Source organism: Triticum urartu, chromosome 7A, assembly GCF_056163025.1.
Source record: "Triticum urartu cultivar PI428250 chromosome 7A, HENAU_Tu73, whole genome shotgun sequence".
NCBI classification, from domain to species: Eukaryota; Viridiplantae; Streptophyta; class Magnoliopsida; order Poales; family Poaceae; genus Triticum; species Triticum urartu.
The window spans coordinates 526,202,971-526,272,811 of record NC_141879.1 but is presented as its reverse complement, the minus strand read 5'-3'; the positions used below and the strand labels follow the sequence as shown (position 1 = coordinate 526,272,811).

Sequence of the window (69,841 nt, the reverse complement as noted above, 5' to 3'; positions counted from 1 at the left end):
CACACGAAAAACATCAAATGTGTATGTCACTTATTTTCAGATACCTATCACCGAATTCCCCACTATAGTTGACCTCTTATGTTCTTGCATCAGATTTTTTTTCTAGCAGGTTGATGAGGGAAAAAAGGAATATAAGCGGCAATATATGTGGGGATTTTGTGTTGAAATAAAGGATAGAGACAAGTGTGTACTGGCAAGAAGGGATGGAATGTAATATGTTTTGTTTTCTCGTTACAACGCACGGAAAACTTCAAATATGCATGTCACTTATTTTGGATAACCATTACTGAATTTCCCCCACTATACTCTTTTTTAACACAGTACAATCGAAGTCGCTCACATACACGAGTATACACTCACCCCTAACAGCTCACGCACGCATACCCTACCCCTATGAGTATCTTCAAGAGACTGAGCTGACATAGTATCTTGATATTTTACGAAGTATATTTTTGCATCGGAATTTTTAGCAGGATTTAGAATATGACGGAAGGTGGAATATGACGCAAGGTGGAAATCACTGCCATCTTTGATGAGGGTAGAAAGGAATATAAGCGGCAATACATGTGGGGTATTGTGTTGAAATAAAGGACGGAGACAAGTGTGCATTGGCGAGGAGGGATGGGTTGTGATATGTTTTGTTCACCCGTTGCAACGCACGGGCATTTTTGCTAGTAAGAGCTCATAGGGATACAATGTACTCCCTCCGTCCGAAAATACTTGTCATCAAAATGGACAAAAAGGGGTGTATCTAGAACTAAAATACATCTAGATACATCTCCTTTTATTCATTTTGATGACAAGTATTTCCGGACGGAGGGAGTAGATCCGAAGGATTAAGGGCCCACATATAGCGTCCTAAAGAAAGTTCTAGAGTATGCTTCGCGAGGCTACGTGCCTCAAGATTAGTTTCTCTTCCTTCAAAGATGAAAGGACAACAAGAGAACTGCTAGGATTGTAGGATTGATCTCCTTAATAATGCTAGAGTGTAGCCCACTAGTATTTTCATGGATATCTTTGATTACGCCTTGACAGTCTGAAGCTATTTGTATGTCTGTAAGTGATAAATCAAGGGCAAGTGAGAGCGCCTCTCGACAAGCCAAAGCCTTCAATGATGCTGGGTCAGTCACACCTTGACATTTTACCGCCTCAGACAGGCGGGGGAGGAACGTACGTGTTGGGATGGATGCAGACCGTTCAGCCCGGCTAGCCGTGAAGAATGCGGTTTGTTTGGATCGTGACTAGCCTCAGCTCGGCCTACATATTTTGTTTGAAAAAGCATGTACTCAAAAGGTGCACAAAACATTGACCAGTGATTTTTCTCCGAGATCTTGAATGATTTTTGTGGATGAAATTTTGCAACAACTGCACTTTATCATGTTTGATATTGTAAAGTTTTAGAATATTTTTTTGGAACACGCTTGATACGTGTGTTTTTAGCTTTTTCTGTAAACCCGGGTGTAGCACACCCAGATATAGCCACATCTTTTCATTCATTGTTGCGTTGGCAAGTTCATAATGTTTTCCATATGCATTTTTTATTTTGGCAAGTTCTGTCTTTTTTTAGTTGTGGTTATTTCCACAAATGATTGGGATTTTTATTTTGTCTTTTTCTGACAATGGAATTTTTTTCGTCTTTATTTAGAGAGGAGACTGTCTCTGTTCCATGAAAACCTAGTACTAGGTAGCAGGCACGTGTAATAGAGAAGCAAATAAAGTTGCTCATGAGGTCACTAGATTAGCTAGATTTTCTTTGATTTCTGATTGATCTGAGGAAGCCTTAAATGAAATCGTAACAGTCCTCATAAATGATGTATTGGTTATTTTTAATAAATAAAGTATCTGGATTTATTTCAAAAAGTAGGTAGCAGGCACGGATAATCGTCTTCTTACATTGCTAAACATCTCTATTGACTCTGTTATATTAGTACATCATGGAAACGTATTTTGAAATGTCATAAAATTCTGGCAAAATGTTTTGCGCGTACACCTCGACATTCTATGTGCTCGCAAAGTCGTTTTATGAAAAAAACAGTTTTTATGTCGCGTGTGAAAAAGACAAAATTCAATGTTAAAAATAGCTTTTCACGACATTTCTTTGTCTTTTTTACGCAAGTCACAGAAAATGCCGGTTTTCCACAAAAACTTGGCGTGCGCACATAGAATATTAAAAGGTACACGTCAAATTTTTGTTCGGAATTTTTTTGACATTTTAAAATGTTTTTCCGATGGCAAGAGCATATGCTTTCATGTGCCAAAGTGAATTTATGTAGATTATGTTCTTTAAAAAAACAAGTGCTTACTATGATGGAGAAGTAAATTCTCGCATCTACCTGAAATATTAGTGAAGACACGCAATGCACGTGCACACTTACTAGTAAACCAAAGAGCACCATGACAAACCTGTAGCTTAAGGCCCTTCTCAGTGCTCCATCATGTGCTAAGCAGGTCACATAAGCCAAAAAAAATGACATGGCACAACAATTAAGGAGGGGAGAGAGCATTTTGATGACCCCAGAAAGAACCAATGCCAAGCGCGTGAACCTAAGCAAACCACTTAAATGAAACAACTTAACCAATGCATGAAAGACTTTAGGTGTTAACTCATTAAATAAAACGAGCTTAGCAACAATAAGTTAAGCACATATGCATTGGGGAGTTAAGTTGATAAGCTATTTAATGCACTTGGCACCTCATCTAAGCACATTTGCATTGGAAGAGGCCTAAGAGAAAGCAAAATACCTCTAACATTTATCAAGTGATCAATGGACAACAACTTAAATGCATGGACATAGTAATATTCAGCATGTTCATGGAGTAGCCCATTCCATTGTCCAAACATTTATCAAATGGTCAATCGGACAACCTAAACTTAAACCCTTGTACTCTCGAAAATAAAAATAAACCCGTAACATTTTTTTTGCGGGAGACTTATATAAACCCTTAACATAATAGCATTCATCATGTTCATGGAATAGCATGCTCCATTGCCCAGCCAAACATCTGTGAAAAGGATTGACAACAATAGACACATCGTTATCACTATTGCAAAATGGTGCGAGACAAACTCTAAACAATTGGGCAGCATAAATCCACATCCTAACGAGGGGATATACGTCTTCTTGAACGAGATGAGAGAATTCCCCAGAATCTTGAGAATCGGGTTCAAGATTCCGGGAGAAGTTGGGTGAAGGATCGATTCTTAAGATTCTGGGAGAATCGGCCAAAAGAACTGGGCCGAAGAACGCCATGGGTGCGCGCGGCCTCTTTTAGTAGTAGTAGTACATACCAGTCGGTTCATCGGATGAGCTAGCTGTTGACGACATGGCAGTTGGCCCTGATCTCGCCGGCGCTTCCGGTGAGCGGATGTATGTTGCCCATCTTCACCATCGCCTTGGCGAAGTCGGTCCGGAAGAGCGCGGGGTTGGCGCCGTACTGCCGCACCAGCGCGTCCTCCGACCCTCCGTCGAAGAGCGCCTGGTCGGAGTGGAACAGGCCGCGCTTCGCCAGCAGGTTCCGGTAGTAGGCGGCGTCGAACGCCGAGGGGGTCTGCACGTCGATAGGCGCCAGGTTGGCGTTGCCGGAGCTGGGGCACGTCCGCCGCCGCAGCGCCGCGAAGGACGGGTCGATGTTGGCGTCCCTGTAGATGCGGGCGTTGAAGTTCAGGCACTGCGCCAGGCCGATGGTGTGCGCGCCCGACAGCGCCGTCATCTCGGCCGGCGAGAGCCCCTGCCTGCCGAACAGGGAGATCAGCGTGGCCAAGCCGGCGGTCGGCGGCGGGAGGTTCACGTTGGCCAGAGCCCGGCTCGCCGTCGTCGAGTCGCGACGGCCGAGCGGCACTCTCCAGGTCGGCCCGCCCAGCTGCATGCCGCCAAACAGTTTCATCAGGACGAGCGACAGTGCGCACTAGCTAGAAGAAGAAGCAGCTCCCGATCGAGCCGGTGAAGTTTTGCACGCACCAGGAACGTCCCGTCGCGCGCGGTGAGCGCGAGGATGTCGGCGCAGGAGACGACGCCGGGGCACGCGGCCTCCACGCTGGCCTTGATGGCGTCGATGACACCGAAGCCACGGATGGACCCATTGTTCGGTGCGGCTTGCTTCTCGCCGCCGGCGTCGAGAAGAACCGAGCCGTCACAGCCCTGCAGTACATGCATGTCAGAATTATCATGCGAACTCAAGTATAGACTGTGTAGTCAAGTACTGAGACGAGTCATCAGTCATCACCTGGACGAAGCAGTCGTGGAAGAAGAGCCTGAGAAGCGAGGCGCCGACCCGGCGCTCGTTGCGGATGGCCTTGTTCATCCCCGCCCGCACGATGGCCTCCAGGTTGGGGCAGGAGGCGGAGTAGAAGGTCGTCGAGAGCTGCGCGTGGGCGGCGCAGGAGAGGAGCCAGACGGCGAGCAGGCGGTGCAGAAAGGTAGGAGCGGCCATGGCGGCGATCAGGTTAATTGGATTAGAGATGCCTAGCTCGCAGTGAAGCTGCTCTGACAGTGTGGTGTTATTGATCACTGGCTTCGGACAAGCTCGCCTATTTATAGCTCTTCCAAGCAGCGGTGCATGCATGATTATTTGTGACTGCGGTGCGACGGCATCCGGATGGTAGGAACTGGGACAAACACTCAAACAGCATCTCCAACAGATTCCAAAAATTCCACGCAAAAAAAACAGATTCCAAAAATAAATAAATAATCATCGTTGGGCTGAAGATATTGCAGAAGAGATACTCCCTCCGTCCCATAATATAAGAACGTTTTTGGCACTACACTAGAGTAAAAAATGTTCTTATATTATGGGACAGAGGTAGTACAACATAATGAACATGATCAGCTAGTCAATTTGTGGATTGTACTAAATTTTCTCAACCTTGACGATTCTTGGCCAGATGTTTTCGAGTGGAGATGGTCCATGGGAGCCTACTCGGCTAGTTCGGTGTACAAGTTGTTGTGTCAAGGCTTGGTTAGATTACTTGGAGCTTCAGCCATCTGGAGGTGTTGGGCTTTGTTGAAGTGCGAGATCTTCGTCGGGCTTGCACTCCAGTGCAGGTTGTGGACGGCAGATCGGCGCACGAGACAGGCCTGCAAGATGATACTTCAGCTTGCTATCTTTGTTTGCAGGAAGAGGACACGGTGGCATCGCTGCTTTGCTTGTGGGAGACGAAAGATTTTGATTCAATGGTCGTTTTGGTATGAAACTTGTGGAAGCAGCACAATGCTAGAGTTTTTAGGAATAGAGAGCAACAACATTCTGTGAGGGAGCTTGTTCTAGCGATATTGGAGGCGTTGAGCATTATGGAGAAGTGGCGGCGCGGTGTGTTTAGAGGATTTTATGAGAGTATAATTTTGGTAGAGCAGGTGTGAGTGTGGTAGTTTTCCCAATGCATTGTTCACCTTATTTCAGGGTCTTGTAATTATATTTCTCTCTTCTATAAAAAAATATGACACATTATTAGCGTACTCTCGAAAAGAAGAACACAAGGCTCGGGGGAAATCACAAGCAATGTGGTAGCGGTCATCAATAGGTTGGATCATTCCGATCTACGCTTCTCTTCATCAACGGCGGTTGTTATTCTGGTACACTGGTCTTATGGGGCATTAACACGTCGACTTTTCGACTTGTCTACTACAATAAGGTTCGCCCTGCTCCGATGAGGGAGAGGCGAAGACAACGGCGCGCATTTGGCTCGCTCTGGTGCTAGTAGTCGTCACTAGGTGATCTACGGGCCTAGATGGATTTTTTACTTCTGGTATTCTTTGTACTATCTTAACAGTTGATAAATAAATCGAAGTTATCCTCAAAAAATAAAAGATGGCCGCTGCTACTCCAGAAGACATGTCAGCGTTCTTCATTGCCTTCACAGCCTCTATGTTAACAGAATCGACCAGAAGTTTGCTGCAACTTAGAGACTGAGCCAATCGCACAACAAATTTCAATGCCACTGCATCTGTAGATAGTGCATCAACGCACATGTTGATCTTCCGGTTACCTCCCCCTATAAGGCCTTATTTGGTTTGAAGGAATTTCATAGGTATTTTTCATTCAAACAAATTTCATGAATGTTTCGTAAGGAATCATGCGTACTATTTTTCAAATAGAAAATCTAGCATCCACTTCAACCTCTTATTACAATTTGTTTGTTTTTAATGTGGCATCAACCACTTCATACTAATCCTATATGATTCAAGTGGGCATGCCACTCCAATCCTCTGTTTTTCTGTTCTCACATTCTGAGAATCCAGCGAATCAAAGAGGGCCTAGAGGTTTGCGATAAATCTCACAAGACAGCTTAGCGGCACCCTGTAGTGTTCATCTAATTGAAGGCATCTTTGCACCATAAGTTTGATTACGTATTTCCTTCTTGGAGACATCATTTCAGAGCAAGCAGCTCAGAAATGCATGAAGTTGCGTCACTTATGTCTTACTTTTTTCTTGAGGGGTTGCACGGACAGCGCTACACAAGCCGAAATGCATGCCTTTCAACCACAGTTCCATGTTTTGTCAGTAGCCTATACTGATGTTGGCCCATTAAGCAACCAGACGTACATGTCGCCGTCGGCTTTGAAAAGTCCCCCAGCAAGCAGCAGGAAACAAAGGAGGTCAAAATCTGTTAGACGGCGGCCACATGCATTCGAACAGAGCAGAGACAACGCAGAACATTTTTATTTTCCCAGGTGCACAAGCTGGAAGAGATGGCGACCTCGAACTGCATCACACCAGCTGCAATCAACATTCTAACTAAACTAACATAAGCACAACAAAAACTGGTTACTTCCTAGTGGTCCCTGATCACTCAGGTGCCAACTACTACAATCTTCTCTAGTTATGCCCAAGAGAGAGAAAAAATGTTCTCTAGTAATGAACTCAAGGTTACATTGTGATTGCACACAACAAACTGGTGAGCACCAAGGAGTATGACATGAGTGGGCCAGCAAAAGAAACCACGTAATTTGTGTGACCGTGCGGAAATTTAACAAGATAAGGTTTGCTGCAAGTTTTTGACCACAAAAGTATCATCTGGGCGTGTCAGAACAGCAACCCATCCAACTGCTCAGCCTGGTTATCACACGCCATGCTCCGCTGTGATAGGCCAGCCATTTGAAAGGAACCAGTTGCAAGTACCCCCAAAATAAAATGGTTCGTTCAGATTTGATTTATACTGACTTAGCTCACATGCGCCCTGCTATAGTCATCAGCAGCTGCCGATAGCGATGGTATAGTAACAGGAAATCCAGGTCCCATCTGCAAGAAAGTTCCTCCGATAAGAGACATAAAAGATAAGAGCAATCCGAGGAGATGCTGCCCGCCGTCAAATCCCAGGGCTCAACCCTGGACAGGCGGTGGAAACTACCAAACTGGAGTACGGTATGTGAAAATGAAAGATGGAAGAAGTTGGGACAATGCTCGTAAGGGTTACACTTGAACATGTTTAGGTGCAATATCACAAGCAACCTTACTTTCAGTTTACCCCACTAACAATGACAGAACCACTAGCAATCATTGCAACTCTTGATAGTACTAACATACTGGTCAAGCTGTACAGACACAGTATAGGTGTAGCATTTCACAAGACCTCTCATGGGACAATACAAACCAATAAAGCCAGAATCATGTCAGACAACTAAAATACCATCAGGGTCAACTTGATGCAAACCATTAGCAAAGTTACAAAGTACTCCCTTCGTCCCAAAATAAGTGTCTCAACTTTGTACTAACTTTAGTACTCTGCAAAATTGTACTAAGGTTAAGACACTTATTTTGGGACGGAGGGAGTACCTAGCAGTAATTTCACCTTTCTCTGTACATAGGGTCAACTTAGAGAGAGGAAGGATCCATGCTCTGAAGATAATAGTGCACTTGCTAGGGCTGCGAGTCCAGTAGAAGCTTACTGTTTCTAGCACATTGCTCCATAACTTGCACAAAAGTACTCTCTCCAATTCATATTAATTGCCGTTCATTTAGTATAAAGTTGTATTAAATCAGAAAAAATTAATATGGATCAGAGGGAGTGGCATAATCGACAAATACGCACTACTAATACTACCTACTTTCAAGAGAACAGAAAGAGTTTTGCAGAAGAAAGCGTACATAATTTCAAATTTGTTTGGCACATGCACAAATTAGTGATAATGCCTGCGGGACAACTAGTACCAAAATGTCTGGGACTCGGTTTTTTCCTCTTTTTTTTCTTTTCAGTTCTGTTGGTCTTTCAGATTATGAAGCCATGTGCCCTTTTTCAGTCTTCTGTAGCCTTCCATATCTTATTTTGTAGAGTATTTATTATTGTTACTCAAATGCAAATTCAGTAGAGTCCTCCCATAATGTTGTCATAAAAAGGAATATAACATATAAGGTCGTAAGAAGATGAAAACCGAAAAGGTCTTTAACATGTTATTAATTTTGGGTGAAATATTATTGTGACATCCCTAGAAAGTGAAACCAATGATACATCAGATACAAGTGGAAGAGAAAAGAGCTTACTGTGCTACTCAGTGTGAACTTCTTCACGTATCCAACATATTTCGAAGCTGAAAGAAAGTCAGTGTTAGCAGCCTGGATTTAATACCATCATCACAATAATCAGAGAAACAACATGTAAATATCGAAACGTGCATGGAGAAATATTTATATCTAAGAATGAGCTATTGGGTAATTCGCCATCTGAATTAGGTACTCAAATTGATTTCTTAAACTGGGCACTGGCGTTTCATGTCAAGTGTCCAAAGTATTGAAACTGACAGAGAAAGGTCAAAAAAAAAACAGTCAGACTCAGAGTTCACGCACGGACACGAATTTTGGAACATGGTTCCAAGCGCACCCGTTATAAACAGTAAAATAAGAAAAATACTAGAAAAAACAAAAAAATATGAATATTTTTTGTATCATACATGGCAGAGTGGTCTACTCGCATATGAAGTTTCACAAAAAAAAATCTGTGGTATATTCTAGGCAAAAAAGACAAAATCGGTGCTATAAAAAAGACACTGTTTGAAGTAATTTGGAGAACCGAAATTCTTTTCTTCGCTAAGAATGCCGTGGGTGTCATTTCTGAGTGCATGTGAGTAGACCAGTCGACCAAGTATGATACCCCAAAATTTTAGAATTATTTGATTCTTTTGGCTATTTTTTATATTCTTTTTTGTAATGGGTGCTCGTGCACCCATGTTCACCTTTGTACTTTCATAATATATACCACAATATAAAATAGCTTGGAGTTCATAAATTTGTACTCCCTCCGTCCGAAAATACTTGTCATCAAAATGGATAAAAAAGGATGTATCTAGAACTAAAATACGTCTAGATGCATCCCGTTTTATTCATTTTGGTGACAAGTATTTCCGGACGGAGGGAGTAATTGAGTAATATTCACTAATAAGGTGCAATGTTGATACAAAATATTGGTATAAGCATGTTAGCAGCACCAGCCACTCACTTACTTTTCTTTAAGCCCACCGGCTTAGCAAGTAAAAGTGCATTTACGAAAGCACCAATATTTTCACGTAAACTCTCCTCAGAAAAATTGATCTGCAAAAAACAACACAAACTATAATGAGGAACGACACAGAATTGCAAAGTAAGGAGTTGCTTGACTATGTACATAATTATATTGATAAATTCACTAGGCATATGAGTATTAATATTGATGGCCATGTCCCATACCTTTCCGAGGCCAACATGCACTATGGCAGTTTTATCTATCTTGAAATCAACACGGCCTGATTTTGCCGCTTTGACAGCACCAGAAACATCATTTGTCACAGACCCTAACTATAAGATTCAAAGTGTCAAGAAAGGCAGAAACTTCAGTGTGATTCCGAAATAAAATGAAAAGGGAAGATGCCTACCTTAGGATTTGGCATCAAACCACGCGGACCCAATATTCTAGCGACCTGGAGAATCAGTCAGGTTGTTAATAATATGTCAAACAAGAAATAACATAGGTGTCCAAAAGCCCACACTGATACCTTTGAAAGCCGAGGCATGAACATTGGGGTTGCTATGCACTTGTCGAAACTTAGTTTGCCTCCTCCTAATATGTATAATCATAGGTGGAAAAAAGGAATTCCAATCAACAAGAATGTCAAACATCGTAGATGAAACTAAGGAAAACATAGGATGGGGTACTAGGGAGTGTGAGCAGGTAGCGATTGGTGATATTCCAAGGAAAATAAGTTCCAAAAACCATAACATACTAAGGCCTCCTTTGGTTCATAGGATAGGAATATTATAGGAATAGGAACTTCATAGGAAGTGAGATGACATGCATCTCAATTCCTATAAAAAAAGAGATGCCATTTGATGCATAGGATAGGAATTTTTCCATTGAGTCTAGGCTAATGTTTTTTTTCCTTTGAAATGTGAAGGATTGGACCCTATCCAACATAGGATTAGGAATCCATTCCTACAAACCAAAGGACTTCATAGGAATTTTTCCTTTGAAAATCCTATCCTATGAAATTCCTACAAGATTCCTACAAACCAAAGGAGGCCTAAAGGAAATAAAGTACCTTTGCGTATCTCCTCAATCAGCTCGTCGCCACCAACAACATCTGCTCCAGCTGCTCTAGCTTCCTCTGCTGCAGGCCCTTCCGCAAATACTGCTACCCTAACAGTCTTATAAAGAGAAGGACCTCAGCATGAAGTACTCATAGAAGACAAAGGCACCATTTGGGATGCAATAACTCTTTTTATTGTTCCTTACAAAACAGAGATGGTGTATACCCAATGCCTGTAAAATAGGCTGTGAACAATATTTAGAAAGGTACCTTGCCAGTGCCATGCGGCAAAGTTATGGCGCCACGGACCATCTGTATGCCAGGGAAAGTTTTGGTCAGTGTCAGAAGATAATTTTCCATTAATCTAACGTTCACAAGCAGATTGAAAAAAATTAAAAATTCATTAGGCAACTTGGCTATTCAATTGGAGAAGCATTAGTTAATCATCATTTATTAGCATGCACAAAACCTCTGGACAACATTTCTTCTTTATTTGAATGTGTTAGATAGGTCTCAACAGGTATAGAGACAAGACTTCAGCAGCATCCCTGTTAAATCACATAGCTTCTACACTGGTTTCAACACATTGGGGAACTTTGGCTTTGTGGCAAATACAATGTCATACACTAATATCAGCTGGGCTTTTTTACAAGAATCGACAAATTAACCCAATCAGTTAGCTTCTTGCATCTGTGTTTTTGTTGTCATAACTGGTTGATCCAGTCATAAAACCCTAGATCATGCCTCGTACAGGGAGGTGCTAGCCACATGAAGGAAAAAGGGAGCAAAAGTGCTGGAACATTGTGCATGCTGAATCACGCAGCACGCAGGCTGTGCTGTTTGTGCGTGGAACCAGAAGATATGCGATTGCATGTGCTTCAAAACCATGTGTATAAAATTGCATAAGTGTGTCAATTAGGTTTATCCGGTAATTGCAAGAAAATGGCGTACAAGGCACTGGAATTGCTAACCTTGCCAAATGACTTGGCTCAGTAACATGACACCTAGGTGACCGTTTTTTTAAAGACACTAAGTTGACAGTCAAATCAAACTTCAACAAGTAAGCAAGTAATAAAAGATCAACAAAACAAATGCTCTGTGGGATTGATACAGAAATCAAATACTCGATGCTTATGCCACGAGAACCACAGCTTCAGCCATTACCAGTGGCTTGAGCAAATGAGCTACTGTGAAAGACCAGGAAAGATCACATACACTCAAGTGAAACCAGAGTAAACAGGTCTTGGCAGTGCAGCAGCAAATGCAGCTGGCAATAAGTGATTCAGTAACATGGCAGGTTAAATTTCCATAGAGTAGCAATAGTGAGAAAATATGACAGGATAAAAGGTGTGCTTCAAGGTACTTTTTAAAGAAGCGAAGCAGACCTGGTCACCACGACGTGGATCAACACCTAACATCACATGAGCTTCCACTGTTTCGGTAAAATTCCGCTTCTTCTCATTTGCACTGGTCTGGAAGGAAACAGAACAAAGTAAGACCATTTGATTATTATTTTCTTGACTAAACAATTAGATTATCAAGTTTTGTGGAACATAAAATGTGTGAAACATAAAGCATTTCTACATTTTCCCACACTTGACAGCTTACAAGTCATCTTATATGTCCCATGAGAATTGAACACTGAACAAAGGTCTTGAATGTCTAGAGAGAAAGCTAATGTAGGGCCATAACACCATTCACAGCTACTTTTTTTTCTCCAGCATCACGGTGAGGTTTATGTTTTATGAACCTACAAAACTTAAGTTAAACCCCAATCGCATGCGGAGCTAGGAAAAACACATATTTAGTACGATTAAGATTTTCATAATTCACCGCTAAAATGCGATAGGGTTTGATTTTCAAGTTGTTAATAGAACATCACCATGCCCACTTCTATTTTTCATAGAATTATTTGATACCTCTTACACATGGTTTCCAGAGAGTTATTGCCAGGAGGGTAGTTTCCCAATGGACATTTTCCCAAACATCCTCCACAAAATAATCTCAGAAGTAACCACAGTGTCAGTACTCTTACAACCTACAAGCGTACTCTTCTGAAAAATACACTATCCTCTCTTCAAGTATATTTTTTATAGCTACTACACGTATACTACAGAATTCTGTCACCAATCACTGGCAGAAAAAATAAGCTTTCTTAGTAATTTTAGAGATCTTGCTTCATAGGGGTGTTGCAAGACCTAAACTGACAACTAATTGCAACTTATCATGTTAGAATCAATAATCTATTACCTAGCCGCTTGAGCAAGGACACGTTGAGGCTTTTCATCACAGAAACAATTCACCATGAATAGTTCGATCTAACAAAAAATATTGTCGAACGCGTGAACTTGGGTAGTTGACAGTTTTAGCTCAAAAAATCCTACAAGACTGAAAATGCTCCAAAGATCCTGTGTTCAAAGTGCCCCAGGTCGTTTGTGGTAGTTCAGCAGTGATACAAGTGTATAACACGTGAACTTTAGTATATTCATTTAGGTTTCACTATAACAGAACAACATAACGTCATGTGTAGCATCTCAAATCTCAAATGCAAACCACATGCCTAGAGCGAAATTGTGGTGAATACTGGACAGTAACAGTAGCTTGCATAACATATTAACATGTAATGTGCTGTGAACTCTGACATGTGAAGGCATTATCAGAGAGGGGGACACTTGGCCAGCAAGCAGAAACGAAAATGGAGCCAGCAATGGCGCTGGATCAGGACTAAGAAGAACAGAGGAAGCAGAGAGTAAGACTCAGAGATCAGGCCCTGCCGGTCTCTGCCACAGCTGAAGTAGTGCAAAGAGAAAGATAACAAGGCAAGGGAGGCTTTGTCACCATTTAGTGGTTAACTAAGGGTTCAGTAAGATGGTACAGTACTAGTCTAGATCAGTCAGTTCCAGGTCTTCTGCTAGGGTATAAGTTGGCATCATTTTGGTTCAATCAACAAGAAAATCTATCTTCCGCTATGTTATAGTTAACCTAATCTAGTGATCTGTTTTTCCTACCAGTGCCATTAACATCTTGCGCCCATCACGACGCCTATGAACTCTCCCTACAATCTAAGGGCAAAAACAAGAATGCAATGAATGTTTATATCATCTACATACAAAGATCATATGCCAGTTTGAGAATGCTCAACTTGTTTTAAAGTTGTTGTGGAGAAACTAGAGTCTTGTTTGCATACAGGGTGTTGATGTTAACTAATATGGCAAAATGAAACAGAGTTCGATATTTCTTCTTTCTGTTAGCAGAACAAGATTTTAAACTACGTTTCTGTTGATTATAGCAACATCAGTTAGCCAAACAGGGTAATAAGTCAAATAAAACAGAATTGTTATAACCAACCACAATGCCAAAGGTAGCATAAACAAAATGGATTTGCTAATTCTCATCTACTCCCTCCGTTCCATAATAGGAGCATTAACAAAGTCTCATCTAACGCCTACACTATTTGATTAACCAACCACTAGGAGTTACATGAGACATAGTTATGTCCCATCTAGATGAGAGCTAGATACACCCTAAACAAAATAGGAGCATTCTTCCTAGTATGCTAGAATCCACTGTCACAGAAAAAAAAAAACATACATCAATTTCAGCTTAATCCCATCCTAAAATTTGTAGTCGCATTCCAATTAAACTGTGGCTATTTCATCAACACTCCTTCCCATTGACTAAGCAAACAAAGTCATGGTACTACTTCAAGTGAGGTACTCTTCTCTTGTGGAAATCTTAGTGCTATGAAACCATGTCCAAATTACACAAAGCTATGATCCCCAATCGCAACATAACGAGGTTTTTTTATTTGTGAGTTAGAACTGCGATGAACCGAATCACGAGAAGTGCAGACCTTGATTTCGCGGAGTGCGTCGACGAGATCAATGGCGACCTTCTGCGGCCGCTTCGCAACGGGTATCAGCGATGGGTACGGCACCGTCTCCTCCTCCACCGGCACGCCGAAGACGGACCTCCTCGCCCGCTCAGCATTCTTCTCAATCCGCTCCGCCTCGCCGCGCAGATCCTGCTCATTCACCCCCTGTCCGGCCCCTTCTTCCGCTGGCCGGTCTTCCGGAAGCGGCGCAACCCTGCTCGGGTACGACACCGGCGCGATCGCGGGCCCCGCGTCCTTGACGAACCGCACCTCTTGCCGCGTAAACTGCCGCGGCGGATTCGGCGGCTGCTGCTCAAATCTCCTGGTCGGCTGGTCCTGCCAATCGGGGCCAGCGCTCGGCGCATCCGGCCGGGGGGCCTCCTCGGGTGGGGGCTGCGGCTTCGGGGCGTAGGAGACGGGCTTGATGGTCGGCGGTGGGGGGTCGCCGGAGTTGGAGGTGGAGAAGCGGAAGAGCGGGAGGAGGCGATGGGGATGCGGGTGGCAGCGCGAGTGGGAAAGGAGGAGGCGGAGGTGAGCCATGGTGAGGGCGTGGCGGCGGCCGGCGGCGAGGGCTGCGGCGTGGGGTTTAAGTGAGGACGCGATGGGAGATGGACTGAAATGGGAGGGTTTCCTCTCTCATGGGCACTGGACTGGGCTCGATCCGGTGCACACTGCTATAGCACGAGCCGGCCCAACTAGGACATTTTGGTATAGACCCAATTGTGAAGGATTCTCGAAAAAAAAAACGCGGACCAGGGACCACTATTTTCCCCCTTTTTTCCTTTTATTTTTTATTTCTTTTCGTTGAAATTTGGGAATGGTTTTGAAAATCCGGGATCACTTTTTGAAATTCATAACGTTTTTAAAAACATGACCATTTTTTTAATTCGGGAACAGTATTTGAAATTCAATAAAAAATGAATTTGTCAACATTTTTTGAATCGAGGATCTTTTTTGGAATTCACAAAAAAAATTTTGAATGGATGAACAATTTTTCTAGATGCATGAACATTTCTCGATTTTTTTAATGGACAAACATTTCTTGAATTAAAAAAATGAAATTCGCAAACATTTTTTGAATTCATGAACTTTTTGGGAAGTTTGAACATTTTTAAAGAAAATCAGGAACAATTTTTAAATTAAGAACATTTTTTAAATCCCAAATATGTTCTTTCTGATTTGAGAGTCATGAACCGTTATGAAGACGGAATAAGGTTCTCCCCGCCTAACCCCTGTTCTGGTGGTGTTTCTAGCATCGTCGGAAGGCGAGTGGAGGTTTGTCACCGGCAGATCTCGTAGGATTTGGTCGGAATTTGTCTTCAGTGGATCCACATGGATCATGTCTTCGTTCATCTATATTCGTGTGTTTTACAGGTTGGATTCTTTCGATCTACACTTCTCTTCATTGGTGACGGTTGTTGTTCTGGTGCGTTGGTCCTAAAGGGTCTTAGCACGACGACTTCCCTATTGTCTGCTACAACAAGATTTTCCCAGCTTTGATGAGGGAGGGGCGAAGACGGTGGCTCGCCTTCGACTCGCTCTAGTGCTTGTAGTTATCACTATGTGGTCTATGGACCTAGATGTTTTCGTTTACTTTTGATGTTCTTTATACTACTTTGATAGTTGATGAATGGATTGAAAGTTTTCTCGCACAAAAAAGAAATATAAAGGAAACAAAAAGTAAAAATGAAAGAAGAAAAACAAATAAAAAAGGAGTGCCCTGTCCACACATGGGAAGCGCGAAATGCGCGCGTGGGCACAAGGGGGTGTGCGATTGGTGGCTATATGCCGACCTACGCGGCAAATAAGAGCTCCCATCCAGTTCCACATCTCCTATTGAAGGCTCATTGTGTCCAATAGTCATTGCTTCACACATGAAAGGGCGAGGTGAGGCATACAGATATCTCTATTTCTAATGTTTGAGTTGATAGTCTCGCCTCACTCCCACCTCATCCCACCAGTCCTATTCTTCGCCCACCTCATCCCACCTGTCCTATTTTTCGCCCACCTCATCCCACAGCATTGGGCCGGCCCATTAACATGTACATGAACGCAATCCTCGCATCGCCTGCCCTCCTAGCGATCCTCCCGACGTCCTCGCGCCGCCTTCCTCATCTCCCCAGGCGCCCTCCTCGCGATCCTCCCGTCGTGTCCTCGCACCACAGCCTCTTCTCCCTGATCTCCTCTGTGACCCAGGCGCTGGGCGACCCCGGCGACTCCTCCGTACTCCGGCCGCGAGGTCGCATCAGACGCCGGCTGCTCCTCCGCGGCCTCACGCCCTGCCGGCGACGAGGACACAGATTGAGAAAGATCCCTTGGAAGACAGGTTTGGACCAGCCCGTGATCCCCTGATTCTTCTCTTGCTACAGGCCGATCTATCCAGATGAGTAGACAAGAATATCCAGGTGAATACACAAGAACGTGAATGTATGCACAGATTACAAACGCATGCACAGATTACACTGATTACAAAACAAATCCATTACCAATGCATGCACAGATTACAAATGCTCCAGGAACTGATGCTCCACCAACTGATGATTGAGCCCTTGTTTCTAAGCTATCCCTATTCCTAGGAGTAGAGATTACAAATGCATAAAATGGAGCCACATATTACAAATGCTCCAGCAACTGATCCTCCAGCAACTGATGCATCGATGAAGCCCTTGTTTCTTAGCTCTCACTATCCCGAGGAGTACTCCCTGCTCGAGCGATTTGTCAGCCCAGCGCTCGCTAAAGTTGTGATGCACCAATGAGTTCTGCATACATATTTTGTTATATTTTGCTAAATGAAAAATGCTCCACAAACATTTGGTGCTAACAAGCTTATACATGTAAGTTTGACATGGTTAGGAATGATAGTCTACCTAGATTATACCGCAGTGTATGTGCTCCAACATCAATTTGTCTTGGCCATTTTGGTTCAGGAACTTGGTACCAACCAGAGAGAAATGTCCAGGGCATCTCCAGTACAAATCATCTCCACTTGTTTGAATGTATAAAAGAGTTTAACTTCTTTCAGGTATAAATGGGAAATGCAAGTAGTAAGAGAAACAAACAGGGTGAGGCGAAAAGCGTGCCTCAACAATCTCTGCATGTGCAGATAGATAGACAAAGCAGTGCAGGTGCATGTACATATTTCATGTTTGTAGTCAATGGCGGATTAACAAAATATGTTATAATTTGTATATCTTCGTATGCTACAGAGGACATGGACGCGACAAGCCTCACCAGAACCGCTCTTCGTGATGACACAGGGTCTCTAGGTACATGGTCTTATGTTGATCCATGTCATAACTATCTAATGTACATGTGATCAAGCATTCGTATTTTCTTCTAAAAGCATCACAGATGGACATCCCAGCCTTATTCGTGAAAAATCTAACTTTGACATACTTTCCCAAAACCTTACTGGAATGTTCAAGTGTATTATATGTGTCTTACGATTCTTGAAATTAATCAAGTCCTTTTCATGGAAACACACAGGCAACCACAAAGGAACAAAGGAACCTCACTTAGGAAATTTCCTTGAAACCCACCCACACCCTGAAGTTCATGTCTCGGAAGTTGACCATCTTGACGCGATTAGTGGAGGTATGGCTACACCTCAATTAAAAATACAACTTGTGTATGTTTGAATGGCGTCCAAGCTTGCTTTGTTTTGCTTCCATTCTTTCTTTCATCAAGTATGTGTATTTTCTACCAAACAGTGCTCGCAACAAGTGGCAAATCAGGACCTAACAATGTAAATTCAAGAAGCATCACAACCACAGTGGGGAATGCAACCAATTTGCAACGACCCCCTCTTGGTGATATCTCTAACGTTGGCATTCATTCCAAATGTGGCTCAGGTATGTTACTCCGTATCATATGTGTCGGGCAATTCACCACCTTATCATGTATGTGCTTGCCTTGTTTTGGTTCTGTTTTTAATCTGATCAAACATGTGTATTTTCTTCCAAGCAGTGGTCTCAGGAAGCACCAAATCAAGAGGATCTCGCAATGTAAATCCAAAAGACATCACACCCGCACTGAGGAATGCAACTAATTTGCAACGACACTCTCTTGGTGATATCTCTAACGTTGACATGCATTCCCAAAGGATCACAGGTATAGAGCTCTTTATCATATGTGCCTTGCGATTCACCACCTTGTCATGTATAGGCTTGCCTTGTTTTGGTTATGTTTTTAATTTGATTGAACATGTATTTGCTTTCAAACAGTGGTCGCAACAAGCAGCAAATCAAAAGGACCTCGCATTGAGAATTCAAAAAACATCACACCCGCACCGGGGAATGCAACAAATTTGCAACGACACCCTCTTGGTGATGTCTCTAATGTTGACATGCATTCCCAAATGGGTTCATGTATGTTACCCCGTATCATATGTGCCTTGCGAATCACCACCTTATCGTATGTGTTCTATTTTTTATTTGATCAAACATGTGTATTTGCTTTTCGTATCTGCACAGGCTTGCTCAACAAGCCCAATGGACCCCGCATGGAAACACTGTTGCGTGGACAAACAAACACCCACCCACCCCCTCCTGGTCATGTCCTCGATGTTGATCCGCCAACCCAGATGAGTGGAGGTACTGCTCCATACTTACCATGCAAATACACAGTATGAATTGCAGATCTGGTCTGTGTTCTACATTAAGGAAGCTCCATACTTGGCTTGTTTTGATTCCCTTTTTTAGTTGTAGATGAACCAGCCATCTCAGATGATGATGCTTCATTACCTACTCCTATTGCTATCACAGCTGCTAATGGTGCAGAACTAGCAGAGAGTTCTACCGGTATGGGCCGGCTATATCTTTCATATTGATGTTCTACATGCAGAATTTTGCATTGTGTGATGTAATGTTGTTGGTGTAGATGGAGATACAACAACAAAATCTATTGCCATTAGTGATAGTAGACAAGCTAAGAGGGCACACGATAGAGAACGCAAAAGGGCATACGATAGAGAGCGCAGAGAGAAATTGACCAGCGAACAAAGAGAGCAGATAAATGCACGGAGGCGAGAAGCTTATCGCAGGAAAAAGGAGTTGGGACCCAAATTCCTAGAAGAACAAAATCGGAAGACACGGGAACAACGCAAGCAAAGACGAGATAGCTTAACTGCTGGGGAGAAGAGAGCGGATATGAGTGCTGAAAGAAAGACAAGATACATGTCTAGGAAGAACACCCCGTGCCCTGAATCCATTGCAGTGCGACGTCCAGATTTACCTACTACATCTGCGGCCAATCAGTCTTTGCACAGTAGTGCATCACCTGTGTCAACGAACATGGCAGGACACACCTTCAAATCTGCTGGTAATTCACTCCATCTGCAGTTCACTTCACTTCTTATATCCGCCCAGGTTGAATTTGAGTGCATCACCACGCCTGCAACCTTTGCAGATTCGTTGTCCGCCGAAAATGCGTCAGCAGCTCGTGGCCCCACGTACATTCGCAACATCGAAACCCATGGTAGTTATCCCAACAACGGTCATCTTTCATTTTGTAATCATTCATCAGATATTTATAATGATTCGAAAATGTTGCAGGTGCCTATTTAAGCAGAACCTTAGGTGATGGTGCTATAGATGGCAACCTCATAACAATCAATGAGCACCTAACAAGTGCCGACCAGCAAACCAGTGATCCGCTAACAATAGCGGATAATGGAGCTGACGAGCAGAGGCATGAGTCCAGAGCAAAGCGTAGGACGAGAGAGCGATCTTGCAAGGGAAGTATGGCGGCGAAGAAGCATCATGAGAAAATTGGCAGGCGGAAATCATGTACGAAGGTGCCACGTGGTGAGAGGAACGCTCTGCTAGATCGTCGTAATGAAAGCTTTGCAGGTAGGGTGAAGACCCAAAGCGTCAGGAGTAGCTCCATACCGGAAATGAGCTCAACTGGACAACCTACCGTAGTTGAAGCACACGGTGCCTCAACCTCATCTAGCACGCCGGAGTACACGATCAGAAGTGAAGGTAACACTCCAATCCTTACTCTCCTTGCGTCCCTTGAGTCTGAACCCTCATTTATTGGTTTCGCAACTGAGCAGACGACATGGACGCTTACCTTAGTCGTCTCATGAATGATAATGTCAACCCTGACAACCTATTTGACGATGAGTATTACCTGTTTGCTGGTGAAGGTATGTACACCCACTTGAGCAACATCCACCCCTTGGGAATATCACACTAATTATAAACATTGTTTGCAGGCTCAGATGCTGATGACATGGAGCACGACGAATTGGAAGATGACCGCCACAATACCTATGTCGACCATGATCCATTGGACTATGTCTACTCAAACCTCCCAGACCACACACACATCCTGAAGCACGCCGCGAACTGCGATCATTGCAAGGCCAAGAAGTTTGAGTCCGAGGCCCCGGGATTCTGCTGTCGCAGTGGGCAGATCGAGCTGAAGCAGCCAGAGCCCATCCCGGAGCTAATGAGGCTTTGGTCTAGCATGGATGCGGACTCAAGGCATTTTCGGGAGAACATACGGTTCTTTAACGGCCACTTCTCCTTCACAACCCTCGGCGTCAGCCTTGATGAAAGCTACACAAACATGAAGTCTGGGGTGTACACGTTCCGGGCACACGGCACCATCTACCACAACGTTCATTCCTTCGGGCCAACATCCCGTCCAGAGCATCTACAGTTGTACTTCTACGACGACGACCCAGGCCTAACCCATCGCAAGGCTGCCACCGAGCAATTAGACCAGGATGTCGTCAGAAAGTTAGTGGACATACTCAGGGAAAACCCGTACTCCCAGCAGTTTAGGAGTTTGGGTGCGCACAGGGACAACCTCGACGATTACAGGATAGACCTCAACACTGACCAGAGACTAGACCAACGGAGGTATAATAGACCTCTGTCATCTGAGGTCGCTGCAATTTGGGTGGAGGGCACTGACTTAGCGAAGAGGTTTGATCGTAGGATTACACTTTGCGGGAACGACAACCAAAGGCACAGTATACATGTAACGTCTGGATCGTATGACCCGCTCTCTTACCCATTATTCTACCCAAGGGGTGAGCTCGGTTGGCATCCGAAACTACCTAAACGTGATGTCCCTTGGCCGGTTGTGCAACAACCAAGAGGTAGACGTGATGATGATGATGATGATGATGATGATGATGATCAGGATGCAGGTAAGCCTTATGTGTATTCTGTCGTTTTGATGAATTGTATAGTTCTCTTATGAATCCTAATGTCCGCGTTACTCATCCATATGCAGAGGGGAATAGCAGGTTATGCGTCTTGGTGAGAGACTACTACTGTTACATGTTGTAGACATGACCTGGGATATTCAATCCCATACTCTGTGGGGCACGATTGCTCCAGCAATGGGGGTGGACATTTACATCAAGATTGAGAGTTGTAGGTTGAAATGGTACAGGAAGAACCAGACAAAGATCCGTGCTGACCTATATAAAGGAGTTGTTGATGCAATTACATCCGGGGAGACCCGGGCAAGCGCTGTTGGAGTAAGGATAGTGCTCCCTGGAACATACCCAGCTGGCGACCGCGACATGAAACGGAGACATATGGTGCCATGGCAATTGTCCATACCTACGGGAAGCCCGACATCTTCTTGACCATGACCTGCAACCCTAACTGGGAAGAGATAACAAATGAGTTGTTTCCTGGTCAGACAGCGCAAGACCGACCTGATCTTGTGGCTCGTGTGTTCCATGGCAAGCTAGAGGCTATGAAAGATATGTTGTTCAAGAAGAATATCCTGGGTGTTGTTGTCGCACATGTATATGTAGTCAAGTTCCAGAAGAAGGGCCTCCCCCACGCACACTTTTTGTTGATCATGGATTCTACCTATAAGCTTGTCGTTTTGGAGCAGTACGACCGACTCATTTCTGCCGAGCTCCCAGACAAGCAAAAGTATCCTGAACTCCACGCCTTGGTGGTGAAACATATGATGCACGGACCATGCGGTGCTCTCGACCCCAAAAATGTGTGCATGCAACAGAACGAGTGCAAGTGCAGATACCCGAGGCCGTTCAATGAAAACACGGCACAAGGCAAAGACTCATACCCAGTTTATTGTCGTCGAGATGATGGTCGGCAGGCTAAGGTTCGGGGTAAAATGTTGGACAACAGATGGGTTGTGCCGTATAACCCTTACCTTCTGCGGATGTTCAATTGCCACATCAACGTTGAGGTTTGCTCCAGCATAAAGGCCGTCAAATACCTTTACAAGTACATATACAAGGGCCATGATAGGGCTTCTTTCAGCATCGACCAGCCCGACACCGTTGGTAACATTGATGAGATCAAAAGATACGTAGACGCGAGGTGGGTTACTCCTCCGGAGGCGATGTGGAGGATATTTGGCTTCCCCTTGTGTGCCAATGACCCGCCTGTCCTATAGTTGCCTCTTCATCTCCCGAACATGCACAGGGTGGCATTCAATGAGCAAGCTCACTTGACCGACGTAGTCGCCTCTGAGAATTCTTCCAAATCCATGTTGACAGAGTATTTCAAAGCTAACCAAAATCACCCGTGGGCTAGGAATATATTGTACAAGGATTTTCATGGAAGGTTCACATGGCAGAAGGATAAGAAGTATTGGAAAGAGCGGGTGGAGCGTTATCAGATAGGTCGAATTGTGTCTACCAATCCTGCCGAGGGGGAGCGATACTATCTGCGTGTGCTGCTAAACCATGTTGCTGGCAAGACATCCTATGAGGACCTGCTCACCGTGGACGGTAGGCTATGCGGGAGCTTTAGAGAGGCTCCCGAAAGGTTGGGACTCATCGAGGCAGATAACACGCTCGACGACTGTCTCACCGAGGCAGAGCAGTGGGCGATGCCATGTTCGCTCAGGAGGCTCTTTGCAACAATTTTGGTGCACTGTGAGCCAGGCGACGTGCGTGGTTTATGGGATAGGCACTTCGAGCCTATGTCTGATGACTATCGGCGATCACACACGTGCCCAATTGAGGTGGAACAGATGGTGTTGATTGACATTAGGGGTATGTTGCAGTCCATGGGCAAAGACATAGCTGATTTCGCTCTTCCATGCATTGACGATGCGTTCGATCCAACCGGGGGCGAGGCCAAAGAAGTGATCGAGGAATGCAACGTCGATTTTGACATCAACGACACTAAATTGGCATCGTCGCTAAACTTGGAGCAGAGGGTTGCATACGACGAGATACTAGCTGCTGTTGAACGCGGTGATGGGGGTGTGTTCTTTGTTGATGGCCCGGGAGGTACAGGGAAGACATTCCTGTATAGGGCGCTGATCGCCATGGTTCGAAGCGAGGGAAACATCGCTATCGCTACCGCGACGTCAGGCGTCGCCGCTTCTATCATGCCTGGAGGCAGGACTGCCCACTCGAGGTTCAAGATCCCATTGAGCTGCGATGATGGCGCCTCATGCACCTTCACGAAGCAGAGTGGTACCGCCAAGCTACTGAGGATGGCCTCATTGATACTATGGGACGAGGCCACCATGACTAAGCGATAGGCGGTCGAGGCACTCGACAACAGCATGCGCGGCATCATGGGAAGACGGGACCGACCCTTTGGAGGAAAAACTGTTGTGTTTGGCGGGGACTTCAGGCAGGTGCTTCCAGTCGTCAGGAGGGGGTCACGGGGTAAGATAATAGATGCAACCCTCCGAAGTTCACATCTCTGGAAGGGTATGCGCCAGCTAAAGCTCGTCACCAACATGAGGGCTCATAATGACACTTGGTTTGCGGATTACTTGCTAAGGGTAGGCAATGACACCGAGGAAGTTGACGATCAAGGAAACATACGACTCCCTGAAGATATTTGTGTGCCGTCTACAGGCGAGGGTGACGACCTGGAGAAGCTGATTGACCATGTGTTTCCGAGACTAGATGATAACATGTCCGATCCGAATTACATGACTTCACGCGCAATCCTCTCCACCACGAACGACAACATCGACAAGATAAACATACGCATGGTAGAGCGTTTTCGGGAAGAAGAAGTAATCTACCATAGCTTTGACAGTGCAGAAGACGACCCATATGGCTACTACGCTCCCGAGTTCCTAAATGGATTGACTCCCAACGGTCTGCCTTCGCATGCACTCAAACTGAAGCTCAACTGCCCTGTCATACTTCTGAGGAACATTGATCCGGCTAATGGTCTGTGTAACGGGACGAGGCTTGTGGTGCGAGGTTTCGAGAGGAACGCCATCGACGCAGAAATCGTGATCGGACAACACGCAGGTAGGAGGGTATTCCTTCCTCGAATACCCCTATGCCCGTCTGACAACGACATGTTTCCATTCAAGTTCAAGAGGAAGCAATTTCCTGTAAGGCATAGCTTTGCTATGACAATTAATAAGGCTCAAGGGCAGACCATTCCGATTGTTGGCGTGTACCTACCTAATCCGGTGTTCTCTCATGGTCAACTCTATGTCGCGTTGTCTCGAGCCACCGCGAAGAGGAACATAAAGATCCTCATTGAGAAGGAGGAGGAGAAAGATAATGGCAAGAAGCAAAGCAGTAAAACAAAGAAGCGAAAAAGACCTGCCTTGTCCTTACAGACCTCAATGAAGAACATCGTCTATAAGGAAGTCCTTACAGGCTGAAGTCCGCACTTAAGAAGCTGGCGGGTTTTGAATAAGACAAAGGATTTACTCTTCGCGGTGTTTATGATGCGGCCCCAAAGCAGGCACAGTCAATGTTATTTATTTTTGTCCTGTATAGTCTCTTATTTCCCCCTTATTTGAATTTTACAATCCTGGCTTTTCAATACATATCTAAACAGACATGATGTGTTAGTAACTACTTAGTTGCAGGTTTGGCGCAAGTAAACGGATGGATGCATGTTGACATCTTCATGATCTCACAAATATTTCCAGTAGTATTATTTTCCTTTCATTGTGCCATATTCTGTTAGTTGCTTTTCCTATTGCGTGTATCTTGCATATAACTAGGAGTTTTAATGAATTGTTGGAACCTGGACAGTACCACAATTTATAACCACCTATTATTCTGCAACGAAATGTACATTTTATAGCATATCAGGTGCGCTTCTTTCTGTTCGTGCCTTCAAAGTATCAAACCAGAGGACATCTACTAATATATTTTTGTAGCTCTGTTGCTTCTGATGGTACATGAGCTATCACTGTGGTTCATCTACAAATATATTTTTGTAGCTCTGTTGGCATATATGTACTATGAAAGAACAGTATGTACATGTCAGTATATTTTTCTATGTCACAGACATCTGATCCTATCGTTCTCCCTATATGTCATCCAAACACATCCATATGAACCTATATGTCGTAAAAGTGCATATGTACTTCTCAGTTCTTATAGAGAACGAAAACTGGGTGGCACGTATTATCAGAGTTGTGTATAATCATTTAGGGAAATGTCAAAAAGTAGAAATCCCGTGAATTGGGAATAGAGCAATTCAAGTAGCTAGGAAGTAACAACATACCAAATGATAAAGAATAGCCCCACTGCAGCTCCAAAATCGCAATCCTTTGCTCAAAGATCTGAACTCAATTCACCCTGAAAAACATAGTCATCTGAAGTTAGACTGCATGATAGTCGGATGGGACAAAATCAATTGACTGTCTAAAACCTTCCGTAGGGGACATAACAAATATTTTGCGGTATATAGGTTCCTACTGACAGTTCAAGAAATGCAAACATATAGCACTATTATGTTAAATAGGTCACCCAAAACCATGCTATAGATTAATCAAGGTCATGAGCCCAAGCATAATGACTACCCGTACCAAGCAAAAAATAGGACCTTGGAGATATGTAATGTAAAGTCAATAATAATAATTATTATGCTTTCCTTTTGCTCCCTGAATCGATACTTTTAGAAAACAAAATGGAAATACAAGGCACACATCATTAAGAAAGAGATGGTCATATTCTAATATTACCTCCTACTCATTGTGGACGGAAGGCTATGTGGTAGAGCCAGCAGCCGACCAAAGCACCTGTATTAGGAGGGGATTTGTTACCTCGATGTGTTGATGAGGCAGTGGATTGGTCATGTCCCACAGGATCACGCAGCGGACGTAGTCGTTGACACATTGGGGAATCGGCTCGGGCTGGCCACTTCATGGAAATCGACGGCGCGGCAGCACACTATCCTCGGCTGGGGTAAAGAACATCATGCGGTCTAATTATCTGGATGACATGATCTAATTACACAAAATAAGATATCTTAATGGTTTTGTTAACTCAGATTATAAATCATAAAATTTATAAGAGGTAGCAAATTGTAAAAGAGACAAAGTTCGACAAATCACTTCTTTTCGTTCCATAAATCACGTGTTGTCCATATCATATAGCTTGGAGGATAATATCTGCCCATAGAAATGTTCAGAAAGAAGAAAAATGTTATTATCGACAAAATGAAATGTCGGAATGAAATACATTCAGAGCTCGAATGAAATCAGCAAAGTAAATAAACCCCTTTTCTTTAGATAATCAAAAAGGTCAGAGTAATGGACCACAAATGACAATAACCAGCATAGTTAATTTCTACTATTTCATCTATCCCCAACATATATATAACAAAACAGTATAGAGAGGTAGGATAGGACTGATATATTAACTTCCACATCAAAGATCTGTGTCAACACACACATCCGATTGACCTTGTCCAAGGCCAAAAGAACAATAAGAAAATTGGGGAATGACAAGATAACTAATTTGAACATGCAGGACATTGTTACGTTCCTCACACGCTGAGGAACAGACTAACAATCAAGCAGGCAAGTAAATAAATATGAGGTAACAATATTATGTTTTTTGTTCAGCAGCTGGTCTGATAAGAAAATAGTTGAAGAGTTAAGGAGAATATATATCCACTTGAGTGGTTCCTTGGCAGACGAACTTTTTTCATGAGGGTTGGCAAGCAAACTTAATTGTAAATGTAGGCAGCAATAATATACAGTACCAAAGTATATATGACAGTGTCGATGTAGTAGTTGCGATTGTACCTCATCTAACAACCCTTGTAAGTCATATAAAAAACTGTCGGATTTGGATGTTGCTTTAAAACTGCCGAGTGACATAGGATTGTTCTTCTTTGTATGTATGTTGAACATGAGGTAATACTCAAATGGTATATTTCTATACATGTTTAATTTTGCAGAGTATCAGAGAGATGGGGATGGATCTTGTCGACGTTCAAACACAACTCATTTACAAGGTTCCTGGGACGACGTCGTTGAAAGGGAAAAAAACTCACCAAGTTGTATATAGCAAAACGATGTGCAAGCAATGATATCCCACAACAAACCTAAAAGGTTAAATACAATTGTTATCCCACAAGGTTTTTACTTTCACTGTGATTATCTTTCTCTAGCAAATATTTCAAAAGCTCGTGGCAACGCACGGGCATTCTACTAGTAGCCATATAGGTTTCACCAATCCATGTTTTACGAACCTTCAGAAATTCCCTGCTTGGTTTTTTTACCGGTTTGAAGACTTCTAGAAGGTTCTAGTTTCCTTTTTTTAAAAGAAAGAATTTTTGTCATGGGACGAGACAACGCAGGGAAGACATTAGAGCATCTACCGCCGGACTTGGCAAATCAACGCCCGCGGATACGCCCAGACGCTTCCGCGAGCACTGATCAGGCACCCCTCAAATGTTGCACCGCATATTCACATACCGCAAATTATGATTCTCAAATCCATACAATCCATGCACGTCGATCATACGATACAAAATTTCCGAATTTTAAAGTTCAAAACAAAGCAAAGCAAATCATAGTTCAACAAATCGGACATGCCAAAAAAAACAATGTCCGGAATGGCCTAGTCGGCCGTCGAATCATCCTCTGTCCCAACGGGGTCGGACGGCGTAATCTGCGTCGACGCTCAGATGGAAGGGGTGCAGGGATCCGGGCGCGGCGGAGTAGACAGCTACTCCACCATGTCCGAACCTCCCTGTGACGTCGTCGCTGCCTTCCTCTCTCGCTGCCGACGTCGCCGCAACTTCTGGGCGACATTCTCCGGCTTGCAAGTCGCAACCGATGAACTGACCGGGCTGGACGACATCTCCGGCGGTGGTCGGGACCGATGGTGAGGACTGGGAGCTAGGGTGGAGGACAGCGAGGGTCCCTGCGCAAAAATGGTTGGAGGGCGGCGGGAGGAGGAGGGAGAATTTGATGGATTTGATGCAATTTGAGATGTGGTCGAGCTGTCGGGTCCGATGTGGCGGGCGTGCTCGGACACCCCTATATCCATCCTATATTCGTGCTGGATATAAGGCGTGTCGGTCAGCCTGGACGTCTGAGCCTCGTTTAAGAAGGCCGTCTGGATAGAAAAAATTTGACCGGTCTATAACCAGATGGCCCGTCCGGACGTATGAAACGGTTTGAGACGCCCGACTGTAGATGTTTTTTTAAACATCAGTACAGAGACAAACGCTCATATACACGCGCATAGGGATGGCAATGGGTCGGGTGGAGGTGGTCCAAATCCAACCCATGACCCATCTTCCTACCCTCTGCCCATCCACCAAATTATCCATGGACACAACTTATGCCCATGCCCAAACCCGCTAGATACCCACATACCCATGGAGCTCTATGGGCATAGAAAAGTAAGCATGATGCCTTGCCAAAGATCAAATTAACTCATCATCATTCACTCACAAATGACAACATAAGCTACATGCATAAGTAGGTAACAAGTAATACGATGAGTCCTTAAGTGTGACATACCATAGGTTGATTCTGCAGCATATAGCACATGGCACAAGTTGCATATTTTCTGCCATTTCCCATTTATTCGCTCTTTCTACTATCACTGGCATATGACCCCACATGTCATACGGGTATCCATTGGATATCCATGGAGCACAAACTATAACCATGCCCAACCCGGCTATTCGTGGGTATCCATATCCACGGACCCGTGGGCAAAAATGTGCTCCATACCCTTGCCTAACCGGGTCGGGTATCCATGGGTATCTAGATTCATGGATAAAATTGTCATCCCTACACGCGCATACATTCACCCCTATGAACGCGCGCACACACACCCTACCCCTATGAGCATCTCCGAAAGACTGAGCCGGCATAACATATTCTCTCACTAAATGCGCATCGCCGGAAATCCTGAACTAAATTCAGAAATAAATGCGAGCATCAGGATTTGAATCCTGATAGGCTGAGGATACCACAGTCTCTCTAATAACCATCCAACCACAGGTTGATTCGCAGATGTTTTTTTTTTTTAAGGTGTAGATGCTCCTATTTCATCTCAACCTTTGGCAAACGCAACCGTAAGCTCGTGCGGTGCGGGCGCTTTCGCCAACTACCGTGGCAGCAAGTCCCGTGATCTCCGGACCCCGTTAGTTCGCGGGTCACAACTCACAACGACCGAGCCACACTTTCGAGCTCCTCCTACTCCCTACGACTCGTGATGTTAGCCCGAGCTTTTTCCCGCACTTTGCTAGTTTGGTTGCAGGGTTTCCCGGGGGATCCCCGCTGTTTCCCCGGGCTGGAGAACCACGGGCCGAGTTGGCCCAGGGAAATTGAGTTGGTCACTTGGACCGCATCGTTCTCGGGGTAACCCTGCCCGAGCCACGTCCTTTCCACGGGGAGAAAACCCACGAGCCCAGAGCTCGGGCAGGAAACCCACGGCTCGAGCGAGACGAGCGAACGGCAGAGCCGTCGACCAAGACCCAGCGCCCCCGGCCGCCTCCGAGCTCCTCCGCCGGCGACAGAAGCGACGCCCCTGACCCCCTCTCTCCGGTGCTGACGAACCAAGCTCCGCCCCTCCAGCGACTGCGACGGACCGCGGCCGTCACTGTTCTCCTTCCCCAAATCTCCCCTCCGCTTCCAAGGTCCGATCCCCTCCGGCGACGGCGACGACGACGGACCGCGGACGTATTCATCTCGTCTGATCAAGGGTTAGCCCCCCCCCCCCCCCCCCCCCCCAGTACATTTTTCTTCAGTTCATACCTTCACCGTCCCTAATCTTGAACCACGAATTCCATAGGATCTTGTATTTTTCTTGTGTACCTGCTCTGCACTTGTTGTAGAGCATAGCTTGAATCAGTATTTTTTACCTATTTTTGACCTCTCGTTTTGAAATACATCTAGCAGGTGTGGCCAGTACTCTGTTATTCTCCTACATATAGCTGTATATGCATCTAAAAGGGCAAGTACTTGGATGACCTTGACAATATCATACTGATTGTAATAACTTGCATAAGACTCTGTATTTGAAGATGTCCCGGTCCTGCATTATTTGACAGAATTACCATTAAAGAAAATTTAGGACAGAAATATATTTCCAGGACAGTCCAGAGAAAAAGGCTGGTATTTATGGGGTAGCACTCAAACTACCGCTACGCACAAGGCTGGTATTTCAATTCGGTTTGCCATACTTCTAGTTTTATTTTAGGGTTCTTTATAAATATATGTAGGTATTATGATCCATTGCAAATATAAGGAGTGGATAAGCTGAAACTAGAATAAGCATCTTTTTTGCTCTGATGGATCAGTTTCTCATTGTTAATATTTATATATTTTCTTCTGAGCACCTGTTTCTTCATCATATATATGTGGGAAAAAGGAAAACTTCTATGATAGACAGTAGTAGTTTCAGACTGTCTACGATCACAGTAATTCAGATTCTGAAGCTTGTATTGTCCTTAATGAGCTAGTAATAAAAAGATAACAACCTTCCGAGAGGTGTTGCCAAACCTGGGATGTAGATAATCAAACAAATGCAGGGCTGGAGACAATTATTTGCTGGTTTGAGCCTCAATTACATCCTGATGACAGTCTTGCACATTCAGTTTTACATTCTGAACATAAGCAACATTACTAAATCGCATGCTCTGTTCATGTTAAGTTGTTGATTGCAAACGTCACAAGGCAGGAGAACACACATTTTTTTAATTCACACAGTGTTCATCAATATCTTTTATACATCAGTAAACTCAGCATTCTACAGGAGAATAAAGTTCAGAAGGAAAAACCATCAAGAAAGCATCAACTATACCCAATTTCTTTTTTGAGTTTCTGATTGTGTCGTCTTGCTGGGTGAAACATGCCAACCAAGGATATGCGGCAGTCCAATTCCCCTATGCCAGCAAGCATACATGATTCGGTTTACTATACAAAATATGGAATGCCTGTCCAGATTAAAAATAACATTGCTGGATAATGATCCGAGTTGGTTCTCGGTTGAAACTAATTTGAAGCTTTGCATTTTTCTTATAGCTGGCTGATATACTTTTTATTTTTATAAAGTATATATCTTTTACATTCTTGATGAGAACATGACTACCTTGGATACGACCAAAAATATTGCATACATGACGATCGTTTTCTGTGGGAGTTGACCTTGACGATTCGACTACGAACGTGCGAGACGTCGCGCCTTAGCAATCGCTAAACCAACTTCCGAGGGTTATTGACCACGCCGGAGCACGATCAACCTGATCACGAGGGTCTGTTTCCTGCGAGCAAACGAAGAACAAGCAAGAAACTGAGATTGCAATCTGGATATTGCGAATATAAGATGAAAGCTTTATTGATCAAGGTGGGGTTCTGTGACGTCTTGGTCTGGTCGTTGGACACAAACGAAGTACGCGAAGTTGCAGCTATGGCGAACTTTTAATCTAAACAAAATCCAAGGAAAAAGCTACTAGATGGATCTACTTATATAGGAGCAAGGGGTGGCGGCCAAGGAGGTGGGAGGACGTCCCAAGGCAGCCTAAAACTAACCCTAGGTCGTACAAGGCTCATGGGCCCAAGTGGAGGTGATGCAACACCTTTGGGCTTGTAGTTTGACTCGGATTCTGCTGCAATGTCAGATTGTTTCGTCTGTAACTCAACGCTCTGGACGAATTTGAAGGTGAATCCAATTGGGTTGGAAAGAGCACGAAATCTAGTTTTCAACAAAAAAAGAATCACCCAATTCGGAGTCCGTATGAAAAAGTTGTTGGCGTTTTGAGTCAGGTATGTCTGTGCAGTCCGAATCTGAATCCAGAACGTGAAAGACTTGGACTCTATCTTCTCTTGGCCCAAAAGTGACGTGAGAGGACTTTTTGAACACAACATAAACTTCTCCTTTTCCCTTATCTTCATATGTGGATTGTACAAATGTCTCATACACATGCAATTAGACAAAACACAAAAGTGTGTGAAGTATTTTTGTTCTGGATAACATAAATAAATTATTGAATAGTTTGCATTAGAAATCACCTGACAAATATGCATGTATGCAATATTTTTGGTCGTATCCAAGGTAGTCATGTTCTCATCAATTCTGCAATGAAGAAAAACTATCATGCCTATAGTGCGAAGATGTCTGTCCAAAGATGCTTTATTTGCTAAGCTACATGAGTTTATTCACAGTTCTTATCTGAAAAAGATAAGCGAACTGGCAGGTGGATCAGCAGCATTTGTCTATGCTCGAATAACCCTTTTGAGTTGGTATGTGTGGCTTTCTTTCTATTCAGTAGAGAAGGGGTCAGATGTCAGATTTATCTAACCACTAGGACAGAAAAGTTCATGCTTATACTGATGCTTGAAAATTCAATACTTATTTGTGATGCAGGTTCCCTTACCACAGGTTGACAGAAATGTTCAAAAAGTTGACGGTGGAAGTAGTTCAGTATGGATATAGTTCACATAGTTGTGATATTTTTAGTGGAACAAAGTATTGTTTCTTGCTGAACCTGTAACCATAATTAGCATTTTCTCTTTTGAGACATAGTTAGTAAACTATATTTATCATTGGTGTTGCACTATTGGTCCGACTTTGGCATGTCAGGTTATATGCATGTGTGGATGCAAGTTGAATATTTGTTCTCTTGCGAACTGTGTATTTAATATATTTTTTCGTTCAAATTTCTGTATTAAATTTTAGTCTCAAATGTCCTGAACTTTTTTTAGAAAAAAGGGACAAACATTATTCTGCTATTTATATGAAAATATTGTGAGAAAAAATGAAGTTATTTGTGGTGATTTTTTATTGTAATGATATTTTTCTTTTACACATTTTGTCCTATTGGATGGGCATGTCCCGTTCTGGTATTGCCTGCGGGGATTTCTCTTCCCTCCCCCTTGGTGTCCAAATGGCAAAGTGTATTTTCACATAGTGGGAGGGGATCTCGTATGGGCAGGGAAATCCCACATCGGGGGTATACTACCCAGGATTTTTCATCCCAAACAACCAAACTAGCCCTTATTAATGTCAGCCGCCGCCGTCGGCCTCCCGAGTCAGCCACGCGGCCGCCACGGCTCCAGAACGGCAGAGCACACACACGCACAGCCGCCGCCATTGAACTCGCAGGTGGCCACTGACTATACGTGCCACTCGGTGATAGTATAGCATATCCAGAGTAGGAAAATACTCTCTCTGTCCTATAATATAAGAGTATTTTTTACATTAATGTAAAATATGCTCTTATATTATAGGACGAAGGATGTACGTAAGAAAACAGGAACCAAAACTGCACGCACAAGAAACCCAACCCAAAGTTGTACCTGTGTACGAGCAATCGTTTTCCCTCCTGTAGTGAAACCTAGCCGCCGCCACCAGGAGAGCCCCTCCTTCCCGTGCCGTCTTCTGGCGGCTCTCTCCGCTGACGACTTTTTAGTCATTGATGGTGAGGGGGGTTGTCGGATCTCCCGTGTGTGGTCGTTTTAGCTTTAGGTTTTACGGCCCAAGAAGCTTAGGGTTTTGGATCGTTCAACGTCTTGGCTTCGACGGCGATATTGAATAAAGAAGCTTCAAATTCTTCTTCAGTGAGGCGATCGTTTCTATTGTCGGTGAAGGATCTGGGAACCAGTCTATTCAAGCGGAAATGTCGTGACGGCGGCGGCATCCTTGTGGTGGACATGTGTCCTCGAGCTTCGCCGTTGCGACGACGTCTGCTCCAACATCGGCGCGGAGCTTGGGAGGTAGGTAGTTGAGGAGCGGATGCAGACTGTGGTCTGCATCGACGACATCTGGAAGACAAAGCGTGTGCTGGGCTCGTGGTTCGTGGATGGCAAGTTTTGTTTTCTCCTCCGACGTCTTAGTCATGTGAGGGTGCCAGATCTGAAGTTTGATGGCGTGCCCGGGATGTTGCCCCGGTCTGATTTGTTCAACGCTAATGGTTTCGTTTTTAGCAAGCCACCTGAGAGGTCCACAAAGCTGCATATCAGCGGTGGAGCCGCGTCGAACTCGAGTGAGAAGGTGATCCGTCATTTTTTTCTTTCGGTGGCTGCTATGATGGTACCGGGGCAGGTGTGGTGTCAAGCGCAAATACGTTCTGCTATCTTTTCAGTTTTATCATGTGTGTCTTTATGTGAATTATACTTTAATCTTTATGATATGAATGAGACACATATTATATTATAAAAAAAGGTGTACCCGTGCACCAACCAACGGTGGGCGGCCGGCTACCGACTCCGTCGCCCTTTTCCGCCGTCGTCCTCAACCAATCATCGAATCACCACCAAACAAGCGTCCAACCGAAACCTGTCTTCGCTTCCACGGAACACCTCCCCACCCCGATACGCGATCCCCGTCCCACCACGCCACCACCTGGCGGCGCATCACCCGGCCGGTATATAGGACGATCGAGCTGCCGGCGGATCGTCCTCCCCTCACGTTACGTCGATCCCCTTCCACGTCCGCTCACCGCTTCTTTAATCCCGCCTCCCCATTTCTTTATCCCCGCCACGCAGATCGGGGATCATCACCCCATCATTCTTCACCTGCCCGCACGGTGGTTGCACCGATCGGGATTCGGGACACAGCGAATGGAGGCCGCGGCAGCGCCTCGTTTGACCTACCCTTGTATACTGCCCTGAGCTCGTACGGCACGGGGGATCGCTGGATGCCCACGTTCTCCGTCCGCCCGTCCGTCCGTCCATGGAGCGCAGGTCAAAAGAAAAGAATAGTTCAACAGCCAGATGGGGCCGTAGTTGCCGTGTTGCTGGACTTGGAGGCACCTCCCCGTCTACGCCAAGCCACCAATGGAGACGCGCACGGAGCGTAATGGCGGTGCGTTCTTGACCGACCGGGCGGCCGAGATGGACGGCCCTTACGTCGCCGTCGTCGGTCAGGCCGGCGGCGTCGAGGGCAGCAGGGTCGGCGCCACCAACATCGGGAGGCTGCGGCAGGGGAAGGCGGCCAGGGGCGGCGTCAACGTCTCCTCGTGGCACCTCAGGGTGTTCGCCGCCGTGGTCGGGGTCATGGGCTGCCTCCTGCTCGCCGCCTCCCTCGTCATGTCCGCGCTTCACCAGGTGCAGTTCCGGAACGGCGCCATCTCCGTCAACTTCAGGGGCCTCCAGGTATTTCCTCGCCGCCTCCCATCAAATTCAGAAAGATCGCATGTTCGATCACGATTACCTGCCTGCCCGGCCATCACTGATCCCTTAAGTTTTCTTCTCTATCGCGTCTGAATTTAATCTTCCTCTCTGATTGTACGATCGCTGTACTCGTTCATCTGGTCTCAGACTGCAACATTTTAAAATTTTCTGCGCCTGTTCTCTCGTGATAAAATCTCTCGACCTGATGAATCAATTTCTGTGAATGAAGGAGCTCAAGCACAATTTCGTCAAGAAGGAGCAGTCAGAGCAGATAATGCATGAAAGACTTCTACAGATGGCAACTTTAGCCACCACCAAGGTTTGATCCTGCCAGCATAGCCATTACCACTAGTTACTTTCTGCAACTGTATTTGGGAAGTTGGTATATCTTCACTTTTACTGATGCTGCACTTTTCCCTTCCTGCCAGTGCAGAACGAGTCAGATGATGGAAATTTCGCATTATGGGAGGAACCCTACAAACAGGCGCGCAAATGGACGCCCTGCGCCGCCAAATACACCTTGGAAGAAGGTGAAGCTTCATTCAACCAAATGCAAATAGTTACTGTCAGTACTTTTTAAGGTTTTTTTTGCTTCTTGACACTGAATTTGGTTAATCTCAGAGCCTAGCGACGACAACAATGGATTCATTCTGATCAGCGCAAACGGCGGCCTGAACCAACAGCGCGTCGCCGTAAGGATATAGTGTTTGGATCATCACAAGATCGATTCAGTTTTGATACTATTTGGTACCTAAACGAGCTTCACTCTTCCTCCAGGTGTGCAATGCTGTTGTCGTTGCAGCTCTGCTTAATGCCACACTGGTTCTGCCCCGGTTTCTTCACAGCAGCGTGTGGAAGGACAAAAGGTTAGAACTTTTAACTGAACCGTGTGACAAATACGTACTACAGTAGTAGTTACTCATTTTTCTCTCCGACATAGTAGCCATTCATCAAATTGTAGAGTTAACTGAATTTCTCCTTTTCTACCAGTCAGTTCGGTGACATCTACCAGGAAGACTACTTCGTGAACTATATGAAGAGCGATGTGCTCATCGTGAAAGATTTACCGCCCCATCTCCAGTCGCTGGACCTCGAGGCAATCGGTAGCCAAGTTAGTTCCTGAACCATGTCCTGAAAGTTCAGACTGTTTTGTTTCTTCAGTGCCCTTTATTCATCTCACCCGCCCCCTTGATCACAGGTTACCGACAACGACATCTCCAAAGAGGCTGAACCATCTGAATTCATCAGAACTGCACTCCCCATTCTTCAGAAAAATGGTGTTGTTCATTTCCTCGGGTTCGGTAACCGGCTTGGCTTCGACTCGGTGCCTGCCGATCTGCAGGTAACATTTCATCCCCCTTGACATTGTTTTTCAGATGAACTGATGAACAATGCACACCGCACCACCTCCTTCAACAGGCCCTAGTTTTTTTATCTTCCAAGAAACACGCCCCTGTTTGCTCATCGGATGTTTGCATGGCTTTGCAGAGGCTGCGGTGCAGATGCAACTTCCACGCTCTCAAGTTCGCCCCCGAGATCCAGAAGCTGGGCTCGCTGCTGGTCCAGCGGCTGCGGGGGGTGAGCGCGATGCAGACGGAGATGGACAAGCAGCTGTTCGGAAGCAACATGCTGGAGCGGCCGTTCGGGGAGAAGGGCGACGACGCCGGCGGGCCGAGCAGGTACCTCGCTCTGCACCTGAGGTTCGAGGAGGACATGGTCGCCTACTCCCTCTGCGAGTTCGGCGGCGGCGAGGAGGAGAGGAGGGAGCTGCAGGACTTCAGGGAGACCCACTTCCCGGCCCTCGTGACGCGCCTCCGGAACACGTAAGCGCGCGCGTCGCCATTGCCGATCACGCTGCTCTGCCAAGATCTTCACTGATTGGTTACTGACATTATGTTGCTGCGGTGGTTGTGTTGTGTATGGCCAGCACGGTGTCGCCGGAGGAGCTGCGGAGCCAGGGGAGGTGCCCGCTGACGCCGGAGGAAGCCGGGCTCATCCTCGCCGCGCTCGGCTACGACCGCGGGACGTTCATCTACGTGGCCGGGTCGCAGATATACGGCGGCGCGACGCGGCTGCGCCCGCTCACGCGGCTGTACCCGAACCTGGTCACCAAGGAAGACATCCTCTCCTCCGACGAGCTCGCTCCGCTCAAGAACTTCTCCTCCCAGGTAAGCGATCGAAATCATTTTCTTCTCGCGACAGTTTCTGAATCTGAACTCTCTCAACCCTGTCGACCGACGAGTCTGACTGACTGACTGACTGGCCACCGTCCCAGCTGGCGGCGCTGGACTTCATCGCGTGCGCCTCGTCGGACGTGTTCGCGGTGACGGACTCCGGCAGCCAGCTGTCGTCGCTGGTGTCGGGGCACCGCGTGTACCACGGCCGGGGCCGCGCGCCGACGCTTCACCCGAACCGGAAGCGGTACGCTCAGATCCTCTCCGAGGAGGGCGGCATCGAGTGGGCCGGGTTCCAGAGGAGGGTGAGGGCCATGGTGGACGAGTACAAGCGGGTCCGCGCCCGGCCCAGGGGCCGGACCGTCTACCGGCAGCCCAGGACGCCCGGGTGCATGTGCAGGGCCGGCGGCGACGACAGCATCGACTTCTGAATTTTCTGTTCTGACACGTTGCCCATTCCTCTTTTTTTGTGGTTATTTGTTTCGTTCTTTTGTGCATACATTAACTTGTAATATTTTTCTATAGCTCTAGGGACATGGCAGGTTCAGTTGAGAGGTATATAGCACATGCAGTTTGATACTCCCTCCGTTCCTAAATATTTGTCTTTCTAAACATTTCAAATGACTACTACATACGGATGTATGTAGACATATTTTAGAGTGTAGATTCACTCATTTTGCTCTGTATGTAGTCACTGGTTGAAATGGCTAGAAAGACAAGCATTTAGGAACGAAGGGAGTAGATTGTAACAGAGGGGTTTTGCTGGGGAGAGTTGTACAGAAAGTGACATATATCATGCTTAGAGCCTGTTCGGATGCACTCCACTCCTTCAAATCTTCCATTCCACTCCCAGCTCCTGGACTGATGGCTCCTTCCAACAAATCGAGAGTTTATAAGATGTTTGGCAACTGACTCCACTCCAGGGAACGACGCTAGTGGGTGGGCCGTCGAGCTCCTCCACTCCGTCGCCGGCCGCGTCGAGGTCGCCGACGTCGTCCCTCCCGGCGCTGGTCGTACTGCCGTGCGCGGACCCATTGGAGCTCATCCAGAGGCCGGCGCGGACACCGCTGCGCGGGCGTGTGCTGTACTTCTCGGCGGAGTTGCTGGCGGCGCTCAAGGAACAAGCTAGGCAGGAGCTTCTGGAGGCCGGGAACGCGGCGGGTGCGGCCGCCCTGACGCGGTTCCAGACGTTGGGCTCGCTGATGTGGCGGTGCGTCACCCGCGCTCAGCGGCTGGTCCCTGACCACGTGTCCGTGTTCTGCATGGCCGTCAACAACCGAAGGTGGCTCCGGCCGGCGCTGCCAAGGGAGTACTTCGGAAACCGCATCCACGTCGTCAGCATAGAGTCCGCGCGCTCTTCAGACCTGCTGGTGCACGGCGGGCACGGGCGGAGGCAGCGGCCCTGGAGCGCGCGGTGGCGGCGTACACGGACGCGGCCATCAGGGAGCACGTCGCGGCGCGGACGGCAAGCCCGCCAGGGAACAACGCTAGTGGGTGGCGGCGGCGTGGCGCTTGGGTTCAATGGTCGGAGAGTAGCTGCGAGAGAGAAAGAAATTTCGATCGATCTGGCGAAGGGAGTCGCCCGCGGAGCTCGCTATTAGCCACTCCGCCGAATTAAACTACATGCAGCTCCGCTCCACTCTTTCTACTCCGAGGAGCGGTAGCGTTCGGCGCCACTCCGCCCGCTCCGGGCGCGGAGTTGCGGAGCGGAGTGCATCCAAACAGACCCTTAATTACGTCTTACGAATATTATTTCCTTTCGAATGGTATGAGATATACAACGAAATTTAGGGATTTTTTAAGAAAATCCCATGAAGCTTTATTGAACTGTCACAATGTTTACACATGCAAATAAAGATCACCGGGTGCACCTAAGCAGACATGTCGGCCTACCCCTAGATATAGCATGCTTCGTTATATTGCGGGTCTTGAAATTCGAGCTTCTAAATTCATGAACAAAATTACTCAAATCGGCACTACTAGAGTACTCTATGATTTCATGTATAATAGCTCCGTATACAGTTGCACTTTGATTTTTTGTATCATCTACCACCACCTTGTTGTCTGACGTGACATGGACCCTTTGCAAATTCAGGTCCTCTGAGAGAGCCAAAGCTTCTCTAACTACAAGTGCTTCGAGTGTCCCAGGGTCAATGATTCTCTTTGTTACGATACTCGAAGCTCCAAAAAAAGACGCATCGTTATGATCTCTACGACTGAGGCAGCAGATGCAATGCTAACACACCTCATGACGGCAACATCGACATTCACCTTGGCTAAACTCTCTCAGGTGGAGGGATCCACTGAGTTGGTCGAACTGGTTGCACCGTTCAAAGTAACGGACAAACACATAGAGCATCCCCCGACTGGGTCGGCCCATATTAGCGAACAAGCCAGCAATGTCTTCATGTAGCTAGCTAGAAGTTTTCTCGTACATGGAAAGGTTTTCTTCTAGCAGCAAGTGGGTTTTTCGTTTCACAGGTTTTCAGTCACTTTTTGTATTTTCTTTTCAAAATAATATGTATTTGTTTTAAAAATTGAACACTATTTGTAATCTGACAATAGTTTTGTAAAAACCATGATTTTTAAAACTTTTGTGAAGTTTTTTTTAAATCAGAACATGTGTTTAATTGCTGGGCATTTTTTAATGATGTGAACCTTTTTTAGAAAAACAAAAAAAAAGAACCTTCAACAAGATAACAAAAACTGAAATATTGTAATAAACTATGTTCGGAAAATTGACGCAATTATCATTAAATAGGATTTGCCGGAATTTCCGAGCTGGTGGATACATGACGATGAGGCTATGGTCATCCCGGAGCACACACAAAAGTGATCCAACTACATAGTTGTGGTCTCGTCAACCTCCATGTACGTCGGGGCGCGGCTATGTACTGCTCGCAGCGACGTCTACCCAAGGCTCGCCTGCAGGGAGCCCGAACGGGGCTAGCCAATAACCACTTACCACGTCAAACTGAAGACATTGTGCGTGTTTTTTTATTTTTGTTAACCATTTCTCCATCAAATTTTTATTTTTGTTCCTTTTATTTTGTTCATATTTATAAATTTCATATATATATATATATTATAATAAACTCTTTACATTGAATTTTAATAAAATGTTAATCTTGCATTTTAAAAATGTTAAAAGTGTGGAGAAAATATTAAACATATGGAAACAAATGTTTCTGATGTATTCAAAAATTTATAACATGAATTAAAAACAGAAATGTTTACCATGCATACAAAAAATGTTTAATCATGTGTACGGAAAATGGTAATCATGTGTATGAGAAAAATATTTGCGATAATTAAGAAATGTCTCATATTTAAAAAAATGTAGGTGAAATTTTAGAACATGATTATACACTGTAAAAAAAGTTTCATGTACAATAGACAAACTGTCATGTACATTCAAAGAAATGTACGTCACATAAAAAATATACACAAGTTTCAAAAATGTGTTCATGAATTTTTCATTAAAAAAATTGTACGATGTACAAGAATGTTTGCGTAGTTCAAAAAAATGGTTTTTGATCATTTGGAAAATGTTTCAAAATGTAACTAAAAAATGTTTGACAAGTATTCTGAAAAATATATTCAATACGTGTTTGAAAAAAAGTTTAAATATGTATTTAAAAAAGTTAATTGTGTATAAAAATGTTTAACATCTATAATTAAAATGTACAATGTGTATGAAAAAGTGTACATGTGGTGAAAAAATTATACATTAAAAAAATAAAAATGAAAGAAAACCGAAGAAACAAAAAAGCATGAAAGAAAAAAAAAATCAAAGTATAAATAATAAAAAAACAGAAGATCATCAAAAATAAGGAAAAATTGAAAACATAATATAAAGAAAAAAGTAAAAAAACTAAGAAAATTGGTGAAAAACAGAAAACGAAAAAAACAAACAATGAAAAGCAGACTAAGCGGACCGAAGCAGCGACCGGAAGTGTAAGGAGCGAAGACAAACAACTAATGAACCAGTCCGCCGTCATCAGCCCGTAGGCGATTCCTATTAGGAATCGGTACGAGCAGGAAAAGCCCTGACGACGTACGACGTGCGTCTCCTTGAGATTGATGACTTCAATTTGTGGATTTCACAAGGAGGTTGACACAGTGAAAGTTTTTTTTTTGCCACATTTTTGTGACTTGTGCATGATTGGTTTAGGTTGGTTACCAAATTTTTGCTGCAAATTGATTGACTACCAATATACTTTTCTAACCTCTGAAAACTTGTCAAATTCCTTCGTGCCAATATTTGACATGCCAATGTGTTGCCGAGTCAAGAAATTAGCTACTCCCTCCGATTCATATATCGCAGCTTTAGCATTGTACTAAAGCTGCGACAATTAATATGGATCGAAGGGAGTATCATTTTTTCTTGATAATCTGTAAGGGGGCTATCAACTTTTGGTTTTGGTATAAAAGTTGACATGCTGTTATCAAGCCAAACAGTCTCCAAATGTTGGCTAGCCACGTTTTAGTAACCAACCAATCATGCTCAAGTTACAAAATCTGGCAAGATCTTTTCTGAGTCAGCCAATTAGTTTCTTGTATTTAGCTTAGTAGGTGTGCCATGGGCCGCCCCTGCATTGCCGACCAAAGAAACACACAGAGAGAACCACACGAAAGGTGGTGGAACGGCTCAACTTGGTGCCAATCGGGCCCATAAAAGCTCCTCCAAAAGCTTCACGACGACGACTACGACGACCAGTCGACCACCGGTTCTTCTCCGCTGTCTCAACCCCGTCGCAGATGACCGACCAACAAGCGGGACCGTACTGCTACACTACACCTGCAGACTGCAAAGCTTGCCTACGCTTGGTTGCACCACGTCCGTCTGAAATTCACTGGGCACCGGACATGTTTGTGCGTGCCTTTGTCTGCTCCCCGTCATACAGATAAACGCTACTACTACTAGCCAGCCAAGTTTGCTAGGACAATCAGTGCATGGGCCTGTCGATCTTTGTCCAAGATGCGGTGAAAATCGACCTGTGCCAGTTTCGGAAGGCGCCACGGACGCCCGGCCGTGCACTGATGTGGGGGGTTTTGTCTTAGCGCGGCTTGTGATCTTCTCTCGGAGGAATCAATGAGAGGCGCCGTCCCGATCAGGCGATCACCGCGTCTCGGCATTTCGTCGCCGCCGGTCCTATCTTGGGGCTGGGGGAATCATCAACACTCGAGATCAGTAGTGCTGAAAGTCGGCCAGTTCGTCGATGGGCTCAAAGAAGGGTGATCCCGTTTAGCTTTGGAAGAGGCGTAGCGTTTTCTCGGATAGGAGAAGGGATCGGAGCAGCTGGAAAAGGAGGTTTTGATATGACCCCCCCGGTCCATATGAATCGGATAGTCATAACCTAATCACAACCGAGCGTGATCTACAAGTCTCGCTGCATGGTTTCTTCTGAAAACGAGTCTTGCTAGACGGTGACGCCTTTGTCTTTTCTCCATTGTTTTCATGCATTATGAGAAGTACAACCGAATAAAAGATTAGAACGATAACAGTATAGAAACACCTTGAGCATGCTCATCCGGTTATGCACCAACAACACAACGTAAAATAGGGGGAGATGCGTCATGTGGGAATAAGGTGACACAAGGGACGATCATGGACTTGCTAACCCGACTTCAGATAAAAACATCAAGCCAATTCACTGCAGACGTGTTTGGTTGCCGTAGCTACTTTTGCATGCGGTGCATCTTTGTCTCAGTTGAGTCTGGCTAAGGGTAACAGGCAAAAAAAAAAAAAAACTATATGAGGCATCTGTTCCGGAGGAAACTCTAGATCTGGATCTTCCGGATTGGATCACGACAGAGACTGTGGTGCCGTTTTCCCTCCTGAGGCCATTGTTTGTGAGCAGAGATTCACTTGAGGGGCCAACAGGTGGAGCAGTGTTGCATCTACCGCGTTGAAGAAGAGGGGTCTCGATCGTGTGGAACAGTGGAGTCTCGGTGTTGGACGTGGTTTGACGAACGCGCATGCTGGTGGTGTTATCTGGCGTCGTGGTGAAGTCAATGACAGATGGCCTTACAAGGTCTTATGCAATTATCCCTCCTGAAAATTGGACGGTGGAAGATGGTGGCGGCGGATCCTAGAGCGTGCGCACGCGGTGCACGTTGTGGGATGCCTAGCTAGACCGGTTGGTGCTCTCAGCTTGCCAGACAGGCAGCTTCTTGAGGCCGCTGTATTAGATGTTCCTCATTGATGCGGTCAGGGCACATCTTTATACTTATAGGTGTAGCCAGTGCCATAGCCAGGTTTCTCTTACGCCCCGGGCCAGCAGTGCATGCACAGTAAGTACTATAGCTACAGTATATGATTGTAGCTAAAATTAACAAAGAAAACACACCACACGCCCGAGGCCACCGCCCTGGTAGCCCTGGGCATGGCTACGCCCCTGGGTGCAGCGACTTCTTTCACCTCGAAGGTGGCTTTGGGTTTATCTTTGTATTTATTTTGTAAGACTTTGTTGAATAACTTAATAAATATAGTTGCATGCATCATTTTGATGTAGAGGTCGGGGATAATCCTTCTTTCTAAAAAATACAAAAAATAGCATCTGCATGTTATTTGGTCGCCTGCATATCCTCTAGCTTGCATGGGACGAAACAAAAGGTAGGCTGTTTGGTTGCCCACCAGTTTAGGTGGAAACAGAAGCCATGGTGTTCGGTTACATGCAACACATGTTGTTTTGTAACCTTCTCGTGGAGGTGGTGAGGTTACTAGCACACTAGGCTGGCACAACAAACCTAAAACACACAAATAGATAGCATATAAACATAGTTTCAAACCAAACCAAGGAGTTTTCACAATAGTGTGACACTTCAACGAAGCAGTTTTCAATCAGTCTAGTAAGACACTAAACTAACCAAAGCAGCACGCGCAACAAAGAGCTCTCCTAGACATTCACGGCGAAGGTGTCGTTGTGCCTCCCACACTTGATCACCACTTCAATGTCGTAGTCGTTGAAGACGATCACCTTGAGTGTGTCCAGAGTCAGCAACTTGAAAGTCACAATGTACCTGATCCAGATCTGGTGGAGGGCGGTGAAGGGTGCCTGATAACCCACAAGTATAGGGGATCGCAACAGTTTTCGAGGGTAGAGTATTCAACCCAAATTTATTGATTCGACACAAGGGGAGCCAAAGAATATTCTCAAGTATTAGCAGCTGAGTTGTCAATTCAACCACACCAGGAAACTTAATATCCGCAGCAAAGTATTTAGTAGCAAAGTAATATGATAGTAGTGGTAGCGGTAGCAAAAGGTAATGATAGCAAAAGTAATGTTTTTGGTATTTTGTAATGATGATAGCAATAACAACGGAAAAGTAAATAAGCGAAGAACAATATATGGAAAGCTCGTAGGTAATGGATCAGTGATGGAGAATTATGCCGAATGCGGTTCATCATGTAACAATCATAACATAGGGTGACATAGAACTAGCTCCAGTTCATCAATGTAATGTAGGCATGTATTCCGAATATAGTCATACGTGTTTATGGAAAAGAACTTGCATGACATCTTTTGTCCTACCCTCCCGTGGCAGCGGGGTCCTAATGGAAACTAAGGGATATTAAGGCCTCGTTTTAATAGAGTACCGGAACAAAGCATAACACATAGTGAATACATGAACTCCTCAAACTATGGTCATCACCGGTAAGTATCCCGATTATTGTCACTTCGGGGTTAACGGATCATAACACATAATAGGTGACTATAGACTTGCAAGATAGGATCAAGAACTCTCATATATTGATGAAAACATAATAGGTTCAGATCTGAAATCATGGCACTTGGGCCCTAGTGACAAGCATTAAGCATAGCAAAGTCATAGCAACATCAATCTCAGAACATAGTGGATACTAGGGATCAAACCCTAACAAAACTAATTCGATTACATGATAGATCTCATCCAACCTATCACCGTCCAGCAAGTCTACGATGGAATTACTCACGCACGGCAGTGAGCATCATGAAATTGGTGATGGAGGATGGTTGATGATGACGATGGCGACGGATTTCCCTCTCCGGAGCCCCGAACGGACTCCAGATCAGCCCTCTGGAGAGGTTTTAGGGCTTTGCGGCGGCTTTGTATCGTAAAACGCGATGAATTCTTCTCTTTGATTTTTTCTCCCCGAAACCAAATACATAGAGTTGGAGTTGAGGTCGGAGGAGCTCCAGGGGGCCCACGAGGTAGGCGGCGCGCCCCCACCCTCGTGGACAGGTGGTGGGCCCCTGGTCTTCATCTTTTGCAAGGATTTTTTTATTATTTCCGAATAGATGTTCCGTGAAGTTTCAGGTCATTCCGAGAACTTTTGTTTCTACACATAAATAACACCATGATAATTCTGCTGAAAACAGCGTCAGTCCGGGTTAGTTCCATTCAAATCATGCAAGTTAGAGTCCAAAACAAGGGCAAAAGTGTTTGGAAAAGTAGATACGACGGAGACGTATCAGTGCCAAACCCTGATCAAGGGTGACCCCGCCGTTCATCAGTCGGTCAGTGAACGGGCATTGAGTCTGACTCAACTTCACACCTTGTAACACAGGCAAGAACCCTTTCTTTGCTTGATCCATTTTGAACCTCTTTAAAACTTTATCAAGGTATGTGCTTTGTGAAAGTCCAATTAAGCGTCTTGATCTATCTCTATATATCTTGATGTCCAATATATAAGCAGCTTCACCAAGGTCTTTCATTGAAAAATTCTTATTCAAGTATCCTTTTATGCCTTTCAGAAATTCAGTATTATTTCCAATCCATAATATGTCATCCACATATAATATCAGAAATGCTACAGAGCTCCCACTCACTTTCTTGTAAATACAGGCTTCTCCAAAAGTCTGTATAAAACCATATGCTTTGATCACACTATCAAAGCGTATATTCCAACTCTGAGATGCTTGCACCAGTCCATAAATGGATCGTTGGAGCTTACACACTTTGTTAGCACCTTTTGGATCAACAAAACCTTCTGATTGCATCATATACAACTCTTCTTTAAGATATCCATTAAGGAATACAGTTTTGACATCCATTTGCCAAATTTCATAATCATAAAATGCGGCAATTGGTAACATGATTCAGACGGACTTAAGCATTGCTACGGGTGAGAAGGTCTCATCGTAGTCAACTCCTTGAACTTGTCGAAAACCTTTCACAACAAGTCGAGCTTTGTAGACAGTAACATTACCATCAGCGTCAGTCTTCTTCTTGAAGATCCATTTATTCTCTATGGCTTGCCGATCATCAGGCAAGTCAACCAAAGTCCACACTTTGTTCTCATACATGGATCCCATCTTAGATTTCATGGCCTCAAGCTATTTTGCGGAATCTAGGCTCATCATCGCTTCCTCATAGTTCGTAGGTTCGTCATGGTCAAGTAACATGACCTCCAGAATAGGATTATCATACCACTCTGGTGCGGATCTTACTCTCGTTGACCTATGAGGTTCGATAGTAACTTGATTAGAAGTTTCATGATCATCATCATTAGCTTCCTCACTAATTGGTGTAGGAATCACTGGAACTGATTTCTGTGATGAACTACTTTCCAATAAGGGAGCGGGTACAATTACCTCATCAAGTTCTACTTTCCTTCCACTCGCTTCTTTCGAGAGAAACTCCTTCTCTAGAAAGGATCCATTCTTAGCAACGAATATCTTGCCTTCGGATCTGCAATAGAAGGTGTACCCAATAGTCTCCTTTGGGTATCCTATGAGGATACATTTCTCCGATTTGGGTTCGAGCTTATCAGGTTGAAGCTTTTTCACATAAGCATCGCAGCCCCAAACTTTAAGAAACGACAACTTGGGTTTCTTGCCAAACCACAGTTCATATGGTGTCATCTCAACGGATTTCGATGGTGCCCTATTTAACGTGAATGCAGCCGTCTCTAAAGCATAACCCCAAAACAATAGCGGTAAATCAGTAAGAGACATCATAGATCACACCATATCTAATAAAGTGCAGTTACGATGTTCGAGCACACCATTACATTGTGGTGTTCCAGGTGGTGTGAGTTGCGAAACTATTCCGCATTGTTTCAAATGAAGACCAAACTCATAACTCAAATATTCACCTCCATGATCAGATCGTAGAAACTTAATTTTCTTGTTACGATGATTTTCCACTTCACTCGGAAATTCTTTGAACTTTTCAAATGTTTCAGACTTATGTTTCATCAAGTAGATGTACCCATATGTGCTCAAATCATCTGTGAAGGTCAGAAAATAATGATACCCTCCACGAGCATCAACACTCATTGGACCACATACATCAGTATGTATTATCTCCAATAAGTCGGTTGCTCGTTCCATTGTTCCGGAGAACGGAGTCTTAGTCATCTTTCCCATGAGGCATGGTTCGCAAGCATCAATTGATTCATAATCAAGTGATTCCAAAAGCCCATCAGCATGGAGTTTCTTCATGCGCTTTACACCAATATGACCTAAACGGCAGTGCCATAAATAAGTTGCACTATCATTATTAAACTTATATCTTTTGGCTTCAATACTATGAGACTGTGGAGCCGTTTTCCCTCCTGAAGCCATTGTTTGTGAGCAGAGATTCACTCGAGGGGCCAACAAGTGGAGCAGTGTTGCATCTACCGCGTTGAAGAAGAGGGGTCTCGATCATGTGGAACAGTGGAGTCTCGGTGTTGGACGTGGTTTGACGAACGCGCATGCTGGTGGTGTTATCTGGCGTCGTGGTGAAGTCAATGACAGATGGCCTTACAAGGTCCTATGCAATTATCCCTCTTGAAAATTGGACGGTGGAAGATGGTGGCGGCGGATCCTAGAGCGTGCGCATGCGGTGCACATTGTGGGATGCCTAGCTAGACCGGTTGGTGCTCTCGGCTTGCCAGACGGGCAGCTTCTTGAGGCCGCTGTATTAGATGTTCTTTGTTGATGCGGTCAGGGCACATCTTTATACTTATAGGTGTAGCCAGTGCCATAGCCAGGTTTCTCTTACACCCCAGGCCAGCAGTGCATGTACAGTAAGTACTATAGCTACAATATATGACTGTAGCTAAAATTATCAAAGAAAACACACCACACGCCCGAGGCCACCGCCCTGGTAGCCCTGGGCATGGCTACGCCCCTGGGTGCAGCGACTTCTTTCACCTCGAAGGTGGCTTTGGGTTTATCTTTGTATTTATTTTGTAAGACTCTGTTGAATAACTTAATAAAGATAGTTGCATGCATCATTTTGATGCAGAGGCCGGGGGTAACCCTTCTTTCCAAAAATTACAAAAAAAACAACATCTGCATATTATTTGGTCGCCTGCATACCCTCTAGCCTTCCTGGGACGAAACAAAAGGTAGGTTGTTTGGTTGCCCACATGTTTAGGTGGAAACAGAAGCCATGGCGTTTGTGAAAGGATCGATATGGTTGACTAGAGGGGGGGAGTGAATAGGCAACTACCAATTTTTAACTTTTCTTTATCAAATTAAACTTTGCATCAAAGTAGGTTGTCTAGATGTGCAACTAGGTCAGCAACCTATATGATGCAATACCAACAAGCAAACAAGTAAGCAAGAGAAGTAACACTAAAGAGCTTGCACAAGTAAAGGTAAGAGATAACCAAGAGTGGATCCGGTGAAGACGAGGACGTGTTACCGAAGTTCCTTCCCTTTGAGGGGAAGTACGTCTCCGTTGGAGCGGTGTGGAGGCACGATGCTCCCCAAGAAGCCACTAGGGCCACCGTATTCTCCTCACGCCCTCACACAATGCGAGATGCCGTGATTCCACTATTGGTGCCCTTGAAGGCGGCGACCGAACCTTTACAAACAAGGTTGGGGCAATCTCCACAACTTAATCGGAGGCTCCCAACAAAACCGCGAAGCTTCACCACAATGGACTATGGCTCCGTGGTGACCTCAACCGTCTAGGGTGCTCAAACACCCAAGAGTAACAAGATCCGCTAGGGATGAGTGGGGGAATCGAAAATCCCTTGGTGGAAGTGTAGATCGGGGCCTTCTCAACCACTTCCGAGCAAATCAACAAGTTTGATTGGCTAGAGAGATAGATCGGGCTAAAATGGAGCTTGGAGCATTTAATGGAGCTTGAGCAATAAATGGAGCTTGGGGGAGGAAGAGGTAGGTCAAAGAGAAGAAGGGGACTCCCTTTTATAGTGGGGGCAACAATCCAACTGTTGCCCCCCACAAACCAGCCCCGCACAGGGCGGTACTACCGCTAAGAGGGGGCGGTACTACCGCTAGGTCAGTGGTACTGCCGCACCAGCCAGCGGCACTGCCGCGTAGAGGAGACTAGTAGGGAATAGGACCCAACGCGGTACTACCGCGGTGGTAGGGGCAGTACTACCGCTCCTGAAACGGTACTACCGCCTCTACAACCGCAACTAGTGCCGCAAAACACGACACGAGAAAAAGACCCCTCGAGTCGAGGAGGTAGGAGCCAGACAACCCAGCGGTACTACGACAGCGGGGTCACGGGCGGTACTACCGCTGTGGAGCAGTACTGCCGCTTATGACCCTTCGGCCATACTACCGCTGGGACACTGAAGAGAGAGAGAGAATCTCTCCAATGAGGCTGAGGACGAGGCGGTGGTGCCAGGCACCCCAGCGGTACTACTGCTGTGGAGACAAGGGCGGTACTACCGCCGTGGAGCGGTACTGCCGCTTGTGTCTCCTCAGCGGTACTACGGCTGGGTTGCGCGGTACTACCGCTGGGACCCAGACAAGGCAAGGAAAAGTGGAGAGACCTCTTCAAAGGAATGGACAAGCTCGGAGGGTGAGAAGCTAATGTGTACGTGTTGATTCCACCCATGCAAAACCCCAGCGGACCCTCTCTTGATAGTACGGTGCCCTCTACGCAACTAGTCCATCGAGAGAGAAACGAAAGAGCTACACCGTCTTGAAAGACACTCCAAGGGGAAGAAAACGTCTCGTGCCAGGGGAGAATCTGTGAACTATTCAAAGCACAAGATTAGTCCGCAAACATGTTGTCATCAATCACCAAAACTACCTTGAGAGAGATATGCCGTAACAATCTCCCCCTTTTTGGTGGATTGATGACAACTAGGGATTTGCGCAAGGAAAAGAAATAAAACTAAGAAAACTAAGAACTACAAAATATAGACGGGCTCCCCCAGAATGTGTGCACCTAGAAAGAGGAGCATTCAGAAAGCAAGACACACACATCCGGATCAACACTCCCCCTATATTTTATAGTCCAACAATTCTAAGCACAAGATATATGAGAGAAGAGTATAAAACAGGACAAGCATGCAACTTATAATAAACTACAGTACTGAATAGACATAAGTAATAAGGTAGCGATAGGGAGCATATGTCTCACACCATATGTCTAGAACTTAGGTCTCACAGGCACCAAACCAAACCAAACAAAGACACCGAGAGAACACACAAGAAAACACAAGACGACAAACACAAAGCACGACACAAATCCGTACACTCTCTCCCCCTTTGGCAGCGAGACACCAAAAAGGGAAAAGAGCGACGCTACAACTCCAGGTGATGGCAAGCTGAGGATCTCGAAACATCAAATCTCAGCGTGATCGTCTGCATCTCCGCGGTTGGTCGAAAACTGCTCGGCGTCGGAGTCTTTTCAAGGGCAGTGCTGATGAATCCACTCTTCCTCTTCAGTGATCTGACCCTCAGAACCACTGGCAACTGTCGCTCCCAACTGACGCATGAGCTCCTTGTGGCGCATCCTGGCATGCTTCTCCGCCACATGAGTCATGTACTGACCATGAGACTCCATGTAGAAAAGCTTCTTCAACTTGTTTTTAAGCTTCTTCGCCCATGAGGGTTCAACACTAGAGGGGCCAATATCCTCCTCGTGATCATCAGTGGCTGCCCCACCCTCGGTCTCCATGGCAGCAGTAGCAGACGGACCCCCTGTTTGAGGCGCTGGGGTGACCCAATTGTCCTTCTTCCTCAGACGCTTGATCTCATGAGAAACCAAGTCTCCAGTCTCTAGCAACACTCTGGGATAGGTCTGTGCCCAGGCCCTCTCAATGAGCCTCATGATGAATGGACCATATATCGGGCACTTGCGCTCAGACACAGCAGAGAGAAGTTCAGACCACATGACATGAGAGATATCCAGGCTCTCTCCAGTGCTTGATTCCTTCTCATGCCGACAGAAAAGGAGCATGTCCACAAGGTAAGAGTGGACCATATCCAGATTCCCGATCCGAGGGAAGAGAGTCTCACAGAAGATGCGATGAAGAATGTCCAGATACGGAGACAGCTCATAGGTCTTCTTCTCAGTTACTGGGTGAACTTTCACAGTGTAGTAGGGCCAAAGGGCTTGCTTGTGGGTGGACGTAGCATTGCGGTGAGGGCGGAAACCGACAGGAGTCTCAAGCCCGTGATCCACCACATCAAGTAACTCCATGAAAGCCTTCCACTTGACGGAAAGCAGCTTGCCATTGGTCATCCATGTCAGAGTTCTGTCGACATCCGTCCCAAGATGGACGGTGGCATAGAATTGAGCCACCAAATCCACATCGAAATCCTTGTTGAATTGCATGATCCTGAGAATGTTCAGCTGAGTGCACATCTGAAGGGCTTCGCCAAAGTACTCCGGGTCCTTCTCCATAGCATCAGTGTTAATGGAGCGAACATCAACAAAGAGATTCTTCTTGGCCTTGATCACATCAAAGTAGATGGAAAACTGAAAACGGTTCCAGAACGGGCGGTTGACCAAAGTGGGTTCTTGGTCCACCGCATAGGGGTTGCGGCGACGCTTCTCCCAAAACTCCTTGTTGGTCATCTCAGTCACAGTCTTCCCTTTTGGCTTGTTGGCGGATCTCTTCGATTGCTGAGGAGGTGGAGGAACACTTGCAGATGCGCTTGCTGGAGGCGGTTGGGTGCTCGAGGAACCACCGGATGGCTCAGAGGTGCGGTAGCATTTTGAAGTTGCACGCCCGGGGTTGATACGGCAAGCTTGATGCTCAGAAGGGTCATCACCTGGAGCCAAACACAAGAACACGCAAAACAACCAGAAAGAACGAGCATAAGCCAACAAACACAACAAAAATAATCAAGGTAAGGTAGGAATTTGATGGAATTTGGCATGCAGCGGTAGTACCGTGACATGCCCGCGGTAGTACCGCCCCAAAGAGAGCGGTAGTACCGCTCGAGGTCAAGCGGTAGTACCGCTACAACGAGAGCGGTAGTACTGCTCGAGCCCAAGCGGTAGTACCGCTCCAACGAGAGCGGTAGTACTGCTCGAGGTGGAGAAACAACAGTTTCCTACAGCACGAGGCGGAGAAACAGCGGTTTCCTACTACCGTGGTCAGATCCGGCACTACCGGCCTGCCAAATTCAAAAATATTCCTACCAAATTCTAATCGAGATAGTCTAGTTGCCTTCTCCAACCAACTCAAGCCTAGATTTAGCCAAAAATCTAGAGATGCAGCCACCATTGCCCCTAAGAAACAAGATCTGAAAACGAGACAAAAGGAAAGAAGGAACGGGGGAATACCGGCATCCATGGCAAGAGAACGGGGTGGGGATCGACTCCACCAAAGGAAATGGAGAGGGACGCCCCGGAGACGGAGATCCGCTAGAGCCCTCCCGTGGCGAGTGGAGGCTGGAGAGAGGAAGAAGAAAGAAGGGGGCGAACCGAATGGGTATGGGGGAGAAGAAACCTCCCCCTGCCCCCGAAATAACCCCCTGGTCTCGTCCCTCAGCGGTAGTACCATGCTGGGGGGCGGTAGTACCGCTTATGAGCGGTAGTAACGCGCACCACCAGCGGTAGTACCGCCCAGCACGCCACGGCAACCAAACAAACAAGGCTTTTGCTCGAAGGAAAGACACAAACGGCAAGAAGAGAGAGCACACGAGCAAACAACCAAGACACACCTCTTCAAAAGAGGGCGGTGGCCGAGGCCACCTATGTTTGAGTCAAGAGGTATGGCGCCGCGAAGATTTTAACCTTGGGCCCATGACCAAAACTCGTCTTTGAAACACAAGTACCATCAACAATGGTTAAAGTGAAAGACTTGATCGATATATGCATAATTGGGGAAGGGAGAGTTCATTGAGAGAACAACACTCCCCCTATGTCCATGCCTACACCTAAACTAGACAACAAATTGAGCGTGGTGGGGTGTGCAAGGGTTCAAGCCACATTGCTCGAATTAATGATATTTAGCTCATGCCTTAACTCGCGAAATCTTGCTTCATCCAAGGGCTTCGTGAAAATATCTGCAAGGTTGTCATGAGTGTTGACATAGTTGAGCTCAATCTCTCCTCGCCTAATGTGATCTCGGATGAAGTGATACCGAATCTCAATATGCTTCGTCTTGAAGTGTAGCACTGAGTTGAGAGAGATCTTGATGGCACTTTCATTGTCACACCAAAGAGGCACTCTGTCACAAGTGACACCGTAATCCTTTAAAGTTTGCCTCATCCATAGAGTTGTGCACAACAACTACCGGCGGCAACATACTCCGCCTCAGTGGACGAGAGAGACACACAACTTTGCTTTTTGGAAGACCAACTTACCAAAGAGCAACCAAGGAATTGGCACCCTCCGGAAGTGGACTTCCTATCCACTTTGTCTCCCACCCAATCGGAATCCGAGTACCCTACAAGCTTGAAGTTTGATCCTCTTGGGTACCATAAGCCAAAGTTTGGGGTATGAGCCAAATATCGAAAGATTCATTTGACCGCCACATAGTGACTTTCCTTAGGTGCGGCTTGAAATCGTGCACAAATTCCCACACTCAACATGATGTCTGGTCTAGATGCACAAAGGTAAAGCAAGGATCCAATCATGGAACGATATACCTTTTGATCCACCACTTTACCATTGGGATCTAAGTCAAGTTGGCACTTGGTGGGCATTGGAGTGGAAGCCGGCTTGACGTCACTTAGCTTGAATCTCTTGAGCATGTCTTGAGTGTATTTGGATTGATTGATGAAGGTTCCTTCTCTTCTTTGCTTCACTTCAAACCCTAGAAAGAACTTCAACTCTCCCATGGAGGACATCTCGAACTTTGAGGTCATGAGAGCGGCAAATTCCTCATTGAAAGCTTTGTTAGGAGAACCAAAGATAATATCATCAACGTATAATTGGCACACAAACAACTCCCCTTTGACCTTCTTAGTAAAAAGAGTGGGGTCGATTAGCCCAACTTCAAAACCACGGTCTTGTAACAACTCGGTAAGGTGGTCATACCACGCACGTGGGGCTTGTTTAAGGCCATAGAGTGCCTTATCGAGTTGATACACATGATCGGGAAAGTAGGGATCCTCGAACCCGGGGGGTTGCTTGACGTAAACCAACTCATTAATAGGACCATTAAGAAAATCACTCTTCACATCCATTTGTTGTAACTTAAAGTTATGATGAGAAGCATATGCAATCAACATGCGAATGGATTCAAGATGAGCAACAGGAGCAAAGGTTTCACCGTAGTCGATACCCTCGACTTGGGAGTAGCCTTGTGCTACCAAACGAGCCTTGTTGCGAATGATAATCCCATGGGCATCTTGCTTGTTCTTAAATATCCACTTGGTTCCTATGACATTGTGATTCCCAGTCGGTCTTGGCACCAATCTCCACACTTTGTTGCGCTCGAAGTTGTTGAGTTCTTCATGCATGGCATTCAGCCAATCCGGATCTTCTAGCGCTTCATAGACCTTGTGGGGTTCCACACAAGAGACAAACGCATGATGCTCACAATAATTTGCTAATTGTCTACGAGTTCTTACCCCCTTTCTTAAGCTTCCAAGCACATTCGTCATGAGATGATCCTTGGTGGAGAGCTTGGAAGCAACCTTGGCGGCATGACGCTCTAATTCCTCCTTAGGGGTGAGACGAGGAGTGGTCACTTGATCATCTTGAGCATCGTCTTGGGCTTGTTCTTGTTCTTGAACTTGTTCGGAGGAGAGAACTTGACCTTGGGCATCACTTGATGTGTCAACACCGTCTTGAGCATGATCTTGCCCTTGGTCATGTTGTTGAGGATGAGGGCCTTCATGTTGTTCTTCGGAAGCGTGTGGGCCTTGGGTTGGTGATGGCTCCACTTGAGTGGAGCTTTGTCCTTCTCCTTCGGCCACAAGGGGTTCCTCAATGGGTAGGATAAAGCCAACACCCATTCTTCTTATGGCTTGGGGAGGAATTTCATCACCTACATCACAAGTGCCACTTTGCTCCACTTGGGAGCCGTTATTCTCATCAAACTCCACGTTACACGTCTCCTCAATAAGTCCCGTGGATTTATTGAGGACACGGTAAGCATGAGAGTTTGTAGCATAGCCAACAAATATGCCCTCATAAGCTCTAGCCTCAAATTTAGACAACCGAACACCTTTCTTGAGAATGAAACACTTACACCCGAATACCCGGAAGTACTTGAGGTTGGGCTTGTTACCGGTGAGTATCTCGTATGGAGAGCCGATTGGATGCATGACACGCGGTGTTGATGGCTTCGGCCCAAAAGTTGTACAGAGACTTGAACTCCGCCATCATGGTCCTTGCCGCATCCATCAACGTCCGGTTCTTCCTCTCTGCAACACCGTTTTGTTAAGGGGTGTAGGGTGCGGAATATTGATGCTTGATTCCCTCATCACTAAGAAACTCATCCAAGGTGTAGTTCTTGAACTCTGTGCCGTTGTCACTTCTTATTGTCAAGATCTTTGCATTGTGTTGACGTTGTGCTTCATTTGCAAAGTCAATGACGGTTTGTTGGGTCTCGCTCTTCCTCTTGAAGAAATACACCCACGTGTACCTTGAGTAGTCATCCACAATCACCAAGCAATACTTCCTACCTCCAAGACTATCGAAGGATGGAGGCCCAAAGAGATCCATGTGAAGGAGCTCCAAAGGCCTCTTTGAATAAATGATAGTCGTGGGAGGGTGAGCCTTCTCATGTAGCTTTCCTTTGATACAGGCACTGCAAGCATGATCTTTAGCAAAACTAACATTCGTTAGTCCACGGACATGGTCTCCCTTGAGGAGACTTTGCAAAGATCTCATATTGACATGGGCTAAACGGCGATGCCAAAGCCATCCCACATCAACTTTAGCCATTAGGCATGTCGCGGTCCTAGTGGGTCGCTCCGAAAAGTTAATCACATATAGACCGTTCTCGACATGCCCAACAAAAGCTACTTTAAGAGTCTTGCTCCACAAGAGGGCCACGATATCGATATCAAAGAAAGTGGCAAAGCCCATGATTGCAAGTTGACGAACGGAAAGTAAATTGTATGCAAGGGACTCAACAAGCAACCTTCTCGATCGTGAGATCATGAGAGATGACCACCTTGCCAAGTCCCAATACCTTAGAAGATGAGGCGTCACCCCACTCAACGTTGGTGGGCATAGATGGAACCTTGTGCACGTCCACCACCAAGTCCTTGCTTCCGGTCATATGATTTGTAGCTCCGCTATCGAGCAACCATGATCCCCCACCGGAAGCAAACACCTACAAGAGATCAATGCTTGGTTTTAGGTACCCATTTTGTAATGGGTCCTTTGATGTTAGTAACAAGGGTTTTTGGAACCCAAATAGACCATTCAATGTATTCATGAGGAGAACCAACAAATTTGGCATAAACATGCCCATCACTAGCACGACATAACACATAAGAAGGATTAAGATCGCCGGCTTTGTTGGGAGGGGTGACATTGCCCTTCTTGACATTGTTCTTCTTCTTCTCCTCAGAGGCACTCTCTCCCTCCTTCACAAAGGTTTGCATGAGAGGAGGAGGTCGTTTGGTCTTGTCATTCTTCTTCTTGTTCTTGGAGTCGGGCACGTACCCAACCCCTTCCTTGGCCACAACTCCCTTTTGGTTGATCAAGAGATCGTTGAGGTTCTTCTTGCCTTGTATGCAAGTTGCAAGACCTCTCTCAAGTTGCCCCTTTAGCTTAGCGTTCTCCTCAACGAGATGCACATGCTCACAACACGGGTTAGTAGCATTTGCATTATCAATTAACATCATACGAGGGAAAGTGGCTTTTTCCTTGGTTAGCTTTACTTGAAGTTGATCATGAGACTCTTTGAGGTTAGCATGAGCACCCTTCAAGACCTTGTGAGCCTTGTCAAGTAGATCATGTTGGGGAACGTAGCAGAAAACAAAAATTTTCCTACGGTTTCACCAAGATCCATCTAGGAGTTCATCTAGCAACGAGTGATCGGATTGCATCTACATACCTTTGTAGATCACGCGCGGAAGCGTTCAAAGAACGGGGATGAGGAAGCCGTACTCGACGTGATCCAAATCACCGGAGATCCTAGCGCTGAACGGACGGCACCTCCGTGTTCAACACACGTACGGTCAGCGTAACGTCTCCTCCTTCTTGATCCAGCAAGGGGAAGGAGAGGTTGAGGAAGATGGCTCCAGCAGCAGCACGACGGCGTGGTGGTGGTGGAGCTGCAGTACTCCGTCAGGGCTTCGCCAAGCTCTACGGAGGAGGAGGAGGTGTTGGAGAGGGAGAGGGAGGCGCCAGGGCTTAGGTGTGGCTGCCCTCCCTTCCCCCACTATATATATGGCCAAGGGAGAGGGGGGGCGTAGCCTTGGCCCTTCCTCCAAGGAAGGGTGCGGCCAGGGAGGAGTCCATCCTCCCCAAGGCACCTAGGAGGTGCCTTCCCCTTTTAGGACTCTTCCTTTCCCTTATCTCTTGGCGCATGGGCCTCTTGGGGCTGGTGCCCTTGGCCCATATAGGCCAAGGCGCACACCCCTACAGCCCATGTGGCCCCCCGGGGCAGGTGGACCCCCTTGGTGGACCCCCGGACCCCTTTCGGCACTCCCGGTACAATAACGATAATGCGCGAAACCTTTCCGGCGACCAAAACAAGACTTCCCATATATAATTCTTTACCTCCGGACCATTCCGGAACTCCTCGTGACGTCCGGGATCTCATCCGGGACTCCGAACAACATTCGGGTTACTACATATACATATCCCTACAACCCTAGCGTCACCGAACCTTAAGTGTGTAGATCCTACAGGTTCGGTAGACATGTAGACATGACCGAGATCGCTCTCTGGTCAATAACCAACAGCGGGATCTGGATACCCATGTTGGCTCCCACATGCTCCTCGATGATCTCATCGGATGAACCACGATGTCGAGGATTCAAGCAACCCCATATACAATTCCCTTCGTCAATCGGTATGTTACTTGCCCGAGATTCGATTGTCGGTATCCCAATACCTCGTTCAATCTTGTTACCGGCAAGTCACTTTACTCGTACCGTAATGCATGATCCCGTGACCAGACACTTGGTCACTTTGAGCTCATTATGATGATGCATTACCGAGTGGGCCCAGTGATACCTCTCCGTCATACGGAGTGACAAATCCCAGTCTTGATCCGTGTCAACCCAACAGACACTTTCGGAGATACCCATAGTATACCTTTATAGTCACCCAGTTACGTTGTGACGTTTGGTACACCCAAAGCACTCCTACGGTATCCGGGAGTTACACGATCTCATGGTCTAAGGAAAAGATACTTGACATTGGAAAACTCTAGCAAACGAACTATACGATCTTGTGCTATGTTTAGGATTGGGTCTTGTCCATCACATCATTCTCCTAATGATGTGATCTCGTTATCAATGACATCCAATGTCCATAGTCAGGAAACCATGACTATCTGTTGATCAACGAGCTAGTCAACTAGAGGCTTACTAGGGACATGTTGGTGTCTGTGTATTCACACATGTATTACGATTTCCGGATAACACAATTATAGCATGAATAAAAGACAATTATCGTGAACAAGGAAATATAATAATAATCCTTTTATTATTGCCTCTAGGGCATATTTCCAACAGTCTCCCACTTGCACTAGAGTCAATAATCTAGTTACATTGTGATGAATCGAACACCCATGGAATTCTGGTGTTGATCATGTTTTGCTCTAGGGAGAGGTTTAGTCAACGGATCTGCTACATTAAGGTCCGTATGTACTTTACAAATATCTATGTCTCCATCTTGAACATTTTCACAAATGGAGTTGAAGCGACGCTTGATGTGCCTGGTCGTCTTGTGAAACCTGGGCTCCTTGGCAAGTGCAATAGCTCCAGTGTTGTCACAGAAGAGTTTGATTGGCCCCGACACATTGGGTATGACTCCTAGGTCGGTAATGAACTCCTTCACCCAAATTGCTTCATGCGCTGCCTCCGAGGCTGCCATGTACTCCGCTTCACATGTAGATCCCGCCACGACGCTCTGCTTGCAACTGCACCAGCTTACTGCCCCACCATTCAAAATATACACGTATCCGGTTTGTGACTTGGAGTCATCCAGATCTGTGTCGAAGCTAGCGTTGACGTAACCTTTTACGACGAGCTCTTCGTCACCTCCATAAACGAGAAACATTTCCTTAGTCCTTTTCAGGTACTTCAGGATATTCTTGACCGCTGTCCAGTGTTCCTTGCCGGGATTACTTTGGTACCTTCCTACCAAACTTACGGCAAGGTTTACATCAGGTCTGGTACACAGCATGTCATACATAATAGAACCTATGGCTGAGGCATAGGGGATGACACTCATCTCTTCTATATCTTCTGCCGTGGTCGGACATTGAGCTGAGCTCAATTTCACACCTTGTAACACAGGCAAGAACCCCTTCTTAGACTGATCCATATTGAATTTCTTCAATATCTTATCAAGGTATGTGCTTTGTGAAAGACCTATGAGGCGTCTTGATCTATCTCTATAGATCTTGATGCCTAATATATATACAGCTTCTCCAAGGTCCTTCATTGAAAAACTCTTATTCAAGTAGGTCTTAATGCTGTCCAAGAGTTCTATATCATTTCTCATCAAAAGTATGTCATCTACATATAATATGAGAAATGCTACAGAGCTCCCACTCACTTTCTTGTAAACACAGGCTTCTCCATAAGTCTGCGTAAACCCAAACGCTTTGATCATCTCATCAAAGCGAATGTTCCAACTCCGAGATGCTTGCACCAGCCCATAAATCGAGCGTTGGAGCTTGCACACCTTGTCAGCATTCTTAGGATCGACAAAACCTTCCGGCTGTATCATATACAATTCTTCCTTAAGGAAACCATTAAGGAATGCCGTTTTGACGTCCATTTGCCATATCTCATAATCATAGAATGCGGCAATTGCTAACATGATTCGGACGGACTTTAGCTTCGCTACCGGTGAGAAAGTCTCATCGTAGTCAATCCCTTGAACTTGTCGATAACCCTTAGCGACAAGCCGAGCTTTATAGATGGTCACATTACCATCCGCGTCTGTCTTCTTCTTAAAGATCCATTTATTTTCTATGGCTCGCCGCTCTACGAGCAAGTCAGTCAAAGTCCATACTTCGTTTTCATACATGGATCCTATCTCGGATTTCATGGCTTCCAGCCATTTGTCGGAATCCGGGCCCGCCATCGCTTCTTCATAGTTCGAAGGTTCACCGTTGTCTAACAACATGATTTCCAAGACAGGGTTGCCGTACCAATCTGGTGCGGAACATGTCCTTGTGGACCTTCGAATTTCAGTAGGAGCTTGATCAGAAGTATCCTGATCATCATCATTAACTTTCTCTCTAGTCGGTGCAGGCACCTCACGAACATTTTCTTGAGTTGCGCCATTTTCCGGTTCAAGAGGTAATACTTCATCAAGTTCTACTTTCCTCCCACTTACTTCTTTCGAGAGAAACTCCTTCTCTAGAAAGGATCCATTCTTGGCAACAAAGATCTTGCCTTCGGATCTGAGGTAGAAGGTATACCCAATAGTTTCTTTAGGGTATCCTATGAAGACGCATTTTTCCGACTTGGGTTCGAGCTTTTCAGGTTGAAGTTTCTTGACATAAGCATCGCATCCCCAAACTTTTAGAAACGACAGCTTAGGTTTCGTCCCAAACCATAATTCATACGGTGTCGTCTCAACGGATTTTGATGGAGCCCTATTTAAAGTGAATGCGGCAGTCTCTAAAGCATAGCCCCAAAAAGATAGCGGTAAATCGGTAAGAGACATCATAGATCGCACCATATCTAATAGAGTGCGATTACGACGTTCGGACACACCATTACGCTGAGGTGTTCCAGGCGGCGTGAGTTGTGAAACTATTCCACATTTTCTTAAGTGTGTGCCAAACTCGTGATTGAAGTATTCTCCTCCACGAGCTGATCGCAGGAACTTGATTTTCCTGTCACATTGATTCTCAACCTCACTCTGAAATTCCTTGAACTTTTCAAAGGTCTCAGACTTGTGTTTCATTAAGTAGACATACCCATATCTACTCAAGTCATCAGTGAGGGTGAGAACATAATGATAGCCACCGCGAGCCTCAACACTCATTGGACCGCACACATCAGTATGTATGATTTCCAATAAGTTGGTTGCTCGCTCCATTGTTCCTGAGAATGGAGTCTTGGTCATTTTACCCATGAGGCATGGTTCACACGTGTCAAATGATTCGTAATCAAGAGACTCTAAAAGTCCATCAGCATGGAGCTTCTTCATGCGTTTGACACCTATGTGACTAAGGCGGCAGTGCCACAAGTATGTGGGACTATCATTATCAATCTTACATCTTTTGGTACTCACACTATGAACATGTGTAGCATTACGCTCGAGATTCATTAAGAATAAACCATTCACCATCGGAGCATGACCATAAAACATATCTCTCATATAAATAGAACAACCATTATTCTCGGATTTAAATGAGTAGCCATCTCGAATTAAACGAGATCCTGATACAATGTTCATGCTCAAAGCTGGCACTAAATAACAATTATTAAGGTTTAAAACTAATCCCGAAGGTAAATGTAGAGGTAGCGTGCCGACGGCGATCACATTGACCTTGGAACCATTCCCGACGCGCATCGTCACCTCATCCTTCGCCAGTCTCCGCTTATTCCGCAGCTCCTGTTTTGAGTTACAAATGTGAGCAACTGCACCGGTATCAAATACCCAGGAGCTACTACGAGTACTAGTAAGGTACACATCAATTACATGTATATCACATATACCTTTTGTTTTGCCGGCCTTCTTGTCCGCTAAGTATTTGGGGCAGTTCCGCTTCCAGTGACCACTTTCCTTGCAACAAAAGCACTCAGTCTCGGGCTTGGGTCCATTCTTTGGCTTCTTCCCGGTAGCTTGCTTGCCGGGCGCGGCAACTCCCTTGCCGTCCTTCTTGAAGGCTTTCTTTCCCTTGCCCTTCTTGAACTTAGTGGTTTTATTCACCATCAACACTTGATGTTCCTTTTTGACTTCTACCTCTGCTGATTTCAGCATTGAAAATACTTCAGGAATGGTCTTTTCCATCCCCTGCATATTGAAGTTCATCACAAAGCTCTTGTAGCTCGGTGGAAGCGACTTAAGGATTCTGTCAATGACCGTGTCATCCGGGAGATTAACTCCCAGCTGAGTCAAGCGGTTATGCAACCCAGACATAGTGAGTATGTGCTCACTGACAGAACTGTTTTCCTCCATCTTACAGCTGAAGAACTTGTCGGAGACTTGATATCTCTCGACCCGGGCATGAGCTTGGAAAACCATTTTCAGCTCTTCGAACATCTCATATGCTCCGTGTCTCTCAAAACGCTTTTGGAGCCCCGGCTCTAAGCTGTAAAGCATGCCGCACTGAACGAGGGAGTAGTCATCGGTACGTGCCTGCCAAGCGTTCATAACATCTTGTTCTGCAGGGAGAACAGGTGCGTCACCTAGCGGTGCTTGTAGGACATAATCTTTCTTGGCAGCTATGAGGATGATCCTCAGGTTCCGGACCCAGTCCGTGTAGTTGCTGCCATCGTCTTTCAGCTTGGTTTTCTCTAGGAACGCGTTGAAGTTGAGGACTACGTTGGCCATTTGATCTACAAGACATATTGTAAAAATTTTAGACTAAGTTCATGATAATTAAGTTCATCTAATCAAATTATTCAATGAACTCCCACTTAGATAGACATCCCTCCAGTAATCTAAGTATAACATGATCCGAGTTAACTAGGCCGTGTCCGATCATCACGTGAGACGGACTAGTCAACATCTTCATGTTGATCATATCTTCTATACGACTCATGCTCGACCTTTCGGTCTTCTGTGTTCAGAGGCCATGTCTGTACATACTAGGCTCGTCAAGTCAACCTAAGTGTTTGCATGTGTAAATCTGTCTTACACCCGTTGTATGTGAACGTTAGAATCTAACACCCGATCATCACGTGGTGCTTCGAAACAACGAACTGTCGCAACGGTGCACAGTTAGGGGGAAGACTTTCTTGAAATTATTATGAGGGATCATCTTATTTACTACCGTCATTCTAAGTAAACAAGATGCAGAAACATGATAAACATCACATGCAATCAAACAATAATAGTGACATGATATGGCCAATATCACATAGCTCCTTTGATCTCCATCTTGGGGCTCCATGATCATCTTGTCACCGGCATGACACCATGATCTCCATCATCGTGTCTCCATGAAGTTGCTTGCCAACTATTACTTCTACTACTACGGCTAACGCGTTTAGCAATAAAGTAAAGTAATTTACATGGCGTTTCTCAATGACACGCAGGTCATACAAAAAAATAAAGACAACTCCTATGGCTCCTGCCGGTTGTCATACTCATCGACATGCAAGTCGTGATTCCTATTACAATAGCATGAACATCTCATACATCACATATATATCATTCATCATTCATCACAACTTTGGCCATATCATATCACAGAACACTTGCTGCAAAAACAAGTTAGACGTCCTCTAATTATTGTTGCATGTTTTACGTGGCTGCAATAGGGTTCTAGCAAGAACGTCTTCTTACCTACGTGAAAGCCACAACGTGATTTGTCAACTTCTATTTACCCTTCATATGGACCCTTTTCATCGCATCCGCTCCAACTAAAGTGGGAGAGACAGACACCCGCCAGCCACCTTATGCAACTTGTGCATGTTAGTCGGTGGAACCGGTCTCACGTAAGCGTACGTGTAAGGTTGGTCCGGGACGCTTCATCCCACAATACCGTTGAAGTAAGATAAGACTAGTAGAGGCAAGAAAGTTGACAACATCAACGCCCACAACAAATTGTGTTCTACTCGTGCAAGAGAACTACGCATAGACCTAGCTCATGATGCCACTGTTGGGGAACGTAGCAGAAAACAAAAATTTTCCTACGGTTTCACCAAGATCCATCTAGGAGTTCATCTAGCAACGAGTGATCGGATTGCATCTACATACCTTTGTAGATCACGCGCGGAAGCGTTCAAAGAACGGGGATGAGGAAGCCGTACTCGACGTGATCCAAATCACCGGAGATCCTAGCGCCGAACGGACGGCACCTCCGTGTTCAACACACGTACGGTCAGCGTAACGTCTCCTCCTTCTTGATCCAGCAAGGGGAAGGAGAGGTTGAGGAAGATGGCTCCAGCAGCAGCACGACGGCATGGTGGTGGTGGAGCTGCAGTACTCCGTCAGGGCTTCGCCAAGCTCTACGGAGGAGGAGGAGGTGTTGGAGAGGGAGAGGGAGGCACCAGGGCTTAGGTGTGGCTGCCCTCCCTTCCCCCACTATATATATGGCCAAGGGAGAGGGGGGGGCGCAGCCTTGGCCCTTCCTCCAAGGAAGGGTGCGGCCAGGGAGGAGTCCATCCTCCCCAAGGCACCTAGGAGGTGCCTTCCCCTTTTAGGACTCTTCCTTTCCCTTATCTCTTGGCGCATGGGCCTCTTGGGGCTGGTGCCCTTGGCCCATATAGGCCAAGGCGCACACCCCTACAGCCCATGTGGCCCCCCGGGGCAGGTGGACCCCCTTGGTGGATCCCCGGACCCCTTTCGGCACTCCCGGTACAATACCGATAATGCGCGAAACCTTTCCGGCGACCAAAACAAGACTTCCCATATATAATTCTTTACCTCCGGACCATTCCGGAACTCCTCGTGACGTCCGGGATCTCATCCGGGACTCCGAACAACATTCGGGTTACTGCATATACATATCCCTACAACCCTAGCATCACCGAACCTTAAGTGTGTAGACCCTATGGGTTCGGGAGACATGTAGACATGACCGAGATCGCTCTCTGGTCAATAACCAACAGCGGGATCTGGATACCCATGTTGGCTCCCACATGCTCCTCGATGATCTCATCGGATGAACCATGATGTCGAGGATTCAAGCAACCCCATATACAATTCCCTTCGTCAATCGGTATGTTACTTGCCCGAGATTCGATCGTCGGTATCCCAATACCTCGTTCAATCTCGTTACCGGCAAGTCACTTTACTCGTACCGTAATGCATGATCCCGTGACCAGACACTTGGTCACTTTGAGCTCATTATGATGATGCATTACCGAGTGGGCCCAGTGATACCTCTCCGTCATACGGAGTGACAAATCCCAGTCTTGATCCGTGTCAACCCAACAGACACTTTCGAAGATACCCGTAGTATACCTTTATAGTCACCCAGTTAGGTTGTGACGTTTGGTACACCCAAAGCACTCCTACGGTATCCGAGAGTTACACGATCTCATGGTCTAAGGAAAAGATACTTGACTTTGGGAAAACTCTAGCAAACGAACTATACGATCTTGTGCTATGTTTAGGATTGGGTCTTGTCCATCACATCATTCTCCTAATGATGTGATCTCGTTATCAATGACATCCAATGTCCATAGTCAGGAAACCATGACTATCTGTTTATCAACGAGCTAGTCAACTAGAGGCTTACTAGGGACATGTTGGTGTCTGTGTATTCACACATGTATTACAATTTCCGGATAACACAATTATAGCATGAATAAAAGACAATTATCGTGAACAAGGATATATAATAATAATCCTTTTATTATTGCCTCTAGGGCATATTTCCAACAGATCAAACTCCTCTTTGAGTCTAGCAAGATCAACCTCAAGTTCGGCCTTCTCGGAGTTTAGCACATGAGAAACTATGAGGACATGATCATAATCTTTCTTTAACTTAGCATGATCAATGTTGTGTGACTCCTCAAGAGCCAAACGAAGACCACGCTCTTCCTCAAGAGCATTGGAAAGATCCGAAATCTCATCGGCATAGTCATGACTATGCCCTTCCATCTTAGTGATGGTGTCTACGTGAGCCTTGATCATGTCATTGGCTTCACCAAGTTGTTCTAAGAGAGCAACAAAGTGCTTCTTGGATTTTCCCTTGAGTTTTCCCATAAAGGCCTCAAACTCGTTAGCCTCCACATTAGCTCCCTCAAGTTCATTAATGCTATCCGTCGGAGAAGGATGATTAATGATGGTAGTTTTGATATTGGGGGTTACCTTGTTGGTGGCTTTAGCCATGAGGCACTTGGCGGTGATGCTCTCATTGGGTGAGTCGAAGAGAGACAACCGTGAAGTTGTCGCAATGGCAACGGAGGCCATGGCAACCGACTCATCATCTTCATCATCGTCATCATCCTCATTGTACTCTTCTTGTACAACCAATGCCATGGGTGGAGTCTTCTTGGTGAAGTTGTTCTTGTTGGGAACGACTTGGCCTTGTCCGTTCGGATGAGCTTGCCACCATTGTCTTCCCTCTTCTCATACGGGCATTCCGCAACAAAATGACTCATGTTGCCGCAATTGTAGCAAGTCCTTACATGTTGCTTGCCCCTCGTGCCACTCGAGTTGTTTTTGCTAAAGTTTGGCCTCGAGTTTTTCTTGCTCCAAAATTGCCTTGAAGCAAGTGCCATGTGTTCATGATATGCATACTTCGTATCTTCAGGGTTGCTCTCCTCTTCTTCCTCTTCTTCTTCAACGGTGAGCTTGGCCTTCAATGCAAGTTTAGGCTTCTTTTCCCGTTGAGAACGGAGCACCGCATTGTCGGCGGTCTTGTCCAAAATGTTCATGGCCACAAACTCATCCAACACTTTGCTTGAGGTCAAAGTGTGGAAGTCCGGTCTTTGACGAATGACGGAGGACATGGCCTTGTTGTAGGGCATCATTGCCTTGAGGAATTTGCGCTTGATCCAATTGTCATCAGTGTCCTTGCTCCCATGATCTCGTAGTGAGACCGTGAGTTTGGTTACTCTCCGATAAAGGTCACGAGGTTCTTCATCTTCTTTCATAGCAAACTCATCGGCCTCATCTTGCACCACTTCATAGTTGGAGCGTTGAATGCTTGCGCTTCCCCGGTAGAGAGAGACAACACAATGCCATGCATCTTTGGCCAAGGCGAAGGGACGAAGATGAGGTAGGTCTTCGGGTGGAATTGCATCTTGAATGATGAAGAGAGCATTCTCATTGAATTGATTATCCGCGGCTTCTCGAGGAGTGAAGTTGCTTGGATCATGCGGATAAAAACCTTCTTCAATGATTCTCCAAAGGTTAGTGTTCACATGATTTAAATGACATTTAAAGCGGTAAACCCAAGAATCAAAGTCCTCATTTTTCACAATCTTAGGGGGAGGACCGGCATGATTCAAATGAGTAGAAGGAACCGGTCCACCATAAACAAGTGGTGGTTCCACATGAGCAAAGATGCCGGTGCCATTTTTACCACTAGAAGATGGAGCCTTTTCACTACTAGCTTCCCCCTTGTCGGGGATAACATCCGTCACCTTGTTGGTGGGATCACCCACTTTCAACGGTGCGGTGGAATGTTTAAGCCCCTTAAGAAATTTAGTAAACATGCTTTCAACCTCGGTCGTCATGGAGGTCTTCAATGTCTCTAAGGCCACATTGAATTCCTCACGAGAGACCGAGATTCCCCCATCGCCCGTGGACGAGATCGGATTCACACCGGAGTGTTCCTCCACACCGTCTACGGTATCAACCATACTCTTTGGACGGTAAAGTCCTTAATAAAGAGACGAAGCTCTGATACCAATGGAAAGGATCGATATGGTTGACTAGAGGGGGGGGAGGTGAATAGGCAACTACCAATTTTTAACTTTTCTTTATCAAATTAAACTTTGCATCAAAGTAGGTTGTCTAGATGTGCAACTAGGTGAGCAACCTATATGATGCAATACCAACAAGCAAACAAGCAAGCAAGAGAAGTAACACTAAAGAGCTTGCACAAGTAAAGGTAAGAGATAACCAAGAGTGGATCCGGTGAAGACGAGGATGTGTTACCGAAGTTCCTTCCCTTTGAGGGGAAGTACGTCTTCGTTGGAGCGGTGTGGAGGCACGATGCTCCCCAAGAAGCCACTAGGGCCACCGTATTCTCCTCACGCCCTCACACAATGCGAGATGCCGTGATTCCACTATTGGTGCCCTTGAAGGCGGCGACCGAACCTTTACAAACAAGGTTGGGGCAATATCCACAACTTAATCGGAGGCTCCCAACAAAACCATGAAGCTTCACCACAATGGACTATGGCTCCGTGGTGACCTCAACCGTCTAGGGTGCTCAAACACCCAAGAGTAACAAGATCCGCTAGGGATGAGTGGGGGAATCGAAAATCCCTTGGTGGAAGTGTAGATCGGGGCCTTCTCAACCACTCCCGAGCAAATCAACAAGTTTGATTGGCTAGAGAGATAGATCGGGCGAAAATGGAGCTTGGAGCATTTAATGGAGCTTGAGCAATAAATGGAGCTTGGGGGAGGAAGAGGTAGGTCAAAGAGAAGAAGGGGACTCCCTTTTATAGTGGGGGCAACAATCCAACCGTTGCCCCCCACCAACCAGCCCCGCACAGGGCGGTACTACCGCTAAGAGGGGGCGGTACTACCGCTAGGTCAGCGGTACTGCCGCACCAGACAGCGGCACTGCCGCGCAGAGGAGACTAGTAGGGAATAGGACCCAACGCGGTACTACCGCGGTGGTAGGGGCGGTACGACCGCTCCTGAAACGGTACTACCGCCTCTACAACCGCAACTAGTGCCGCAAAACCCGACACGAGAAAAAGACCCCTCGAGTCGAGGAGGTAGGAGCCAGACAGCCCAGCGGTACTATGACAGCGGGGTCACAAGCGGTACTACCGCTGTGGAGCGGTACTGCCGCTTGTGACCCTTCGGCCATACTACCGCTGGTAATGCGGTACTACCGCTGGGACACTGAAGAGAGAGAGAGAATCTCTCCAATGAGGCTG

General features: G+C 45.8%; 7 protein-coding genes and 1 long non-coding RNA gene across 10 annotated transcripts; 6 read left to right on the top strand and 2 right to left on the bottom strand.

Moving 5' to 3' along the window:
- Positions 1 to 2,729: 2,729 nt before the first annotated feature.
- On the bottom strand, positions 2,730 to 4,522 carry LOC125521053 (peroxidase P7). 2 transcript variants are annotated; one of them, XM_048686114.2, is made up of 4 exons: positions 4,225 to 4,522; positions 3,960 to 4,139; positions 3,290 to 3,861; positions 2,730 to 3,003 (listed from the first exon to the last, which is right to left on the bottom strand). In XM_048686114.2, the coding sequence occupies exons 1-3, from the start codon at positions 4,429 to 4,431 to the stop codon at positions 3,310 to 3,312; spliced, it is 939 nt and encodes a 312-aa protein (XP_048542071.1). In that variant the 5' UTR covers positions 4,432 to 4,522; the 3' UTR covers positions 2,730 to 3,003; positions 3,290 to 3,309. The 2 variants fall into 2 exon arrangements, with proteins under 2 accessions (XP_048542071.1, XP_048542070.1); XM_048686113.2 differs by having other exon boundaries at positions 2,730 to 3,861.
- A 2,117-nt stretch (positions 4,523 to 6,639) lies between these two features.
- On the bottom strand, positions 6,640 to 14,997 carry LOC125520495 (Ribosomal protein L1p/L10e family). The gene is made up of 10 exons (XM_048685443.2): positions 14,344 to 14,997; positions 11,876 to 11,962; positions 10,761 to 10,802; positions 10,503 to 10,608; positions 9,960 to 10,024; positions 9,840 to 9,884; positions 9,655 to 9,762; positions 9,432 to 9,519; positions 8,476 to 8,522; positions 6,640 to 7,236 (listed from the first exon to the last, which is right to left on the bottom strand). The coding sequence occupies exons 1-10, from the start codon at positions 14,902 to 14,904 to the stop codon at positions 7,159 to 7,161; spliced, it is 1,227 nt and encodes a 408-aa protein (XP_048541400.2). The 5' UTR covers positions 14,905 to 14,997; the 3' UTR covers positions 6,640 to 7,158.
- A 1,483-nt stretch (positions 14,998 to 16,480) lies between these two features.
- On the top strand, positions 16,481 to 21,579 carry LOC147960270 (uncharacterized). The gene is made up of 11 exons (XM_087536405.1): positions 16,481 to 17,489; positions 17,571 to 17,630; positions 17,851 to 17,958; positions 18,075 to 18,215; positions 18,331 to 18,474; positions 18,588 to 18,731; positions 18,837 to 19,683; positions 19,771 to 19,839; positions 19,917 to 20,345; positions 20,420 to 20,512; positions 20,582 to 21,579. The coding sequence occupies exons 7-11, from the start codon at positions 19,512 to 19,514 to the stop codon at positions 21,577 to 21,579; spliced, it is 1,761 nt and encodes a 586-aa protein (XP_087392531.1). The 5' UTR covers positions 16,481 to 17,489; positions 17,571 to 17,630; positions 17,851 to 17,958; positions 18,075 to 18,215; positions 18,331 to 18,474; positions 18,588 to 18,731; positions 18,837 to 19,511.
- Positions 21,580 to 21,930: 351 nt separating this feature from the next.
- Positions 21,931 to 22,761, top strand: LOC147960269 (uncharacterized). The gene has a single exon (XM_087533251.1). The coding sequence runs from the start codon at positions 21,931 to 21,933 to the stop codon at positions 22,759 to 22,761; it is 831 nt and encodes a 276-aa protein (XP_087389377.1).
- A 21-nt stretch (positions 22,762 to 22,782) lies between these two features.
- On the top strand, positions 22,783 to 23,862 carry LOC147960268 (uncharacterized). The gene has a single exon (XM_087533250.1). The coding sequence runs from the start codon at positions 22,783 to 22,785 to the stop codon at positions 23,860 to 23,862; it is 1,080 nt and encodes a 359-aa protein (XP_087389376.1).
- A 24-nt stretch (positions 23,863 to 23,886) lies between these two features.
- Positions 23,887 to 24,960, top strand: LOC147960267 (uncharacterized). Its single transcript, XM_087533249.1, has one exon. The coding sequence runs from the start codon at positions 23,887 to 23,889 to the stop codon at positions 24,958 to 24,960; it is 1,074 nt and encodes a 357-aa protein (XP_087389375.1).
- A 4,788-nt stretch (positions 24,961 to 29,748) lies between these two features.
- LOC125521911 (uncharacterized) lies at positions 29,749 to 33,225 on the top strand. Of its 2 annotated transcripts, none has more exons than XR_007289503.2 (2): positions 29,749 to 30,269; positions 32,763 to 33,225. It is a non-coding gene; the product is annotated as an uncharacterized LOC125521911 (long non-coding RNA). The 2 variants fall into 2 exon arrangements; XR_007289502.2 differs by lacking the exon at positions 32,763 to 33,225 and adding an exon at positions 30,466 to 30,648.
- Positions 33,226 to 34,830: 1,605 nt separating this feature from the next.
- Positions 34,831 to 39,669, top strand: LOC125521888 (O-fucosyltransferase family protein). Its single transcript, XM_048686947.2, has 10 exons — positions 34,831 to 35,661; positions 35,909 to 35,998; positions 36,113 to 36,209; positions 36,301 to 36,371; positions 36,457 to 36,545; positions 36,670 to 36,790; positions 36,878 to 37,021; positions 37,168 to 37,502; positions 37,607 to 37,847; positions 37,955 to 39,669. The coding sequence occupies exons 1-10, from the start codon at positions 35,344 to 35,346 to the stop codon at positions 38,282 to 38,284; spliced, it is 1,836 nt and encodes a 611-aa protein (XP_048542904.2). The 5' UTR covers positions 34,831 to 35,343; the 3' UTR covers positions 38,285 to 39,669.
- The last annotated feature ends 30,172 nt before the right edge of the window (positions 39,670 to 69,841 follow it).

What these genes read in the sequence shown, in the direction of transcription:
- LOC147960267 (XM_087533249.1), top strand. Translation starts at nt 23,887, where the DNA reads ATGCGCGGCATCATGGGAAGACGGGACCGACCCTTTGGAGGAAAAACT.
- LOC147960269 (XM_087533251.1), top strand. Translation starts at nt 21,931, where the DNA reads ATGGCAATTGTCCATACCTACGGGAAGCCCGACATCTTCTTGACCATG.
- LOC147960268 (XM_087533250.1), top strand. Translation starts at nt 22,783, where the DNA reads ATGCACAGGGTGGCATTCAATGAGCAAGCTCACTTGACCGACGTAGTC.
- LOC125521053 (XM_048686113.2), bottom strand. Translation starts at nt 4,431, where the DNA reads ATGGCCGCTCCTACCTTTCTGCACCGCCTGCTCGCCGTCTGGCTCCTC. An exon ending in TCCACGACTGCTTCGTCCAG is followed by an intron (nt 4,140 to 4,224) that starts GTGATGACTGAT and finishes CATGTACTGCAG; the next exon opens with GGCTGTGACGGCTCGGTTCT. An exon ending in CGCGCGACGGGACGTTCCTG is followed by an intron (nt 3,862 to 3,959) that starts GTGCGTGCAAAA and finishes GGCGGCATGCAG; the next exon opens with CTGGGCGGGCCGACCTGGAG.
- LOC147960270 (XM_087536405.1), top strand. Translation starts at nt 19,512, where the DNA reads ATGAGTGCTGAAAGAAAGACAAGATACATGTCTAGGAAGAACACCCCG. An exon ending in ACACACCTTCAAATCTGCTG is followed by an intron (nt 19,684 to 19,770) that starts GTAATTCACTCC and finishes CAACCTTTGCAG; the next exon opens with ATTCGTTGTCCGCCGAAAAT. An exon ending in TCGCAACATCGAAACCCATG is followed by an intron (nt 19,840 to 19,916) that starts GTAGTTATCCCA and finishes AAAATGTTGCAG; the next exon opens with GTGCCTATTTAAGCAGAACC.
- LOC125520495 (XM_048685443.2), bottom strand. Translation starts at nt 14,904, where the DNA reads ATGGCTCACCTCCGCCTCCTCCTTTCCCACTCGCGCTGCCACCCGCAT. An exon ending in TGCCGCATGGCACTGGCAAG is followed by an intron (nt 10,609 to 10,760) that starts GTACCTTTCTAA and finishes TCTCTTTATAAG; the next exon opens with ACTGTTAGGGTAGCAGTATT. An exon ending in AGTTCACACTGAGTAGCACA is followed by an intron (nt 7,237 to 8,475) that starts GTAAGCTCTTTT and finishes ACTTTCTTGCAG; the next exon opens with ATGGGACCTGGATTTCCTGT.
- LOC125521888 (XM_048686947.2), top strand. Translation starts at nt 35,344, where the DNA reads ATGGAGACGCGCACGGAGCGTAATGGCGGTGCGTTCTTGACCGACCGG. An exon ending in CAACTTTAGCCACCACCAAG is followed by an intron (nt 35,999 to 36,112) that starts GTTTGATCCTGC and finishes CTGCCAGTGCAG; the next exon opens with AACGAGTCAGATGATGGAAA. An exon ending in GTGACGCGCCTCCGGAACAC is followed by an intron (nt 37,503 to 37,606) that starts GTAAGCGCGCGC and finishes GTGTATGGCCAG; the next exon opens with CACGGTGTCGCCGGAGGAGC.